This window comes from Phragmites australis, chromosome 15 (assembly GCF_958298935.1).
Source record: "Phragmites australis chromosome 15, lpPhrAust1.1, whole genome shotgun sequence".
NCBI lineage: Eukaryota > Viridiplantae > Streptophyta > Magnoliopsida > Poales > Poaceae > Phragmites > Phragmites australis.
Genome location: NC_084935.1, coordinates 3,928,366 through 3,988,664, shown reverse-complemented (window position 1 = coordinate 3,988,664; position 60,299 = coordinate 3,928,366). Strand labels below are relative to the sequence as shown.

At 43.9% G+C, this 60,299-nt stretch overlaps 4 protein-coding genes and 1 long non-coding RNA gene across 5 annotated transcripts; 3 read left to right on the top strand and 2 right to left on the bottom strand.

The window, feature by feature from the left end:
* The first annotated feature begins 4,437 nt into the window (after nucleotides 1-4,437).
* Nucleotides 4,438-12,637, top strand: LOC133892523 (exportin-T-like). The gene is made up of 15 exons (XM_062333361.1): nucleotides 4,438-6,371; nucleotides 6,455-6,550; nucleotides 6,646-6,735; nucleotides 6,824-6,928; nucleotides 7,144-7,203; nucleotides 7,390-7,452; nucleotides 7,547-7,642; nucleotides 8,632-8,796; nucleotides 9,297-9,470; nucleotides 9,591-9,650; nucleotides 9,765-9,863; nucleotides 11,014-11,160; nucleotides 11,564-11,719; nucleotides 11,817-11,866; nucleotides 12,227-12,637. The coding sequence occupies exons 1-13, from the start codon at nucleotides 4,680-4,682 to the stop codon at nucleotides 11,651-11,653; spliced, it is 2,937 nt and encodes a 978-aa protein (XP_062189345.1). The 5' UTR covers nucleotides 4,438-4,679; the 3' UTR covers nucleotides 11,654-11,719; nucleotides 11,817-11,866; nucleotides 12,227-12,637.
* Nucleotides 12,638-26,684: 14,047 nt separating this feature from the next.
* LOC133892480 (serine/threonine-protein kinase RIPK-like) lies at nucleotides 26,685-31,646 on the top strand. Its single transcript, XM_062333290.1, has 4 exons — nucleotides 26,685-27,340; nucleotides 28,326-28,461; nucleotides 29,463-29,599; nucleotides 30,623-31,646. The coding sequence occupies exons 1-4, from the start codon at nucleotides 26,951-26,953 to the stop codon at nucleotides 31,265-31,267; spliced, it is 1,308 nt and encodes a 435-aa protein (XP_062189274.1). The 5' UTR covers nucleotides 26,685-26,950; the 3' UTR covers nucleotides 31,268-31,646.
* A 10,188-nt stretch (nucleotides 31,647-41,834) lies between these two features.
* Nucleotides 41,835-42,737, bottom strand: LOC133891957 (uncharacterized). The gene has a single exon (XM_062332679.1). It carries the CDS (start codon nucleotides 42,561-42,563, stop codon nucleotides 42,108-42,110), a length of 456 nt encoding a protein of 151 aa, XP_062188663.1. The 5' UTR covers nucleotides 42,564-42,737; the 3' UTR covers nucleotides 41,835-42,107.
* Nucleotides 42,738-51,315: 8,578 nt separating this feature from the next.
* On the top strand, nucleotides 51,316-53,715 carry LOC133892666 (protein STRICTOSIDINE SYNTHASE-LIKE 4-like). Its single transcript, XM_062333562.1, has 5 exons — nucleotides 51,316-51,729; nucleotides 51,834-52,061; nucleotides 52,547-52,851; nucleotides 52,938-53,070; nucleotides 53,152-53,715. Exons 1-5 carry the CDS (start codon nucleotides 51,565-51,567, stop codon nucleotides 53,446-53,448), a joined length of 1,128 nt encoding a protein of 375 aa, XP_062189546.1. The 5' UTR covers nucleotides 51,316-51,564; the 3' UTR covers nucleotides 53,449-53,715.
* Nucleotides 53,716-56,256: 2,541 nt separating this feature from the next.
* LOC133892667 (uncharacterized) lies at nucleotides 56,257-57,105 on the bottom strand. The gene is made up of 2 exons (XR_009904400.1): nucleotides 56,755-57,105; nucleotides 56,257-56,644 (listed from the first exon to the last, which is right to left on the bottom strand). It is a non-coding gene; the product is annotated as an uncharacterized LOC133892667 (long non-coding RNA).
* Nucleotides 57,106-60,299: the final 3,194 nt, after the last annotated feature.

Here is a 60,299-nt window from a genome sequence, read left to right as displayed (position 1 = left end):
TCAGGGATGCTTCCCCCCTACCTGACGCGCCAGCTGTCGGAGGATTAACTCCTGTCGCAGGGATCCCGAGAGACCCCTTTTTAGAGATTCGGCCGGGGGGATGATCCTGAATAAGTTCGTCGGAGAAATAAATGGGAATGAATACAACGGCCGGTGGTGGGGGTGATGACCTAGTGCAAGAAGAAGTAAATGCACCAGAATTTAGACAGGTTCGGGCCGCACGGGGGCGTAATACCCTACTCCTGTATGGATGCTATAACTGTCCTGAAGAAGTTCCTCAAGGATGTTGCTGGTTACAAGGATGTTGGCCTGACTATGAGCTTGAGGCTCCTTATTCTTCGGCTGGAACTGTGCTAAGCCTTGCTCACAGTGTCTCTCTTGCGCTATGTTCTTCGTGTCTACTCCCGAACTCTCGTTGTTCTTCGTTGTTCCTCAGGATGGCTCCATCTTTGCTTCTGTGCCACCGGCTGTTTTAAATACTCGCCGGCCACGACATGCCCCGAACGGAAAGGAGGGGGCTCAAGTTCCAAGACGCCATGAATGAAAAGGGCGTCATCATTTCTTCTGGGTGAGGTGACCGGAGGTGGAAAATGTGTCGCACGCCCGGTCGCCCGTCACCATAAATGCCCTGGCAACGGACGCCGTGGAGAGGGCCCACCGGGCAGTCGCAGAGCAACCCGGCGTGCTCGCCCTGTCTTGTTCCCCTGCCACAGCAGTGCGGTAGACGAAACGCCTTGATCCTCACAACGTTATCCCGAGACAAGCCGGATGGCACGGGACATGACTTGTGCAAGTAATGACCCCACGCCTTTCTGCCAAAACGTGGCAGGAATTGACGCTGAGCGCGGCGGGAGCAGTTGGAGGTGTCAGGCCACGCACGCTCATTAAATGCGGCCTCAGACCTCTGGCTAGTTGACACCTCATCGGCAGGCCCCTCGGGGGCCCTTCTGGGTCGTCGGGGTACCGAGTGCTCGGGGGTACTGTTCACCTCCCCGAGCACTCTCTCTCGAGCACTCTTGCACGAACCCTCGGGGAATCGAGTGCTCGGGGGCTGCCACGTGCAGCCCCGAGCACTCTCTCCCGAGCACTCTTGTACGGATCTTCAGGGAACCGAGCGCTCGGGAGCTGCCGCACGCAGCCTCGAGCACTCTCTCCCGAAACTTAGCTCTTCTGATCGTCGGGGGACTAGGGTGCTCAGGGGTGACCAGGCACCTCCCCGAGCACTTTCTTCCCAGTACTTAGACTCCGTGGATCATCGAGGAACTGGGGTGCTCGGGGACCACTGACTGTGGCCTCGAGCACCTTCTCCCGGGACTTGAGCTTTTCTCATCCTATAGGAGAGACCTCGCGAGATGGCGCCATGTGGCGGATGGCTGGTCTGGCCTCGGGATTCAGGGACCCCTGGTTCCTGATACACCGACACGCGTTACACCGATATGGATATGGGTACGGCGATACAACGATCTCCCAAAAATAAGGTACACCGATACGGCGAGTATATATAAATATATATTTAATTTTTGCTAGCCAGTAATGTATATATCAGAATATATATATATATATATATATATATATATATATATATATATATATACTTTCTATAGCCCACTCGATGATCCAGATGTATATATTTTTTATGAATCATGCTGTAGAGAGATGATAGTGGACCGATGATAAAATACATTGAGTGGCCCATTAGCATCTCCACGAAACCACTCAAAACCTTATCTACTCCTCTTCTTCCACCACACATAGCAGCCCTCTCTTCTCTCCCGTGCAAGTCCTCTCCCATAGCAGTTCTCTCTCTCTCGCTCCCGCAACAACTCTCTCCCTCCCTCCCTCCCATAGCAACTCTCTCCCTCTCTCTCTATAGTAGTGGAGCATCCCCATGGCGAGCATGCTATCCTCCTCTCCCGGCAGGCGACGGCAAGAGGCAACGGTGGCTTCGTCCCGGTGGCTTCATCTCAGCGGCTTGGCACTCCATCCTCTCCCGGTGGGCGACGGCAAGAGGCAACAGCGCCCAACGGTGAACCGATCCAACGATCTGCATTGCGCGCTACCTCGAGACCGACAAGTACACCGAGCGAGTAGGTGGCGGGTGCCCGTCTACCTCTTCATCATCCCTGAGTACCTCACCGCAAGTATCAGAAGGAGGTATTAGCAAGTATCGTGAATATTTTTTTTCAAATCGTAATTTTCCGATACTCTACGATACCCATATCACGCCATATCGACGTATCCCGCCATATCAAATACGGATATGTCGGCCTCCGCCAAGTATGGATGACACTTAGCGTGCAGGCAGGCACGAAGCACTGGTTTCATGATTCATCTCGAAAGTGAAGTTTGAACAATTTTTTTCGTTCCTCTTTCCTTCTCGAGATGAACATAAGCGTTCTTCATCTTGGGCCAAAATACCATGCGATGGTGAGTTTTTTTTATTTTTTTATCATTAATATTTAAATAAATAGACCTCTAATGACAATATTTACACAAATAAGCGTCTATCACTCTCTAAAAGTGCTACAAGCCTTTCAGATGTGGATCCTACCCGCCCTTAAAAGGATGGTAAGAGATGGTGTTGCCACCATGGTATTCTTACTGTTCTCTTAAAGGGCTGCAGCTCTTTTAGAGAACGATAGACGTCTATTTATACAAATATTACCATAAAAAATCTATTTATTTAAATATTAATGATAAAAAATAAAAAAAAAACTCTGCGATGGTTAAGAGGCTTAGACCCTGTAAGGGACAGTAATATGGGCCTAGATTTTATGGGGATTCTTCCTCCTCCGGCAAGGATATTGGCAATCTGGCTGGGCTCACTCGTTTCCTGGCTCTAACACTACGATTCTCACATCACATTTTAGCCCAAACTGCAGAACGGTTTCTGAACCTGCGATCACCTCGAGGGCGAAATGGAAGAGACAATTCCTTGCACCGATGTCGTGTGCTGTTCATTTCCAGATCTGATGGGGTGAAGTCTCCCTGTGGTGTTGCAATATCATTGTTCGTTAGAAGAATGTTATTCATTGCGTTTGTGAGCTTTTTACGACAGTCTATTTGTTTTAACTGTGAATTATAAAAAACAGTTTATAGATTATAGATTGGTGATAGTGAAAGTTGTATTGTAAAAACTGGGTTATATAATTTGTAAAAACTGTTACACTAAATTATACAATTTAGTTTTTACCATCTAACTTATTTATTTTAACTTATAGATTATAATCATAATCTGCAATTTACTAGTTAAAACAAACATATTCTAAGAGGAGCATTTCTGATAGCTTACATCCACTGTGACTCCATAAGTATTTGGATGGCTAGCGGAAAAAAAACACGTCCCTTTAAACTGGCTGAAAAGGTAGATTATTTCTCTTTTAACCCGATGGGTGTAACACCATCTACCCAACGAGCCAAAATTCAAAGGTCGTTGGTCGTGTTTGGCTATGATCCAAACGAAATGCCAGCGCGTGGCCAACGGCCGAAAAATTGGCAGGGCTGCCATCGGATACAATCCAAACAAGCCCGTTATCTCCATGATTGCGTGTTTTGAGAGAGAAATTCAAATCAATAAGTGCATACCACTATGTGCGTAACAAATCAACAGTGTGTTGATATTATCGAGAGGTGGTTTCACACAGAGTTTACAGACTACAAATTATCTCATAAAGTTATTTCGGATCCTAAAATAAAAGGATGCCATATTGCACATAATCTTCATCAATTAATTACAGTGAACAATATTAACTTGCATATAAATACGAGATTTCCTAGCGGATGCAGGATGCAAGTGTAATCTTACTTCAAATGAACAACACTTCTTGTGTCTTGCCCGAGAGAAAAAAAAAGAAAGCAAAATGGCTAAACACAACTCTGGAAGAGGACAACCGTGATAGCTTACTTAGCTCATGGCATCTTTGGTAGTCACAATTAAGAAAGCTACTCAACTAAGCAAGGACAAAAATTGATATGTTTTAAGTTTGTTGGCGGGATAACATTTATCCCATGCATGTTCTAAAATAGGGTTTTACGGACCATTGAAGAAAAAAAAATCTCAACACGTTCAATATATAAAACCAACAACAAATACATTATTCGAATAGAGTTCGAACCATTAAAATGAACGCACATACATTTTGATATAGATGAAATCTTCTAAAAACTTCAACCATTTGAAGTCTTTAAAAACCTAAAGTAAGTGGCCCTTCCTAAACCTAAAAATAGAATCCAAACCCTTGGAAGCAGAGAGCCAAAAACCTAAACCCAAAATCAGCCCATAAACCCAAGAAACCGGCAACATCAAATACAAAATCACATGTACTTTGGCCATCTCTAACTATTTTCTCTTTATTTTATTTTCTTTCTAATTTTTCTTTTTATTATTATTTTCTTATCTTCTATAGCTTGAGAATGAGCGTGAGTGAAGAGAATAAATTTGAAAATTCTTTCATAAAAATAACCTAAAGAAAAACGGTTAGAACACTAAAGTAATAAAAATTTCTTCACCAAGAAAATATAAGTCATGAAGATAATAGATGGTCAAACTGTGAAAGCGAAGAAAAGAAGGAGCACGGCGAAGCGAGAAAACCCTCTCCCTTCCTCGTATATTAACCTCACCTCCGCCTCCCTTCCCCTCTCTTTCCCCGTCTCCGCCTCCCCAATTCCTCCGCACCGCCATGGACGACCTCGAGCAGGCCATCCTGCTCGCATCCGACTCCCCGGCCGCCGCCGCCGCCTCCCCGTCCGTCCGCGCGGAGGCGCTCGCCTTCTGCGCCCGCGCCCGCGACGACTCCCCGCCGTCGTCGCTCCTCCGCCTCTGCCTCTCCGGCCTCGCCTCCTCCCCGCACGTGCAGGTCCACTTCTGGTGCCTCCAGTCCCTCCACGACGCGCTCCTCCGCCGCCGCCTTGCGCTCCCCGACGACCTCGCGCTGCTCCGCTCCTCGCTCCTCTCCCTCGCCGTTTCCTCCAACGCCGCCTCGCCGCCCTTCCTCCGCAACAAGCTCGCGCAGCTTGTGGCCCTCCTCGTCCGCCTCGATTACCCCCATGTCTACCCTTCCTACTTTCTCGACCTCCTCCCGCCCCAGCCGCCGCAGCCGGGCCCGACGGACATGTTTGCGCGGGTTCTCATCTCCCTCGATGACGACCTGCTCTCCCAGGAGTACCCCCGCAGTGCCGACGAGACCGCAGACGCCGCGCGGGTGAAGGATTCCATGCGCGCGCAGTGCGTGCCCCAGATCGCACGCCATTGGCACGCAGCCGCCGCGACCCTCCGTACGGCTGACCCCGCGGCCGCGGCCGTGGCCCTCGACGCGGCTCGCAGGTGCATCTCGTGGATCGATGTCGGGCTGGTCGCGAATGATGTGTTTGTTCCTCTGCTCTTTGACATTGCCATGTTCCCTGGGAGTGCTGGTCCGCTTGCTGCTGCGGCGGTGGGGTGCCTTTCTGCTGTGGCGGCTAAGAGGATGGATGTGAGGGCGAAAGTGGCATTGCTGAGGTCGCTCCTGGTTGCACGGCAGGGGCTTGGTAGCACAGACAGTGGTTTGAAAATGGCGCCTTTGGTGACGACATACGCATCCGAGGCTCTTGAATGTTATCGCAGGCTTGGACCTAGTGATGCTGATGGAGCTGGGGCATTGGAGATGCTGGAAGAGGTGCTACCGGCTGTATTTGCAGCTGCAGAGAGCTGTGATGATGAGGAGGTGGATTCCAGTTCTGTGCTTGAGTTCTTATCTGGCTTTGTGAGCGTGATGAAGGCACCATCTGAGAAGCAGCTGGGGCACTTGGGACGGATCCTGGAGGTGGTGCGGGTGCAGATGTTGTATGATCCGGTATATAGGGGGCATCTTGATGTGCTTGACAAGATAGGGAAGGAGGAGGAGGACCTTATGGCGGAGCAACGGAAGGATTTAATTGCATTATTCCGGAGCATTTGTCGTGTAGCCCCAGCTGCAGCTCAGCTGTTCATAAGAGGGTTGCTTGTGACAGCATTCTCTTCTGCAGAAGCTAGTGTGGAGGATGTTGAGGTCGCTCTTACCCTGTTATATCGGCTTGGAGAAGCAGTTGGTGAGGAAGAGATCCGGACTGGAACAGAGCTGCTTGGGGAACTTGTGCCCATGCTCCTTTCTGCAAGATTCTCATGCCACACACACCGCTTAGTTGGGTTGGTGTATCTGGAGACAGTTACCCGCTATATGAAGTTCGTGCAGGAGAATGTGCAGTACGTGCCACACCTGCTTGGTGTGTTCTTGGATGACCGTGGCACACATCATCAGAATTCCCACGTGAGCCGGCGTGCGGGATACTTGTTTATGAGAGCTGTCAAGTTGTTGAAGACAAAGCTAGTGCCTTACTTGGATACCATTTTGCAGGTTTTTCCTTATCTCTTTTGGTGGATAGACACTTAACTTGTTTGTTATTCTAGAGCTGAGATTATGTTTCTGTGAGTTAACAGAGCCTGCAAGATGTACTAAGCCAATTCACTTCTATGGATCGGGGAAACAAAGATACAAAGTTTCCCAGCTCGGAGGACGGCAGCCAAATTTTTGAGGTGCATTGTCCATTTATCTCTACCTTTGCCTAACTGTTTATGTTTTGTACAGTGGAAATACTAACTTGGGCCAGTGACACGAGTTCTAATTTCAGGCTGTTGGATTGTTGATTGGCATTGAAGAGGTATCACTAGAGAAGCAGGCTCAGTGCTTGACTGCTTTGCTAAATCCTCTCTGTCATCAGGTGATTAGTTTTTCTTTTGCTCAGTATGATGGCATTAAGTCCTTTAAGACATAAGAAACTCACTGGTGTGGGTAAAAATTTGTTTCAGATCGAGTCACTTGTTATGGATGCCAAAGCACAAGGACTTGAAGAATCATCTCCAAGAGCGATGAGTCTTCAACAGATTATTATTGCTTTGAATATGGTCAGCAAGGTAATTTGCATCGTGCGTTGCAAAGATGAGTTATAACTTCTCTAAAACATTATTTGACATTATGGGAGATGGTTTGTCAGGCCATGTCTTGTAAATTATGTTGGTGCACTGATTTATATGGTTTTGATTTATGCTCATGTAAAAATTCTTACTTCTGTGCACGGGAAGTCATTTGCACCTCACACTTACTGGATCTGGATGTTGCCCTTTTTTAGGGCTTTAACGAGCGCCTTGTGATGGGAAGTAGGCCAGCTATTGGGGTCATGTTCAAGGAAGTAAGTTCTGTGCACTTGTGTATTTTCACTAATATTGCAAGTATGGTTTCTGCCTGCCATCATATCATATGCAATTGGCCGATCGTCAGAACAGTTGTTAGCCCTCAATTACTCCTGCATCTCGCATATCTATAGTCTTCGTTTCGCTATTTCTTATATGATTTTTTCTTATCATCTTTACCTCAGACCCTTGATGTTGTTCTGCAAGTCCTTGTCTCATTTCCAAATGTGAGACCCCTGCGATCTAAGGTAGATATGAACCTGTTCCTTTAGCATCTTCATTTGTTCCCTGCTTTGTCACATGATTAACCATTTTCTAACTTGTGCAAACGCTGAAATGCAGGTCATATCCTTTCTGCACCGGATGATTGAGATATTAGGTATTTCAGTGCTTCCATGTATTCCAATTGCACTGAGACAATTGCTTCTTGATAATGAGGTATTTCATTTTTTAAATGACTGAAGCCTCTGTTTTCTTTGTTTTCTGCTTTGTGGGATTCCTTTCTTTGCACATAATTTCTTTTAGAGAAAACAGTAGGAGAGATCTGTATAACTATTAGAAATAATATCTGTTTACAGCCTTTAAATGGAAAGGGGAAAAAGGAAATTGTTGATTACAAGGTTAGACTATCTAGCCAAATAGCAATGGGAAACCCGCAGACAGCACTAGGCCATAGGTAGCCATTAACAAGTCTTACCCTCTTTCTACCTTTTGAACTCGGTATTACTATTTCAGGCAGCATCCGAATAATAGTGCACTCTTTCCGTTCTGACGAGGAGGACTTCAGTGCTCTCCCAGAAAAATGCTTGTACTTGTTCTAAAGCAATTAGAATTTAGAATTAGTTATTACTAGAGAGTAGATTAGTCATTTGTTCCGGGGGCAATAAACATAGGGCAAACTCTCCGCACCTTGCCCCTATGTTTTCCTCTTCTCCACTCACGTCCATATGTGTAGCATCCACTGTCTTCCTGGTTTGTGTGACCCTGGCAAACTCAAACTGTCCTTGTTGTTCGTGTGTTTCATCACTCACTGCCCGATGGACTTGTCTGTTCCTGCACTGCATCTTTTTGCCTTTTGTAGTGGGAATGAACACTGCTAGTACTTTACTAATGGCGAGCACAGGTAGAAAAGTACCATTTCTTCACAACCTGAGTGAAGGGTAAAGTTCATTCAGGAATTGTATTAGGATGGTTAGACAAAGGATATGATCACCTGGGCAGGGCATTTTTTTTCATGTCACCTAAGTAGTTAATATAACTATCAACATAGAATCCTAGCCTCTCATTGGCTTCGAAGACTTGAAGTTGGTCCTGATTTTTTCTTGGAGGGCACTGAAGCAGTATACTTTTTTTTTTTTTTTACAAAACATCTTACAGTTGATATTTTGCATCATTTTCAGTGCTCAATCATTACTATTTTCATACAGGCTAAAGATATGGTGGAATTTCTCGTATTGGTAAACCAAATAATCTGCAAATTTAATTCGTCAGCTAGTGGCATATTGGAGGAAGTCTTTCCTACTATTGCAAGTCGTTTGTCTATGATACTGTCACAAGATGCATTTTCAGCTGGTCCTGCAAGCAATACTGAGGTAATATTCATTGCATCTGTAATCAAGCCACTTTATATATTACTTCATTTCTAGCTGCTTGTTCTTGTATACTTTTTTGATGTATCTGATCATCTCTATATTGTGAGAATGCTAGTGCCTTTGAAATGTGCTAGGTTCATGGGGATATATTACATTATTTGCTTTACTGTTTTATGTTTTCCTACTTATGAGGGTGCAACTCTAGCTATAGCATGTGGCAGATATAGTTCAATAAGGAAAATAGTATTTGTATGATTTCTCAATACTAAATGAAAGTCAAGGATATCAATATAATGGCAACAAGTTGGTACGATACTGTACTCAACTTTAGTTGCGTGGTTAGTTTGATTGGTTGTTACCCCATCTAAATTCTTATCTAATCGTTTATTTTGGTTTACATCAATTCCACTAGCTTAAGTGCCTAGACTTGTACAGGTACTGGATGAATTGGCATGGTTCCTTGAATCCTTGTGTAATGTATTATTGTCTTACCACTGCAGGAAATGCGAGAACTGCAAGATCTGCAGAGGACATTATACATATTCTTGCATGCTATGGCAACACATGATCTTTCTACAATTCTCCTTGCTCCTAGCTGCAGGCAGTATCTGGAGACTATAATGCAGTTACTTCTGTTTACTTCATGCAGTCATAAAGATATACAACTTCGGAAGGTGAGGATTATGGTTGATCTTGATTCCTTGTCTTCTTTCCCAAACTATCTGCATTCTTACCTCCACTGTAAGTTAAGCTGTGGACACTGTTTACTCACACCTTGTCTACGGTTTTCTTAGGCATGTGTACAAATTTTCGTCAATCTTGTCAAAGATTGGTGCAGTAACTCTGAGGATAAGGTAATCATGTGTTTACTTTACGATGTTGTACCGTGAATTTTGAACTATCCAGCACTTAGCATTTAGTTGGATTACTTGCATAATTCTTGTGCCGTTACTTTCTTGTTTTCTCAGCTTCCTGGCTTCCGAGTATTTATGATTGAGAAGTTTGCTACTGGTTGCTGTTTATACAGTGTCCTTGATAAATCATTTGATTTACGTGATGCAAATTCGGTAAGACATGTCACCTTGCTACTATTTGAAGTTGCAACCTTTATGTTCTGTGTTGAAAGTAGACCTTGGCGTGACTATTTTGGCCTTTTGTCTTTGGCTCTGTTTGAATCTTAATAACTTTAGTAATCTCTATGTTGGTAGAATTTATAGGCTTCATATTGTTGTGAACAGTGTTAGTCTCACAAAAGGGTGAAATATGTCTGACCACTTCCTAACGTCAGGTTTACTAGGGTTAAATGGCAATCCAAATTGCAGCTGACTAATCTGTTCAGCTGGATTATGTAACCTGTAGGGCACAACTGATTTCTAGAAAATGTTAGGACATTCCAACTTACAGAGAATTAAAGTTGTTGTTCTGTTATTGCACTTTCTTCTTCTGTAACTCAACCATCGTATTTCATTAACTTATGTAATGCAGTTGTTAGATAATCTTTATTCTTGTCATTCTAAAGTGTGCTGAGTTGCATTCTAATTCATGTCGGTCACATGCTCTTTTTAATATATTTTTTCGAATACTCATACCCAGAGATCTCCATAGGTTCTTTCCTTTGTGGGGGGCTGAATTTTATGTAGACTTGTAGAGGGTTTGTGGGAATTTTTTCCCCTAATAATAAGATCCAGAAATGCTTATGGTGATGTACCCTGATAAATTAAATTGATTTAAATAGTCAGTTACACACATTATTTCATGTTGGTCTTTTGCGGGAACCAAAATACATCGGTTTGTTCAAAATTTAGAACGAGTCATGAACTTTTGCTATTTAAGCACATCCACACTGCCAGGGAGTGTATAGCTATTTGTTTTCCTTTCCTTAATAGATGCTCCTGTGTCAGAATGGAAATCTGAGTTGGCGCTAATGTGCTATGTCCTATTGCTTACATTGCTCTGTGAGGATAAGTAAAGCGCTTGCTGTCCAAACTAGGCATGTACCAACACACGTCTCAGGATTGTGAGGCTGCGTCCTTACAAGTTCCCTACTTAGGTTTAGAGCCAACTAGACACAACATACTCTGTCTTAACATATTTGTTTGTTTCAGAATTTCGTACGTTGTCATTTTACAGCATTGAATATTGTTGGTGGATGCTGATAGATGGACTGATTCTTTTTTCTTCAAGAGCTTCATTTATTTGACTTGTTTCTTTCTTTAGCTTGCTCTCTTTGGTGAAATTGTGATGGCCCAAAAGATTATGTATGAAAGATTTAGGGAGGACTTCATTGTGAATTTTGTAGCAAAAGGTCTTCCAGAAGCTCACTGCCCACCAGACCTAGCTGAACAGTACTACCAAAAGTTACAGGTAGCTATTTCTCTTATCTTGAACCATATGGAAATTTAGGAAGTTGAACCATTTTTCTTAAATTAGTGAACTCAAATGTGAGTAAACTATGCAGCTGTTCTGTTGATAGTTGGACTCTTGTCACCTTCGCATCACAAAGCAACTCTATACTATATAAATTGTGGCTTGCCCAGCAAGCATTTAACAAATAACTTCAGTGCAATGGCAACTGAGTGAATGAGTAGCCATCTACTGTTTGTTCTATATGTTAAGGCTATTTCATTGTTAGGTGGCATTGTAACAAGGTGCTGGCTTGTTTTGGAATTCATGATCTAATCTCTCGCTTTTAAATAGACTATTTCTTTTTGGATTGTTTAAATAGACTATTTCTTGTTGTAATGAGCTTAGTTTTCTGCTTCAACAGGGGAATGATATCAAGGCATTCAGGTCATTTTATCAATCGCTTATCGAGAAAATAAGACAAGATCAGAATGGGAATCTTGTATTCAGATAGCATCATTCGTTCATTTCCAATCTGTTAGCTAGCAGAAGATTCCTCAGCTGTGTGATTCAAGTATAGGTAGTTCTTTCTGTCTTTTTTGTTTCCCATATATGTTTTCATATGGATTCTTGTTTCTTTCCTTTTGTATTTGTGCCTAACTCTTTGTAATTTGCAGGGTAGTTGTGTCATCAATGTATATAGAGCTACCATTTCTGAGATTGGAAGGTATTCTCTTGCTTTTAATGCAATTCAAGCCATCAACCTGCTTCTTCTTCTTTTGTTTTAACTCCCCATGGTGTGTTATGTTGTATTCTTTTGTTGTCATTCCAATAGTTTGGAAGGTAAATTATTCTGTTGTATCCCCATTAATGTCTTGCGATTGCAGTGCACCCCTGCATTATCTGGTTCTGAACTTGTGGATTTGTGGCCTTAATGCCTATTTTAACTGGGGGGAATAGAATTGGTTAAACACATTATCTGCTTTTACATCTCCACTAAAAAATATTTACATGCAGTTTGTCTCCTGTTTCTCGCTTTTATGTTGGCTACATGTAATTTATCATAATTTACCCTTGTATGCTGCAGATGTATGCTACGGGAATATTTTTACCAAATCTGGTTACCGTGGCGTTCCTTATTCATCGTGTGCTAGTGAGATGCATGGGGAGTACATCCCCCAAGGGTTTCTGCTGAAGAAAAAGATGCAGGGTTCCATTTGTTTGTTTGATCTTTCCCCAAATCATAGATTATTCTGCTATCTGGGCCTTAAATTTTGCAAGGTACTTTGAGTAAACTAGTAGTTGGGATAGGGGGGAAAGAGTGTTGTGTAGGCTGTGTTTTTCCTGACAAAAATTGGTCGCACCGCCTGTTGTGTATCGTGTTATGCCAAATTTTGCAGAATTGCAGAGGTTTTCACCCCCCATATTTGTCATCTGGGGTGCTGTACATATTCTTTTATATCATCGCGTCATAAATCATTAAATCACCTTTTCGTCAGTCTGATGATCCAGTGACAGCAGAGCATGTCATGCTGATGCTATGCAAAATTTGAAATTCAAATCTCTCTTTTCGCCCATCAATTCTATACTCTTTCCCTGCTGGAAAATTCGACGACCCATGCTGCTGCTCTTTGAACAGATGAAAGTTTTGTTCCCAGTTTAGCCCATCCTGTTTGGCTATGGAGCATGTAAACAGCATCATCTCGATGTTAGGCCTGCGTCTTGCTCAGGTTTTTAAGCACTAGAGATTGGCTTTTGAACAACTAGGCTCCTAGAGAAGTTCGAACCAGTGGCAAATATGCAATTATTTCTTTATGATTTGACTCGCGTAGGCAGAGGGGCAACATAAGTCTCGCATGGATTTTTTTTTATTTCTACACTTTTTAAATAAAAATTACAAATATATGCATTCGTTTTGAAAAATCGTTGTTGTCCATTGGAAGGGCAATATGTTTAAAAATAAAAAAGTATTATGTTCTACAAAATTCAAAATACTATTGAAATAGTTAAAAAAAATTGTAGCATAGAAGATCATCTAGCTCTATATTTTTTTATATTTATATTTTTTAAAACATGTGTATATATTTGTAATTTTTATTTAAAAATACATAAAAAATCGCGTCACATGGACTACTTCTCCCTTAGTTTATTTTGGACTCTAAAGAAACTGAGCTTATGTAGAGCTGGGCCTCGAAACCTAATGTGTTTGACCAGAATTTTCTGGCAAACAAGAATGACACCTTAGTGTTAGACTCGATTGCCTAGCAAGAATGTAGGACTGCGACAATTGTTAAGCAGCATGTATATTGCTGGGCTGTCCGGCATAAGGTTGGCAGCATGACCATATCCTCTGTTCCATTCCATCTTGTTCTTTTGACCCCAAGAACTTAGCCAGGGACACCTGCGTGCTAGAGACGGATGTTCATGTGCATGTCACTGATTATAATTCAACGACTCGTTGCACTTCGGACTGGAAATCCGTATCAAATATCCTGGTCAATAGCATACAGGAAGCTGTAGATTTTTTTTTCTTAACACGCAGAAGAATTGCGTGTCATTATATTAAGAAAAATGAGTAATATAATTTATAAAAAAAATTGGGTCTAAAAACCTTAACAAGCAGTGCCATACAACTTGCGGAGCCTAACTCGCGCGCGAGACAAAAAAGAAAGAAATAAAACCCCCAAACGGCAAAGGTACAGAAAGTAGCTACAACTTAGTACAGAAAGTAGCTACAACTTAGTACAGAAAGTAGCTACAACTTAACAACCACACAAAATCAGCAACCACACCTAACAGTGCTACACTGCAAGAACTATGCCCTGCTAGCACCTCGACCAGGACACCCGACAACTCAACAGGCGGAGCCCTGCTTCTACACCTGACTACCCGACTCAGTCGGCGGCTCTCACGTCAAACTGCAAGCAAAGACTGGTCCTGTGACGTTGGAACATAGCCCCTGCCGAGAAGCGCCCAAAAGTGAAGGAATCCCCACCGACCAGAAGAGGGTCGCAACGACATAGGTGGGGATGGTGTGCCATGTGAGAGTGTCGCTAGTTGAAGCAAAAATAGAGGAATTCTCTGACACGACGTCTTCAGAAAGGTAGAGGTGAAGGAACCGCCGTCGCTCGTCCGGAAGCCGAACAGGGTTTTCACCCAAAGTAATCCCAAGGGGAAACTTGACCACAACACCTCTAGGGAGGTTATGACGCCCACGGATGCCATCGTCGTCGACAAGGCATGGATCCTATCAGGGCTTTCGCCCTTAGTTCCCATTTCCGTGGCACAACCCCTGAAGCTAAAGGCATGACAGAAGAGCCAGCAGCACGAGGACACAGAGCATCCGCCAGGAAGAGACAAACGGGGGCAAAGCCCTAACCACATGGCAGAACCGCACAACATAGTCGCTAGAGTAGCACCAACGTCGTCTTCAACAGCAATCGACCACCACCAGAAAGGATAGCAGGCTGGCGGCAACTACCGGCCAAAATAAGAGCAGGCCGGCCAGGAGAGCAGACCAGCAACATCAACGAGGTGGCACCGACCAAAGGAGCATACTGACGGCGTCACCGACCAGTAAGAGAGCAGACCAGCAGCTGCATCCGACCAAAGAAGTAGACCAACCCGAAGTCGACACCACGACGCCACGCCATGGCCGGTCGGGGCACGTAGCCGCATGGAACAACCACACCACAGCACGAACAGCAGGCACCCGGCCGTCGCCCTCCGACAGCCTCCGAGCAGAGACGAAGGGAATGGCGGCCAAGGCGAGTTCGTGCGGCAAAACCGATTCACCGCGCGGATCCAGTCTAGAAGAAGTAGATCCGGCAAAGAAATACGTGGATCCAACTGGAGGGAACAGCTTCGCAGGCAGATCTGGCCGGAGCAAGTGAAACATAGGGGGGAGGGGAGGAGAGGGGAGGGAGAGGAGGGGAGGTGGGGAAGGGGTGAGACGGGAAAAGCAGGGAGGAGGCCGTGACATCTGACTTCTGGCCGCCGCTGACATCCAACCGCCGACGGCGACAGCGGACCGAGCTAGGATTTGAGGTTCTCGGGCTGGGGTCAAGTCGCCCCCCAAGTTATCAGAGCGAGCGATGGGGGATAGAGTCAGCAATCAAGCCGGAGATATTTTATTCTGGGATAGAGCTTTTCTGTAGATATTCTATGGTGGCCTCTGTCATGGCAAGCTCATCCATGCCGGGTCATTCTTTTTCTCTATCAGCCTCGTGGGTCAACAACGAAGCTCATATTCATGCCGCACGAGTCACGACACAGCTGGAAAGGGGCTCTCGCCGAGGCAAATGCCAAACAAACATGGGACCATTACAAATTCCGACTGAAGTATAGGACAAGGGCACAAGGCAAACAAACAAATGCCAAAAGATTTGAAAAAGATGCATCATCACATACAGAGGTGACAAGATGAGCCAAAGAATTGTAATGAAAGCAATGTACCATGGAGAAGTGACAAGAGAAACACTGCCAAGCTTGACAAGAGTCCACCACAACTCCACAAGCTTGTGGAAAAACTCTGGCTCGTTAAGCCTACCAGGGAAAATATCTAGCTAGGCTCAGCTCAGCTCGTTAATTTTCTTGTCCGCCTTTTTCGGACAGGGAAAAAGGGAGCTACTTGGATCTTTCTTTGCAAACATTTTTGTTGGCGAAAGAGCGTTAACAACCAGCTATCAGTGTTAAAAAAAATTGTGATTTGGGAGCTAATCGTCGTGTCCACGACTTGAAACTCAACGCACGCCTACCATGACTCCATATGGTTGTTGACCTGTAGTAGTGTTTGGGAAGTTGGGAGCAGCTGTTGCTGATCCGATGCCTGGAGAAGATATCAAGACAACAAAGCATGCGTTGACATGAAAAGTTCACACCAACAATTAGTAATGACTATATGCCGAAGGATGTTGGTAATAGAGTTAGGTTGATTAAATGCCTATATTAACAGATAAAGCCTCTTCCCCGCAGAAAAAATAAAACAGATAAAGCCTCTGCTTTTGACAAAAAGAGGATCAATTGTCATTCTATCCCCAGGATAAAACAATTATTTTAGAACTGGTCTAAGGGGACAAATTTTGCATAGGATACATTTTCTTCTTGGGTTCAAATGTTCAGGTAATCTGTCTATTGAAGAAATAAGCATCCCCTTTCAGAAAATACAATAAATTTAGTCGGTATGTATTCAGCTCAGTGTATATGCTGGTTGACCAAATCAAGCTGAAGATAGTCTCTAATTTAAGAAGTAATCAGGCTAGCCATTGCAGGACCTTGCTTGCTTGTAGCCGACAGATTGAAATACTCCAGATCAACTAATGCCTGCAGAAATAGATCAAACGGAACTTGCAACACGTATACTGTTGGACCGTGTGTGTATGTGTGTATATATGTACCCATAGTCATGGAATGAGAACAAGTTAGAGAGTGATATTTTCCCCAAATCCCACATATACCAATTAAGAATCTAAGATTGATGTATCAGTCCGACAGAGCTACAAATTTCGTCTAAAAACAGAGCTACAAATCCACAGGGATATTGAGGAATCAACGCCAAACTTATTCTAGTCCCATTTCTCATCTTAAAGAACACTGATCAAGAATCTGTGCTCACGTCGGGGAGCATGAATGATCCGAATTAAATCGCAAGTGCATTGAACTAAATCAATAATCCTAGCAGCTAGATACTTTTTTTTGTGCTCCTATGTCTCTTCCTAAATCAGGAACCATCGATCTAGAATTTTTAGCTGAAAATTACAGATGCTACAAGAGTCTAGATCATATCTTATTATAAGGCTAGCTGTGGTTGTACCTGCCAAAGAGATTTATCTTAAAACACAGAAAACTAATCAGGAGACAAGAAGTGAACAAGAAGCTCTCAGCTCATATATATTAGCATGTAATGCATATATGTGCGTGTAACAATAGCAGTTGGTAACGGGTCGTCGCGTGACGCCTGAGCTCTTCATGGAAAAAGATAACAAACCTACCCCGTATCTATCTCAGCACGAGGTTAACCTGTCGCTTACCTGCAAGTGACTCTTTGTCATTTGCATCTTACATGCATGTGATCATATTTTTTCAAGAGTTTCTAGAACGTGTCAATTCGGGAGCTTGGTTTGTAGATTACAATCGACAAGAGATTATTCTTGTCGGGGTCAAGCTAACTCTTCAGCGTCGATCGATCGGTCGAATTGTTGCTCTGCTGATGGTGCAGCAGGTGCTATCAGATTGACTTTGCTGATGCGTTGAACTTACGTACAGGTCGACATCGTTATCGATCCAATGGAACATGAACATCTTATTCTCTGTCCAATTCAAAATCGTTTTGGTTACTGAAGTTTGCTTGCATTTGCATGATATATCATGTAAAATAACACGATTATATATACGAAGTCGTAGTTTTTTTATTGATGAGCAACATTGATTTAAAGAAGTTTCTTCGCCGTTGCAACGAGTTTACTTACCAAATTACGACACTGGGAAGTCAAAGTTAATCCGTCGATGTACGTACTCTTAGGAAGCACATGAGTTAGCTTGGCTAATTTTCTAACTATCGCAACTAACACAGGTCGCATGCCAACTTGCTCCGGATCCGGATGAGGTCAGGGGCACACGGTAAAACGTGAGCGGCGCCAACTTGTTTGAAGTCACCTGGCACTGTTGCAGTAAATCTTGTCCGTCTATTTATAATCAAACAGCTCGCAGCGAAGTAAAATCGTCACTCTACTGTGAAGTCAGAGGATCTCGTCCAACTTGCTCCACTGCCGGGAAAAACTAAGTCCCGCATGTTGTTGTTGTTGCAGGTGAAGAGAAAAAAAAAAAGAGAGAAGAAGAACCTTCATACATTACACGGAAGAAAACTGTAAAGATTGATGCAAGTTTCTTTCAGAAGAAGTACCTCGTACGTCGTCATTTTCAGATTTTAAAACGGCCCAAACCTAACCGCCGACGTCTGCGAAGTTTGAACTTCGAACTCGTCGCACTTGACCGCAGCAAAGATCGATCGAACACGCACAAAATAGCACAAGTTACCTGCATGCATGCATGCGGCATGCTTGCACGGGCGTCTCATCTGATAACCTAGTAACACCACGACTAGTTCTTGGCGAACCGGCCGTAACTCTGCAGGGGTTAAATTATTCCTGTAAAATTCCCGCGTTCGAACAGAGACTGATTAGGTTGGGCATCACGAAAAGAAACTCAAATCACCGAATGCACCGTGTATACTTGGAGGATCGCTACATGATCTCACAATACTGCTACAGAGTCACTAAGTAAGAAATCAGTAAATAAGACATTATATTAGTGATAATAGTGATAGATCAAGTTGTGATCCGTCACTAATGACTACATGATTAGCGACGGGTCATCTTAAGTCAGTCATCAGTGACAGATCAAGTTGTGACTCATCACTAATAATAAAGTCATCAATGACGTGTCGTCTTAGGCCAGTTATTAGTGACGAGTCATAATTTGATCCATCACTAATGTTTCACTCATCAGTGATGGGTCGTCCTATACTAATAAATAGTGACAAATCAACTTGTAATATATCACTAATGACCAACTCCAGTCACTAATAACAATATTCACAAATATTTTTTATTTTATTTTATTTTTCTCTTATTTTTTCTCACCCCAGCAGCAGTAGAATGCGAAATTACATGGTTATGACGCGTTACTAATGACCTTTAGCAAAAAAAGGTTAAAAAGATAGAATATTCGGTTTCTATCACAACTACGTGATAGCGGAGGTAGTAAGGTGGCTACATGCGCGAGTAGGAGGTCACGGGTTCGATTTTCATGGAACGTAAACTTGAAAAAAATGTAAAAAAAAGTGTGACGTGTGAGGTATATAGGATAGACCTGCGTTGGGATGACTCGAGAAATTTTTTTTTTGACTTTTTTGTCTCCAAAAAATTTAAAAAATGTTCATCGGTCATTAGTGATGGGTCAAGATGACAACCCGTCACTAATGTTCAGTCAATAGTAATAGGTCACGGTTACGACCCGTCACTAATGACTGAACATTAGTGACGAGTCACGGTTACGACCAGTCACTAATGACCCCAATAGTGATGGGTCATCACCCGTCAGTAATGATATATCAATAGTGACGCAATAAAAGTGACGGGTATAGGATATAGTGAGCGTCCTTATCCTTCCATGCCCATTCGAACTCTCTCCATCTGGCAGACATGGCGTTGCGCATCACCACTAGCAAGAGGCCAACCCACGTCGGAGAAGCTTCTGTCTCTTTCCCTCTAGAAGAAAAGGACCTTCGATTCCCATTCCGATATTGGCATCGCATGGACAGCCGGATGGATGTGTTTGAATTCTGATAGGCATCGGTCGACGCTGACACTAGCTCGTGTCCGGTGCGTGCTGCTTAGCCTTCGAGAGAAGGAAGGCTCCAAACCGACGAGGATTTTTGGGGGGCAGTGTTAAACCTAATTGTGATCTAACCGCTATGATCTTTAGCCTTAGATGTTGAACATCCATCAAAGCGGAAGCATGAAACATACCTGAGCCTGTGAAAGCCATAATGAGTGTAGATCCCTCAGAGAAGAACCACGATAGGGTATTATACAAGTTGTTGACGCGTCGTGTAGTCCATTTGTGAAGATGTTGTCGGCTTGATGAAGTGCTCGGAGCAGATAGTGTTGTCGGTGTCCTGGTGCAGCTAGGGGCCACAGCAATGGCAGCGGTGATGACCTTCACCCCGTAGCAACACTCTTATGATCGGTTAAGGTTTTATGTGTGTGTGGGAGGCGACTAAAACTCACGTGAATCAAAATCGACTCAGGTGCCAGACCACGTTATTTTTTATAGCATCGCATGGGATGGGACCACAATCAAGTTGAAATTAGTTACACCCCCGATCAGGGCGCATAGGTGGGATGTGCTCCCCATTAGGACTCGATCTCTGGATATTCGTGATGGAGCTGGGATAAAAACCCAGCATTCTCCTCCTTGATCGTAAGACTAACATCATGAGCCCACTCTTAATGATACAACACAAGCGTACAACGGCTAATGAAATGCTATTGAAATCCAAAAACCTATAGCATAATACTCCATCTCGAAATGGATATTTGTTATGCTTAATGGGAGTTGCATTGCTTTATCGTCCTCTTATCCAAAATCATATGCTTTCTAATAACCCAATTTGGCAACATGATCACAAAAATTATGGGGTGGTAAGCCTTTGGTGAGCAGCGTCGCAAGCATTGACTCGTTGTTTATATGCTTGACACTGACAGTTTGATCCTGGATTCTATCTTTTACAATATGATACTTATTGTTGATGTGTTTAACAACACTACTTAACTTATTGTTACTCATATAAAAACTATGGATTGATTATCGTAGTATAACGTAAGTGGTCTTAAAATGTTGTCCACCACTCTTAATCCTGGGATAAAGTTCTTTAGCCATACAACCTGCATAGTAGCCTTATAACATGCTACAAACTCAACTTGTACCGTTGATAATGTCGTAAGTGCCTGTTTAGAGCTTTTCTACAAGATAGTTTCTCTGGCGAGGGTGAAGATATAACTTGTCGTGGATTTCTTACTATCCACACATATTGCAAAGTCTACATCCGAACAAGCATCAACTTTAAGGTTATTGAATTTCCTAAATATGAGCATATAGTGCTTAGTGTATTGCAAATAGCGAAGGACTTTTTTAACGACTTTTTAGTGGTCCGATCTTAGATTTGACTGATATCTCTGCCAAGCATCATGGTTATGAAAAATAAATCAAGGTGCATACATACTTGAGTATATATAATACTTCTGACAGCTGAAGCATAAGGAATCAATTTCATCTGATCAGCCTCTTATTGGTTCCTCAGACATTGGAATGTCTCAAACTGATCGCCCTTAACAATAGGAGCAGTTAAGGCAGAGCACTTATACATATTGTATTTCTTCAACACTCCATCCATTATGCCTTTGGACCTATCTCGATGAATCACAACATGATACATAATCTCGTAAGAAGCTTCACTGAGATCCTTCATATCAAAATTAGAGGAAAGATATCTCTTGATCTCAAACAACATATCCTTATTGCTGCTGACCAATAAGATATCATCTATATAAAGAACTATAATGGTTAATTTTCCCCTTTAAACTTAACATAAATGCTGTTATCAACTTCATTTTCTTTAAAGCTAAATTTTTTTATGACTTTATCGAACTTAAGATACCACTGGCAAGACGGTTGCTTTAGCTCATAAATTGATTTCTTAAGCCGACATCCCATATATTCCTTGCCAAAACACTTTCTTCCAAGTCACCACTACGGAATGTCATCTTCACGTCCATCCGATGCAACTCTAAATCATAATGAGCCATAAGCGCCATAATAATTCTACAGAAATGCTTAGTTGATACAAGAGAGAAAGTTTCATTATAGTAAATCTCTTGTCTTTGTGAGTAGCCTTGCTTTGAACTTTTCAATGTTTCCCTTAGAGTCATGCTTTGTTTTGTATACACATTTACAACCTTTTGTTTTGGCTTCGTCGAGAATTTCTACTAGATCTCACCATCTTTATCGCTTATAGACTTTAATTCATCCTTCATGGCATTAAGCCACTCAGGCGAATGCTCTTTATACAAGTTGGGATCTTCTAGGACTGCTGAGGCTCATCGTTATGTGCTTCATAGTATGATCCGGCAGTTATAATCTTTTTAGATGTGCAAAAATACTCTACCGCGAACTCTTCAGCATGGGAATTTGTCTTAAGATAGACACTCCATAACAAAATGTTCGAGGTAGAGTATTTTATACCTAAATCTAAAATGGAAATAGATTTTATGAAGCTATTGTACCAAGAGCTCTTCAGACGTTTTCACATCAAAGAGCTCCTGATATAGTAGCTCTGACCCATCCGTTATATATCTTGCGCGCTCTTCGGAAGTTCTGACTAAATTTACTATTTGAGAGTGACAATAATCAGTCTAAACAAATGGCAAAAGCACAATCTTTAACACGCAAACTTAGCTTGAAGCGATCGTGCTTTTTGTCATTCCTTTGGATCTATCTATTACCACAACGACTTCATATAGCATTCACGCAATAGAGATGTGGAGAGAGGAGATGCGGAGACGGAGAAGGCACGCGGTAGCGTGTTGGCTCGGGAGAAGGCAGGCTTGATGAACGTACGCAAGGTGGCTACATGCTCGGAGGACCGTGAGAGGAGATGAAGAGATGGTGAGAGGAGACCACGGGGAAAGGAATGAGGAGATAGGGAAGGCGCACGTTGGCTCAGGAGATGGCAGGCACGACAGATGTTGACCTCGACGAATGGTGGCTACGACAAGGAACTCGTGTGAGTGGTGTTGAAGTTGGGTATGAGGGGTAGAGACGGCCACAATGGAAACGGCCAGTGACCACCACTCCACTTCGACTGTCACTACCCCTCGAGAATGGCTTCTAGGAGAATGAGAAATAAGAGATGGGTGCAGCGGAGGGAGACGGGTTCAATTTATAGAAAAAAATATCACTGCTAGTTAGGAATACGAACCGATAGTCAAATAATTAACACCGTCAGTTCGTCATCCTCAATTATTGCTCCGTCGGTATAGCTTATGAACCAGCAATGATAAATATTATCATTGCCAGTTTGTAATACGAACCAACATAGATAAACGTTATCATTGCTGATTATTAAAGGCATGTCTTTTTAAGAACCGATAATGATAAATATTTATCACTGCCGGTTTGCAATACGAATCGGTTGAGATAAATATTATCACTGTCGGTTATTAAAGGCATATATTTTTATGCACATCTTTTTGAGAACCGACAATGATAATTTGAACATTGCTACTGGTTTTTACTGGCACGACTTTTTTTGCACACCTGGAGATTAAGAACCAACAGTGAAGAGGGGGCGCGGATAACCCTTTTCAGTAGTAATGATCGCGATCAAGTTGCTAATGATCAACTTCTTCTTCTAAGTGTTGTAATTGATCTTCAATGGAGCAAACTCACGAGAAAGAGAGTTCATAGTGAAATGGACAAGAAAATCCTTAGAGATCTCTATGCCCATACCCTTGAGCTTGCTAGCCATATCAGTCATCATCATTATGTGCTCTCAGATGCTGCCAGACCCATCATACTTAATAGTCAAGAGCCTCTGAATGAGCGTACTCGCATAAACCTTAGAGGTGCATTTGAATTGCTCTTCCACGGACGCTAGGTACTTCTTAGCATTATCAAAGTCGGGGATTGCTCCTCTTATCCCAACTGAGATAAAGCTCTTCATAATCAATAAGGACACGGTTGGACCACTTCAACTTTTCATCATCCACCTCATAAGTTTTCTTAAGTTCATCATAATTATCCACACCAATGGCGGGAGCAGTTGGAGAGTCAACCCTGAGTGTATAGTTCAGGTCTAGAAAACCAAGTACAATAGTTACTTTTTCTTTCCAAGAAGGGAAATTGTTTCTCGTAAGCTGCTCGATGTTGTCAATTGTGGCGGCAACAATCGAAGCGTTAACAACTGAAGAAAGAATTTTGGGCCAGATTAGAAATTTATCATGAAATGATATTTGCACGAGATTAACCATACATTGGTCTGATTAATAACATGCAAAATTCAATTTCAATCTGTTTCAATGTTGGGCAGAAAATAAAAAAGAATTTAATAAATACATAAATGGCATATAATTACAATCAAATTTGGTCAGAAAGTAATTATAGACCTACATAAATTAATTGTAAAATTTAGTGCATGATCGTAAACAACGTTGGTTAGTATGCAACCACAACCAAAAATAGCATCAAAATTCTCTAGATAAATCTTACTATTGGTTCTAATTTATCCAGAGAAATAATCTTAACTTTTGGTACATTAACATAATTTAATTTGAGCTATAATCATTAAGAATTCCAGTGCATAAATGAAAAAATCATTAGAAATTCCTAGAAAAGAATAAAGCCCAAAACATTAAAATGTTGACCAGGCCAAAATAGCCCAACCGACCGAAACAGTGCATGGCCCAAGCGCACGCGTGAGCCCACACATGGCCCATCAGCACGGGGTGCGACCTAGAAGTGTCGTTGGTCCATCTTCATGTGCGCCGGCCTGAGACCACAAGCCCAATGCGTCGCGCCTGCTCAATCCAGATCGACGATGTGCCACCATTTTCGTTGGATCAAAACTGTGGTCGCCCAAAAAACCCTAACCCTAAAAAACATTCTCTTGTCTTCTCCACTGAGCACAGCGACGGCTGGCGGCGTTAGGGCTTCGTCGGTGTAGCACCGTCGGCGTGAAATAAAGAAGGGCGCAACCGTGAGAGCATACGTGCGACGAAATGTTGTGCGCGGCCCCGTTGGTGGATCTGCGATGGTGCTTGTCGCACACAGCGAAAAGGAGGACTGCACCCACAAGGAGACAATGAACGCGCAGAAGATGGCGACGCCATCACGGAGGCACAGGATGCGTGAGAGATCCTTGAGTGACACGGGCCTCAGGAATCGAACATGCCAAAGAAGCAACTATCCAGGAGCTCCGATGGCCGCAAATCGACAAAAACGTAACCATGCCTCCTCCTCATGCCATTTAGGGTTTCCATTTTGGGGATATTAGGTTCTAGGGTTAGGGATTTGGTGATTTTTTCGTTAGGGTTTTGGGTAGTCCCCAAAATTGGGCCTTAGGGTTTCGAGATTTGGAGGGAATTTGAGTGAAACTTCTCGGTTCTATCAAAATTCAATTAATTCCCCTCCTTCTTAATGCTACCTGAGCCCAATTCTATCTCATCTGAGCCAAGAACTTCCACAATCTGAGACCAAAGAGCCCATAAACACACTTACTTACATAAACATCTAATTCATGATCATAAACACACAAACATTCACTAATTGCATTAATTCGAACCCAAATTGAACATATAGGTCACTAATCATGAAGATAAACATAAAATTGATCTAATTTATGGATCATTAGCACTAAGATGATGCTAATTAGGGCTAAAATACATTAATCTGAAGCTAATTCGCCAAAATCCTATACTAACAATGCTAATGCATGGACAATTAAGGCTCAACTAACATTAATCTCCACTTATATGCGCAAACATGACTAAAACATGATCAAACATGCCTTATTCATGAACATGTGCGCATAAAAACATCATAATTTCACTAATCCGAGTTGTGTGACATTAATCATGAGCATTAAGCGTAATCCAAAACAAAATTGGAATTAATTATGTCTAATCAACATCAATTCATACTAATCGGCTTCAACTGAGGGCAACATGGGCTCAATTGGATTCAACACTAGGACTATAGGCTTTGATGCCAAATGTTAAACCTAATTGTGATCTAATTGCCATGATATTTAGCCTTAGATGTTGAACACCCGTCAAAGCGGAAGCGTGAAACATACATGAGCCCGTGAAAGCTATAATGCATGTAGATCCCTCGGAGAATAACCATGACAGGGTATTGTATGAGTTGTTGACACATTATGCAGTCCGATGGTGAAGATTTGGTCGCTGGCTTGATGAAGTGCTCGGAGTAGACGATGTTGCTAGCATCCTGGTGCTGCTAGGGACGACGACGATGGCAGCGGTGGCAGCCTTCACCCCGTACCCGTAGCGACGCTCTTATGATCGGTTAGGGTTTTATATGTGTATGGGAGGCAGCTAAAACTCATATGAATCGATTGACTCAAGTGCCGAATCCATTCTGTTTTTATAGCATCGCATGGGATATGACTGCAACCAAGTTGAAGTTGGTTACGCCCCCGATCAGGGCGCATAGGTGGGATGTGCTCCCCTTTAGGACTCGGTCTCTGGATACTTGTGATGGAGCCGAGACCAAAACACCAATAGCCAGGACGAGGAGCAGAAGCAATGCGATGCCGAACCAAGTTTCGGTGAGAAATAGAGGAGCAGAAGCGATGCGAGGCTGACCTTTTTTCTCTCTGGTAAGGTAGACATGTACAGTCAGTGGTAGCTAATATATTTATAGAGCATGCCCTTTTCGGTGCAGCCACACTTTTTCTCAAAGCGGGCTTGCAAGTTGAGTGCCTTTTGGAGGAGTCGGTGCATCGATGTGTCTGGAACGCATTTGTTCACGTATGTGGATGTCGTCTCATGTGCAATGCATCAACCAAAACACGGCTGGTTCTAAGTAAAGCCCCGATGCATACATAACCTGTATCACATTCACATGTTACGAAACAGAGGCCGTTCTGTTTCTGAAATATGCTTCTTTTAAAAAAAAAACTAGCAAGATGGCTAGCCTCATTGTAATATTTTATTATGATATTCTTTTATTAATTATATTTTACATGTACTTTTTATTTAGGTATTTTATTTTTATAATAATTTGTTTTTTTCTAAGACTATATTTGATATGGATCTTCTTTTTCCTATTCTAACCTCAATTTCAATTATTATTATTATTATTTGAACTCTTTGTTTCTATATTTTGCTTTCTAAACCGTATGAAAATGAAACTTCTATTTTTTATAATTTTTAATTTCAAATATAGCTATTATACACGGAACACCAATACACGGTCCCGAAAACCAAGCTCTCCCCGTGAGACAGGGCCGAGCCGCAGGGTGGCGCTCGCGCCTATATATCTACTTCGCCCGCGCGACCTTGCCACACACAACCCCACCACACCTCGGCGAGCTCCTCCCCTCGCGACCCGCGCAAACGCACCGTGAAAACCCAGCGTTTTCACGAGCTTTTCTTCCTTTTCCCTCGCGGCCGCGCGTACGTCCGTGCTCCCCAGCGTCGCGTTCTGTAGCCGCGCGCCCGGCCGGCGATCGATGAGGTCGAAGAAGAAGACGGCGTCGGCGTGGAGGTCCCTGCTGGGCGGGTGCCTCGGAGGCAGCGGCGGGGCCGGGGAGAGGCAGCAGAGGAAGGTGCGGCCGAGCGGGGGCGGGCAGCTGCGGCGGCTGTCGTTCACGGACCTGAGCGGCGCGGCGGACCAGGACCTGTCGGTCTCGCTGGTGGGCTCCAACCTGCACGTGTTCAGCGTCTCCGAGCTGCGCGCGGCGACACGCGGGTTCGTCTCCGGCAACTTCCTGGGCGAGGGCGGGTTCGGGCCCGTCTACAAGGGCTTCGTCGACGACGGCGTCAAGAAGGGGCTCAGGCCGCAGGCCATCGCCGTCAAGCTCTGGGACCCCGAGGGCGCCCAGGGGCACAAGGAGTGGCTGGTACGATCGTCCTCCTCCTCTCCTTTCTAATCACTGCACGTTTTAATCACTCTGTGTACGTTGCAATAGTACTCCATCAACATCTTCTAAACTCTAGTACTGCTCCTTCTAGATCGATGGCATATCTTTCCTGGAATAGTAATCTCGGAAAATTAAAACTTTTCTCGATCTGAAAGCTTTCTTGCAGTAAAAGGGTGAGCTTGTGGTTAACCGAAGCTAGCCAGTCAGTTGCCTTACAAGGATCACTAAACCCAATTCTTATGGCAAGCTAGTTAGTTCCTGACACGACACCTGTGCAACCTTGAGTTGAGTAGAATTTTAAAAAAACGATATTAATTTAATTGAAAATTGCAAAAATATTATAAATTTTCGAAACATTATAACAATAGTACCCTGTTAGCAAATCAATTGCCGGCGGATGGCCTGTCAACAGGCACCTATCGATAATTTATTTTTCCATATGTGCTTTATGCATGACAAGCTTCCCTCCTGTGACTCACCACATGTCCGCAGGCCCATACAAAAAGTCATATCTGAAAGGTAGCTACCAGTCGCTTGGCTTGGCTTGGCTTGGCTTCGTCGAAGATTTCATCAGCCCAATTTTTTAGGATGCATGCACAACATATTAATTCCTAGGAAATCGATGTCTTTTTTCCGAACAATTCTAGGAAATCAATACTAGTTCAACATATTGATTTTCATCTGTCCCTGGGACAAAATTATCGCCGCATGTAACGACGTGATTGGCCACGCGAGTACTGAAAGAAACATCTCGGCGCGTGTGGAGATGACGACGTGTGCGGCGAAAGCCAACTCCAAGGGGCGGGTGGTTGAGCGATCGTGACGGTTCGGGGTTCCGGCAGCCGGCAGCCGGCAGCCGGGCAAGTTGGATGGCCCAACGCTACCGCGCGCGTACGGCGGCGGCTCCGGTCATGGGGGAAATGGATGTGACACGCTGATCCCGACGTGGTTTTCTTGGGCGCAGGCGGAGGTGATCTTCCTGGGGCAGCTGCGGCACCCCAACCTGGTGAAGCTGGTCGGCTACTGCTGCGAGGACGAGCACCGCCTCCTCGTCTACGAGTACATGGAGCACGGCAGCCTCGAGAACCACCTCTTCAAAAGTGAGTGCACCTTCCTCATGGATGTTTACCGAGTTGCTATTGCTAATTTGGACGACCAATTGAAGCCAGAATGCTGCAGTGATGCTGCTAGTGTGGCTGACCATTCCTCATGAATGTTGACTTGGCACGGCCCGAGAGAAAAATTAGGCTACTACATAACCATTAGGATCACAAATTTAGGGGAATTATTGATAAAAAAAAAACAAAGTGCATTTCAAGTTGGTGACTGCGGAAAATTTCAAAATGTTTTAGTATGCATGGTGGGCAAGATTTCGTTGAGCCACCTTCCAAGCTTCCGAGTTCGACCTGACCAAACTAGATTTGGCTGACCTCTGAATGCAAGAGCATGGCATTGTTATTTCTTCAGCAAGGATACTGTTATTATTATATTAGCCAAATATGGAACTGAGCGTTCGTACTTGCATAAGAAACTGGCTTAGAGATCACAGGTCAGAAGCTAGTGAAGTCACTTATAGTTGATAGATCAATGTCGATCAATATATTATGCTGCGTCTGCATCTTCCTTGCCTCACTGATTGATCTGTTCTTGGTCATAAGGAAATCGCCTAACGCATTGACCAGGGACGGAGCCAGGGAGGGGCAAGCAGGAGCCCTGGCCCCCCTATGGCTGATGATTTTTTCTATATAACATAATTTTTTTATGTATAATAATAAAATTCCTCTATTTGGTATTCCTAATACTCAATTCATTCTAATTGGTTCCTCCTTTGATTTTTTTCTAGCTCCGTCCCTAGCGTTGACTCAAGATGTAGATCTCCACGATAGTAGTAGTATACATTTGTAGATAACTTTGCTGAAAAGGAATACATATCCTGCAGTGGCTATATGGCTAACAACTCCAATTATTCTTTTTCGTGAATGTTTGCTGCAAAAGTCTAATAATCTCATCATCCTGTCAGAACAATAAACGTTTATTCATGAATAATGTAATTTGAGATCACACTGTAAAGATCCTACTGAATTTTCTGTGATGTCTTCAGAGATCCCTGCCGTGTTGCCGTGGTCAACCCGACTAAACATTGCGGTAGGCGCCGCGAAGGGTTTGGCGTTCCTCCACGACGCAGAGAAGCCGGTGATCTACCGTGACTTCAAGGCCTCCAACATCTTGCTCGACTCGGTGAGTGGTTTCGCCAATTTTGCCAGGTCATCTTATTGAGCACTTTACAGTAGAATGACGACAGGTTCATCGACTTTTCCGATGCGGTTTTCTGGAACTTTTACCTGACATGTAGGTTGTGCGATTTATGGATGATTACACTAGCCAATCGTTTCCAGTTAGAAAGAGTTCTATAGCATTTCATTTTAGGCGACACCGAAAGCAACCAAGAAAAATTATGTAGAGAAAAACAAAAGGTAAAAGGAAAACATAGTACTGTGGGCTAGTGGTAAACGGTTTGGGCTGGTCCAGAGCCCATTAAAAATGCTCGGCTACAAAGCGGGGTCCTCAATGTGGGCTGGAATAGGCCCAACTTAAGTTTCGCTTCGAATAGGGTAGGACTACAAGGCCAACCACGAGGAGGCTAAATCACGGGAATATTATACGTGGCATAGGGGGCTTGTTAGCCCTGTTCGCACAGCCCTCTCTGCAGCCGCGTCTCCGTCATCCTTGAGCTTGCCGGTGAACTAGCGTTAGGGTTTTAGAGTTGTCAGGGTTATTGTTCAGAGATTGGTTGACCTTTGAGCTTAAAAGGAGGCTCTTGAATGGTGGTCGACCGATGGTGGTAGCGGGCGGTGGGCGAGGCGATGAAGCTGTGGGGTGCCACCAACTGTTGATGGTGGAGGATAGTCGGTGAGTGGTGTTAGCGGCGAGAGAGTTAAGGAAACACCCTGGTGAAGCTGAGTTAGTGCGGTGGCGATCGGTGGGCATGAATCCATCGCTAGAGACGAGGAGGAGCGTAGGGCGGGGATGAGCATGACGAGTAACGCTCGTCGGAGTTGAGGGAGAAGGAGAAGGTCAGGTGGGAGCCCAGGGCGGGGACGAGCACGACGAGAAAAGCTCATTGAAATTGAGGGAGAAGGAGAGGTGGGGGTGGGGACTCCCGGAGGGGCTCGTCAGCGGTGTGAGTGGACTCACTGTGCAAACCCTAAGCAATGTATAATATGCCCCGCTAAATCACTAACCGCTTCTCTCCATCCCCAGGACTACAAGGCCAAGCTCTCGGACTTTGGGCTCGCCAAGGACGGCCCGGAGGGTGATGACACCCACGTCTCCACCCGCGTCATGGGCACGCATGGCTACGCCGCGCCGGAGTACATCATGACGGGCCACCTCACCGCGAAGAGCGACGTGTATAGCTTCGGCGTCGTGCTCCTCGAGATCCTGACGGGCCGGCGGTCGGTGGACAAGACGAGGCCCAACAGGGAGCAGAACCTGGTGGAGTACGCGCGGCCGTGCCTGAAGGACCCGCTCAAGCTCGCCCGGATCATGGACCCGGCCCTGGAGGGCCAGTACTCGGCGCGGGCGGCGCACAAGGCGGCCCTGGTCGCGTACCAGTGCCTCAGCACCAGCCCCAAGAACCGGCCGGACATGTCCGCCGTCGTGGAGGCTCTGGAGCCGCTCCTCGGCGTCACGGACGACGTGCCTGTGGCGCCCGTAGGGCTCGTGGGGCCTGTGGTGCTCTACGTGGCGGCAACGGAGGCGGCGGAGGAGAAGAAGGAGCGGGCTCCGAGGAAGGACAACCGCCGGCGCAGGCCCATGTCGCCGAAGGTGAGCCCCAGGAAGCGTGGCGCGGCCAAGAACGAGGAGTTCTGGGTGTGGCATCCGCCGGCCGAGGAGAAGGCGTGACACTGTCAAGTGTCAATGTGCCTGCGTGCCAGCGACTCAGCGTGAGTGCTTGTGCGTACATACGAGACAGTGAAGTGATATTGGTTAGGATTGCACGCATCCCTGTAATTATCTCCTTCGGCTTTCTTCGTTTCTTCCCGGTCTGTTGTTACAGTGAGATGCAGAGTTCAGGTAAAAAGAAAAAACAGAGAGATGCAGAGTGTGGCTCACAAAAAGAGCTATTTAATATTGGAAGCTTTGTTTTCTCTACTCTCGTATGCTTGTCTTCAGATGAAGCAACAATGATAAGTGTACAGAAACACGTATGTACAGGCCATGGACATGTGACAAAGGGGTATAAACCTTGAGGAGCGATTGCCGTCCTTGTCTTGAGGAGTAATTTGTTAACCAACAAAATTGTACAAAATGAAACTCTGTTCTGACCATTTGGCATCATTTGAATGTTGATTGGAGCACATGAATTTGCAGAAGTTTCATAAGAAATAGTTCTGTTATAAAACATGCGCTGAATTCTAAACAATTTAAGTCCTAATCCCCTTTTCTAAATGAAGAACTTTCAGCTATCTTGTAGTTATCCGGATGACGTCCTGCAGCTCTCGAGTCTTGGCTTAGCATTTCATAACAGGCCCTGCTTTATAGTTTACTGTGGATCGCTGAAATCAGCGAGCAGGAACGAACGACGCGCCCGGTGTATAGCACCAGGTCGTCTCCCACGTCGCTCTCGTGCGCTCGCATGCAGCCGACGACCCGGCACGGCGGCGCCGCCCGGTACGTATGCAATGCCATCGGCCCCGTCTCATCTTCATCCACGCACACGCCACGCCCTGCATCACATCGCGCGCGCTTCGTTCCATAAATGCAGCCGCGGCCGCGCTCTCTGCAGTCTGCACGCACGTAGATTACACGTTGTGATCGGAGGCGGACGCCCCACGAAATGGATGGTGCTAGCACTAGACCGTCTTCTTGCTCCCCTCTTAGCCCTTCTCGTGGTGGCACGGAGATGGGGCTCCAACAACTCCAGCTGCCGCCGCCTTGGCTTGATCAGAGGGCTAAGGTCGTCGCGGCCGATGGAGATCGCGATCTTGGCGCTGCAGCTGTGCCTGCGAAGACAGGGAAGCGGCGGCGGTCGGCGGTGCAGGGCGGCGTCGCTCGCGGCCTCAAGGTGTTTGTGAGAGGGCTGGTCGAGATGGTCGGGAAGAGGCTCGAGTGCTCGGTTCCGGCGGCCAAATTCGGCCATGTCGCCTACATCAGATGAAGCAGTCGGTCTGTGCAAGTTGCCCTCGATCATGCATCGCGTCTTGATTTCAGTTTCGCCATGGGTACTCTTTGATCAAGCTTGGCTAGAAGAGTAGAAGTGCTTGCTTTCTGATGTCTTATCTTTAGTTTCTGATGACTTGTGCATACTTTTTGTGTAGCGTCTGATCACGGGTTAGTTAATAGTACAAGCCAACCTGCAGGTAGTTGGATGTTACGGTACTCAGACTGTTCTGCTCTTGAACTGGAGCATATGATAAGCTTACCCTTAACTGTTTCTAACTTTCTTGAATTTGATCTAGCTGCATATCTACTTGGTGTGTACCATCTCTCAGGTTAATAAAATATTACTAGGTAAGTTCCCGTGGTTAACAAAAATATAAATATTAGATGCGGTAATATTAAGTACAAATTTAAAGTACAGAGATATGAATGTGTTATGGAAGTACCGTCAAATGAAAATATCGGTATCGCTCCCGATATTTTATTTCAGATGAGATCAGAAAAATAAGAAGGAGATTATCCGTTAATTTTTTTTAAAATTTTTTATTTATTTTTATTAGTAAAACAGATCTCATATTCGTAGCCAGTAAAGAGGATGGGAGATTGGAGGACAAGGATGAATGATAAAAATGGATAAATTATTTGAATTTAAGGAGTTTTTATTAGATAAAAAAAATAAGAAAAGATGTAACATCAGAAATAATTTATATTTTATATAGTAGAGACTATATGTTTGGTAATAAGTAGTTGGATACTTGCCGGTATTTGGATCTTCACCTTACCCTCCATACCGTGTGCTGCCCTTGCCGGTATGACAAGCTTGCCCTGGTTGTTCTGAACTCTGTACAACCTGCTTCCAGTTCCATCATGCAGTACAGTTTACTTTTGCTGATCATGTTTTTCCCTGCCGACCCTTTGATCTTAAGATTAATGCTAGTTTTAAGAACGGTTGATTATTGCTCTCCCTCTGACTATTACCTCTAGTACTATTATATCTACCACTTAATCATGATTTTGCTAAAAAAGATGGCAAAGGAAATCTTGATGTTAATTGAACTGAAGGCCAGTTATCAGTTTTTTTTTAAGATATGGGTCCCTTGACCCGGCCTTTTAGGAGTCCAATTTGTGGATGCTAGGGATCCATTCCTGACCGGCTAGCTCCCACCTTTTACCAACTGCTCTACGAGCAGCTTCCAGGCCTGTTATCAGTTTGATCTGAGGCTAGCCAGATTCATGAAGCTTGGATGCTGAAGGGATGATTGATTCCTCTTCTCATTGACACCATTTGTACTACACTTGCAACACGCAATGCTGGTTACAGCCGTTGCGTGGTATGCTGAGCATTTTTTTAGATCAACTTGCTGGCGCAATAACATGCAACAACACGTTGCTTTCTCTGAGTCTCAGTTTGTTTCAGTTGTTTCTTTTCTTTTTAAAAACAAAGTTTCTTTCAGTTGTTATCAATCTGCTCACGGTTTTGGCCATCACCAATAGGAGATTAATTCCATTGCAATTTTGCAATAACGACTCGCAGTACGTTTCCTTGCTTCCAGCGTACTCAAGGCAGCGACGACCACAGTGCAGACTGCAGAGAGAGCTGAGAGGAGAAATGTCAGGCTCATCGATTGCTCATGCAGCAACGATGCACACACTTATGCAGGCGTGCAGCATGAGAGTATCAACCGCAGATTAACAGACATACCAAAACGATTTCATTTCGACAAAGGTTCTTACACACACACAAAAAGAAGAAGATAAACGCTGCTTTGATGCGAGGAGGGAAAAAATCCATGTTTTCATCAAAAAGAGGCTGGCGACAATTACGGGAAAAAATCTAAAATTAGACCATATATATAAACGTATTTGCTGAAATAGGCAACATGTAGTCGTATTTACTAATTTAGCATCCTTATTCGGCACACCGTGCACCGAAAATAGATTTTCGGTACATCGTGTACCAAAAAAACTATATTCGGCACACGGTGTACCGAATACATACTACAGTATAAACCGTATTCGGCACACGATGCGCCGAATATGCCTTTTTCCTACCAAAATATGAACCGCGATGTGACCGCACAGTAAAAGGCATATTCGGCACACTGTGTGCCTAATATGGCTTTTTGGGTATACTGTGTATCGAAAATTTATTTTCGGTACACGGTGTGTCGAATACAGATGCTAAATTAGTAAATACGACTGCATATTATATATTTTGGTAAATATATTCATGTATGTTATCTAATTTCGGATTTTTGCTGACAATTGGGTGGTTCTGTTCTGCTGACTGCTGCTACAACAAGCTCGATCACAGACATACAATGGCATCCATCCGACTGACGAATGGAGATCACATGCAGGGTACTGGACGCCCTGACATGCCCAGTCGCACGAGTTCTCTTCTCACCTGGGCTGCGGACGAGTTAAATCGGCCGCACACGTGTGCCCTTTTCACCAAAAGAGGCCTACCCTTTTCACAAGCTGTGGTGATTGATCATCGATGTTCTATTTCCTTGGCAGCCTGAGCTTGAAAAATAGCGAAAGGGTATGATTCCCCCGGTGAAGTATGCACGAGTGAGACAAATGCGAGGGAGCCTCAATTATTGGCCACGCTAGCTTTCTCGTACTCGTTCGGATGTCATCAAAATCTCTCGAGTGTTTGTCTTGTCTGGCTGTGCTCCGTTTGTGTTGTCGACCAGAACGGATCGCTTCATCAGAGTTCAGACTTCAGAGCAATTTTTTGCGGCGACTGGACTGGCGTCGCTGCAAACTACTAGCACTACCGGTACTAGTACTAGCTGGATAGGGTAGAGAGAAGTCTAGAGAGCTCCGTGAGCTCCTCCAATTATTGGCATGGCTCACAAGGTGATGCGCACGCCCTAGCTTGCGACATCGCTGAAAGGCACCCGTACCCTCTCTGGGGTAGATTCAGTTAAACTAGACCGATTAGCTTGTCTACATCGTGCCTTTTTTTTTCCATAGAATATAATAAAAGAAGACTAAAAAATTAAATTATTATTTTTGAATATCTCAATATTTATTTATAAATTTATCAATATTTAACGTATTCATTTAATTATAGAGAAAACAATGATACTTTCATGCATACACATTATTTTAATATATAGACGACAGTAATACGAACCTAACTAAATTTGTTTCATATTTTTTTTTAGTTCTAGATATTTTCTTATGTATTTTAGATTATTTCAGTCAATTTATCAATATAACTATTATTCATTTCGCTATTTTTTAGAAATTTGAGGAATCGTCTAAATAATATGAGGAATCGTCTAAATAATATTCTAATTAATCAACAGGAGGATCATTACTTATAATCGCAACCTCGATTATTAACCAGAATATCATCCCGGTAGCCCCGGCATATGTTTTGTGTCCAAGGATCGGAACACATGCCTTCCAACATATACATCACAACATAGTTTAATAAAGAGCGAGTAATAAACATTTATATTACAAGTATTAAGCATGCAACTGATTTCAAAAATTTACAACAAAAGTGAGCTAGGAGGAGACAAAACCCCTCAACTTCTAACCATAAAAAGAATACGCAACGGAAAAATAAACTTATGAACAACAAAAAAGAACGGTGCCGCATACCCTTAGGCACCATCTCAACACGCCACCATCAGAGTAGGATGCACTACTCTTGTCCACCACCCTGATCGGCAGGCACGAAGTAGTCAAAAATAGCCTCTTCTTCGGCAGCAGCAATACCTGCAACAACTTAAGGGCAGTACACTGAATACGAAGGTACTCGCAAGACTTACATAATATGGATATATATAATATTCCGACTCCAAAGATTATGTATTGAGCTATTAGCAAGGACAGGCCATAAGGTTAAGTAAAATATATGCGGTAAGCAACCTAGACATATATGTGTGAGCACCTATACTTAACCAAATATGACATTCTACCTTGCAATAACCAACTGAACATAAATAAGACTGCAAAATAATTGTAACAGAAGTACTTGACATATAAGAAAACTGAACCAACTTATCCATCACCATAATAACCGAACCATCAACCACATATCCGAACCATCAACTACATACGAGAACTCTACGGCCAGGTGCAAATGAAACAATAGCGTGCTTATGACCGAGAGCGTGGCAGTTCGAACTGTTTATATACCCTGTAGGAGATACCCCTGAACCCACACGACACGAGGATCATACGGTTTGTGCCACCCACTAAAGTGCACACAAGGGGTACTCATGACAACCTTTCCCAATCAATCACAACCGTGTGGATTGTGCATCGCTCGGCGCGACGTTACTGGAACTACTCCTGTAGCAAACTAGCACCACTTACAAACCCGCCCGCTCACACCGTCGATATTTAGGCCCACAAAGCTACAGCTGCGAAAGTATTCAGCTCGCCTTACCATTAGATCGGCATGTGGTGAGTAAGGTAAGTGCTAAAGCCAACTACCCCAACGATCGACCTTAAACAATACAAGCGGTCTACGGTGCCCGGGTTCCTCTCCTGAATTGCCCCCATGACTTTCCTTCGAGGCAGACGTCACCCCTAACGCCGCCCACATCTCGTCTCATACTCACCACTCATCCAACCAACATCCACATAGCCATATACGTAAACAAGTAGTAAGCCCTAAGCTCGCGAACAACGGTCGAACCATTGCTCGTCTTCTACCGAGGACCTATGCATTGATAAACATTTCGATCGACTCTTAGATATTTACCACGTTACCAAGGCTACAAGGATATAGATGAATAATTTAAGGTAGGGATTATACAATTAACATAAGTTCTACTCATAAAAACCCAACATCGACTCTCCATACATGCAAACCTATACATAAGCATAGTTTATCAATATTTAGATTTCATTTAATTCGACAAATGTGCAATATGATAGATGCCTGTCTTGCAGCTCAGGTAGCTGCCTATAGTTACCCACGCAACACTCGCCAAAATTCGAAAGATCGGAGTTGTCTTCGACCACAGTCGCCTCCCGCTCCGGCTCCTTGTTAGCTAAACAAGAACACGTGCAATGATGAGCATGAATGAATGCAACGAGGCATGCCACAATACTTAACAATATGCTAAAAGTATAAGATATGTGAATCAATACAATACTAAACGATCTAAACGAAAACCGGAAAATAACAGTCATCCAGAGTATCCGGATTGGTTCGGAGTATCCGGGCTCGGACCCTCCGGAAGAGGTGCTCGGTTGTTGCTTTTTATTTAACTGGCCTGAAGTATTCGGGTGAATCCAGAATGTCCGAGTTTCAGAGTATCCGGGCCATCCTCTAGTGAAGCTCTCGGTTAGCCACTATTCTAACTTGACCCGGAATCTCCGGGTTGGTCCGGACTATCCAGGATATACCAGACACTCCGAGTGAGGTTTCGAACGAAACTCTCGGCTACACAACTACATAACTACTCGGAGTCTCCGGATTTGACCGGATAATCCGAGTGATACAGACTTAGGCTCTTCATGATTTTTCCCTTCGGGTGATTTGACTCACTTTACAATTCTGTGTTACATAAATGTGCATATGCCGTATCCAGAAGATTCTAAACCAAACTCGCACCTTAAACCCTAACTAATTTTGAACACAATTCAACGGACTATTTCTGTTGAACCCGGAGTATCCGGGTGAGTCAAGAGTATCCGAGTCAACCCGGAAAAGTTGTTCTTGAGTGGATTTTTGGTTGATTCGAGTTACGATCTTTTCTAAGCCTAAAGAGAATATATTAGGGGTAGTCTAAGAGTACTAGAACTTACTCATCAAATATCAACATGACTATAGAGCTCATTTTCAATCAAACCCCTATTTTTGCTCAAAAAGCTCAAGAACGCCAAGAAGTTCAAGAACTACTCGATTCTTCCACAAAAACGAAAATGGATTGAATAGATGAGTAGCTCATGAGCTAGAGAATGCAATGGTACCACATGTATATCTTGAATCCTCCACTTGAGCTCGAATTTTGAGAGAAAAAGAGAGAATAAACTTGAGTGGGAGAGTGAGAGGGGGAGGGGGCAGCAGTTGTGTGTTGCACGGTGGGGAATGGAGAGTGAGCGAGGAGAGAGAGAGAGGGCCGGTGGGGCTGCTCTATTTAGTGGGTGGGATGGTGGGGCCCACATGTTAGAGAAAATGGGTATTTTTAATGTAATTTTTATTTTTTTTCTCCCCTAATTTTTTCTCTCATCCAAATAATTTTTAACGAAATGTATTATTGTTCCGAATTACCATTACTCAAAATTAAACATAATACTTAATAAACATAATTTTATTTAAATATGTGATTAAAAATTTAGGACTTAACAACATATATACATGTATACATATGTAATAGATGAGTACGCAAATCCCTGTATTCAAACAGACGCTCAGGATAGAGATGAGTGGCCGTCTGGAAAAAGTTTCAGACTTGGAATATGTCGACAAACTATTGTTCTCTGAACAAAATTATTGTGTACGTGTAGCTCGAGCTCCGATTCAGAATTTCATAATCCAATGGAAAGAGCAGCAAGAAACGGCAGCGTATGCTGTGCTACTACTGAAAACGCTGCGAATTACTCATTCGACCCAATGCTGATTGGTGCAGACTCCAAAGCAGGAGGCAGCAGTACTACCAGCATGAGCAATGCTATGGTGTCTGAAACCACAGGAGGGCCCAGCGCTTTTAGTTTTTTTTTTTCCAGAGGAACCGGGTCTGTATTTTATTGATATAAGATGAAAATTGTAAACCACTTATTACAGAAAAAAAAACTTGAGAAATCATAATCTTCTCTTCCACCTCCGATTGAACCAACAGGATATGCATCGTCTTGCCAGAGTTGAGTGGAGTACCATACCAAGGATAGAGCTGGAAACCGTTTTATCATCATTTTTTGCACCACAAGGCACAGCTTGTCACAGATGACCACAGGCCACGGCGCCACCCGCCTGTCCTCATCTTGACCACACTCCTCCTAGGCTCCTCCAACGACGACCCATGGCAGGAGGAGAAAGTTTAGGTTGTCGTTATCATCCTCCTCGAGCTCACCCCACCGGATCTTTTATTGCGTTGTCGCCGCCACCATGGTGCCTGCGCTCGGTCTCTGCGTGCGCTAGGGTTTGGGTGCAGCCGATGGTGAGGGGTTGCAACTTGGGGGCAAATCGATTGTGCCCTTATCGCTGGGGCGGCTGTCTCGACCTTTGAGGTCTACATAGCTAGATGCTACTCTTGCAAGCCTGCAGTGCTCATGAGTGTCCTGTGTCTTGTCACCCCTGAAAAAGCTAATGGCGTATTGGTTCACCACCGACCAGGGTCACTGAGGTGAGTGTTAATTAAATCTCAATAACATGATTTGCTTCATTTTACTGAATGATTTGACTTCAAAGCAAATAGCTTTGATGTAGGAACAAAGGTAGCAACAAAATGGGCGTCTAATAGTGTTATTTGCGTAGGTTGTAGAATGGTATTGCTTACTTGTTTTCGCTAGAGATTGGTGTAAGGGGGCAAGTTAAGGTTTTGATGGCACAGAAACTGATAGACTATTGTTCCAAATCTTTGTAATAATGTGCTGTTATTGCGTTAGTGGTTCAATTGGCAGGGTACATTGGGTGGCCCAAATGCATCATGTGTCCTTTGGGACATCTGATCTGAACATGGTTCATGTCATGGACTCATGCTTATGAGGTTATGTTTTTTCAATTTTAATCATCGGTTTTTAACTGATACTGATATATTTTCGTTCAGATTGGATGTTTTCTTATAACCGGAAATTACATGTTTGTTTTTTTTTCAAGCTTTTCCATTTTTATTTCCATCTGGTTGAGAAAATATAAAAGTAAAAACAGTTATGTGGTTTTTCCAACCGTTTTCGTCTATTTTTCCAACCATTTTCGTCCATTTTCATCCTAGAAAAATAAAAAAAAAAGTCCAGATCCCAAACGAGCCCTAAAAAGGATTAGAGATGCTGGCCATCAAGGATTGTTATTCCGTCCCTTTTATACTCGATATGGATTCTAAGTCCATATCATTTAGGGGGCCATGCTGATGTGGATTCATCTAAGCGGTCGCCACAGGGAACTAATCGCACGTCATCTAATCCTGCAGTATTACCACCACTACCGCTCCAGCGATAAGATGAGACCAGAAGATTAGAAACTTAAGATGCTTCTATGCTCAGCTCCACAAATCAATAGTTGCACGGATCTTAAAGCATAAATCGAACGTGGATTCCGACTCCTGCTAGGAGGATGAAGAATGATTAGAACGCTGAGGTGTCGACCGATCCGGCTTTTCGTAAAGATGAATGATACTACTAGGATACTTGGGATATTGTCTCGTAATAAAAACGCGAGTCGTCCACACGTCGGCTTTTTACTTCGCAGCGCGAATATTCAGCACGGACGGACAGTGACGGACCTGAACAAAATGATCTATCTTATTTGTTAGGCTACAAGTTCTTATATTCTGATTAGACTAAGGAGTATTATATGAGTCTAATATATATAATGGATTACAGACAACAAAAAATTAATTGATATCGTGTGTACGCTCCACCTATGACGTAGATCTGCCCCTGTGGGCGGATGAGCACGGGGCCGGCTCTGGTAAGCTGATGCAACGCTGACCGATTAGCCAATAAAATTTAAAAGATCGGTGTGAAACAAGCGAAGGAACGATCTAGATGGCAGTAGGTGGAATAGTACTTGAGCGCAGATTGATGGCGAAGCTAGGAAAAAAAATTATAAGAATCTCACGTGAAAGACCTCGTGAGTTCTTAATCCACGTTGTCCCTTTTATGATCCAACAATTGTCACGTATACAGTAGAGAGCAGAGGATATATATTACACGAGAAGATAGATTTTTTAAAATATCGGAATTTATAAAATTTAATTGATAAAAACCTACTAGGAGAGCATCTCATGCAGCTCAACGATGTACGGACAGGTCAGAGAGCATCGCCGCCGCGTGTACCATGCGTGCGCTGCAAAACCTACTAGGAGTATCATTTGGCTTTGCTATGCCCGATTGATTTGGTATAAGCTTATAGCAGTTTTGGGAGCACTCAAACTGTATATAAAAAACAGATTTTCACTTTCCAGCGTGCCTATGAGGCAGCAGTTTACGAGTTCATCTGTGATCGGCCCTGAGAACTGTCACGAAATCTTCGCCAATCGGAACGGAAAAAAGGCTTGGTTTACTCCAAAATTTTCAGATACACATTTGCAGCAGTACATTAGTAATTCGGCACATATGTGGAAAGAAGAAACACAAACCGTTTAGGTGCCAGTAAAGTACAGTCACCGATCCATACCTGAGAGAACATGGAATTACTTCCATTTTCCATTTTAGATTCTCGTTTTCCCCCTTATATACACATGTTTATTGATCTTAAATCCTAACTAGCTACCTAGAAACAAAGAAAGGTAAAAGCATAGTAGAAAATGACAGTGGATTACAAAGGCGCGCAAAAGAAAAGGGAAGCTACAAGAGGCTGGCTACCATTCCTGGATTTTTCTCAGCATCCAGCATGTTCCCAACTTCTCTCTCTCTCTCTCTCTCTCTCTCTCTCTCTTTGAGGTTTTCACTCCACGAGCGCGGCGAAGCAACACTCGGTCCGCCCGAGCGAGCTGCCGGCGCTGGCGGCCACGGCCGCGACCGCGGTGGCGATGGCGGCGTCGCGCCTCGGGCTGTTCGGCGTCGAGCGGGCCTTCCTCGGTGCTGGCGGTTGCGGCGATCCCAGCCTGCGGCGCAGGAGGAGCCGCAGTGCGGCGATGAGGTTGTCGGGGCTCCCGGCGGGCGACGGCGGGGCCGACCCGCGGCGGCAGGCGCAGGCGTGGAGGTCGAGCGCCTCGGCGAGCGAGATGGGCGGGGACGCGCGCCTGAGCTCCTCGCCGACCGCGTCCCCGCAGAGGCCGCAGATCCACCGCCCCCCGTACCGCGCGCGCACCATCGCGATGTACGGCGCCGTGCACTCCTCCGTGAACCCGCAGCACTCGCACGTCACCTCCTCCTCCTCCCCCAACACCTCCCTCTCCATGCCCCGCTCCCTCTACCTCCCGAGTCGGAGTCACAGAACGCGAACCTCGAAACAGATCGGCGGGTCCTCCGCCTCGGCCACCGCCGCTGCTTCTACGACGACGGCGAGGAGCTCCCCTCCGCCTGCTTCCATCTACTCCTCTCCTCCTCCCCTCCCCTCCGCTCTTCGTGTGCGCGTGATTGGCGATGCGGCTCTGGCTTTTATCGGAAGGTGCTGGCGGGCCCCACGCGGGCATCAATTATGGAGCGGGGCCCGCGGTGCCACGTAGGACGGAGGCGTGAATTCTGGAGCCTGGCCGCGAAGTGCTAAACATGCCGCGGCTGTTTCGTGCCCTGGGTTTGCTTGTTCGACGAAATCACGGCACTTGTTTTTGTTTATCTGATGATCTTATCCCTTGTTAAATTTTTTTAGATGTTATCCCTTGTTAAGTTGCGTATAGGTGCAAGCTCCTTCTGGGTATGGCACCGATGTTTGTTGGTTAAGGTTCTTGGGGTGAAATATGTTCATTTAAATTTGAGTTTTAGACTCAGTGAAGGTATTCGCATTTTCCTATTTAGACGTATGCCGACTTGTACTTAAAAAAAGTGTGGCACTAGTACGGTAATGCTACAATATTTTAAGGGATGAGTAGAGTCTAGTTAATTATGTGCAGGAAGGTGAGCAACTCAAATAACATTATTCGTCGATCAAAACTAGATGCAAATAAATGTGACGGTCTGTTTTGTGACCGGATATCCATAGTTCTGAACTCTTTTAATAGTTCTGTAAAATATCAAATGCATTTTAAAAGAAGGAATTATGTTACGAACCCAGCACAAGAACACTAATTCAGCCAAGTTTATGAGATGTAATGTCAAAATCCACATTACATACACACTAATAGGGATAGTAGCAAGCTAGACTGGGAAGAAGCCTAATATTGGGATTAGAGAAGTAGAATCAGGGTGGAGGCCGCAAGGGGAAGGCAGAGACGGCCAAAGCCTTTTTGTCTGTCGTCCATGGATCTCCCGTCGAGAGCTCTTCTCTTCCTTTTAACCATCTTGAGCATCTTAGGTCTTAACCCAGCTACGCGAGCCTATAAGTTGTGGCTCATACAGTAAGTTATGTGACATTTTTCCTTAGCCGTTGAACTAAACCACCAGGATCCTAGGGTTCTTGCAACATGTCAACGACCAACATGCTTCGATGGTTGTTGTAGCTTATAGCCTAGGTTACCCTTCCCAGGTGTTTACATGAAGATTGACCAATCTGAAAATTGGTGAATCTTATCTTTTGCCAAACAAATATATTTCTGATATAGCTTGCAATCGCTCTGGTAAATAACCTGATAGCTTTGGCAATATGGCAATCGATTAAAATTGTGCAATGCACCTGCACAAACTTTGGATTGACAACTGGATCCAACACCTCATATCCGTGAGAAGGCTTGTTCTCACGAATACCAAGCAAGCATGCCATTTTGTAGTAAGGAAACAACCCCAACTAAAACTCATTTGCTACTCAGATTGCTTTGCACAATGAATGAAACGTATTAGCTTCAGTAACTGTCCAACTAAAAAATAGCTTGACTATCATTGCAGATGACACCATTATACTTTGTTCAGGGATATGAAATATGCCATTGCTACCCATATCCACTCCATTGAACAAAGTTAGTGGACTAAACTTGTTCAACATGTTGCTTCCCACCTTAAGAACGATATAAAGCATACACCTAAGCAGCAGCCACACTCCTCTTCTACACATAGGTGGTGGACAAGGCCTGATCTCAACTGATCCCAATAAAAATGCCCTCTGCTTCAGGAACTTTTCATCTCTTGGATCAATGTATCATACACCTATGGAGTATCCTCAAATGCCCTTTCATCATGAACCAACTCATTAGCAATAATTTCTATTTGTGCACATCCTACTCTGCTCAACACCATATCTTTGGTATGATTAGCAGCACTTTGGAAGAAATAGGCACTCCAATAAACAGTGGGAATGAATGCATGAACTTCTGATCCACCAACTGATGATTTTCTGGACATAGATTGTGCACATTCAGTGAAAAATTGGAACAGACTCACATGTTTCAGAGGTTGTGGCCAGGGAAGCTTACCTCAATCAATCTTGCGGTCACCACTTCTTTCTAGTCTCCACTAAACAACTTCTACAGACTAGGCTACACTTCCTCCAACCAATTACGAGTTCCAAAATTCAGCACAGTAGCACTCTCACTGTCCAGCAAGCGCATAGGAAACTCTCTATTAGGTGGTGTCCATGGCTGTAGCATTGGTCACATGACACCTCAACTACACCTGAACAACGGCTACGGCACCGGTCGCACATTAGCTTTGCCACCCATGCAGTTGTCTTGATTTGGATATGGCCACAGATTACACTCGAGACACTTCATCAAGGGAAATAACACCACCGTACTCATGCTGAGCATTTCCTTTGAGTAATCACGCACCAAATCGACAGTGACTGGTGGCACGGGATTGGATACGGTGAAGACGTCACTTGATGTTCTAACTGCAAGTGGTAGCATCACGGGCGATGCCAATACGTCGCTAGTGGGCTCAACAACAGTAGGCACGTCGTTGCGGGTGGCATCCTTTCAGTTGTTTTTATTGTTATTTTGTTTAGATTTGTCCTTTCACTTATTTATATAAATTATACATATAAGTTACCCCTATTCTATACTGTAAACTAAAGATGGCCAAATGGATCGTGCTTACTGGACCGGCCCGAGGCACGGAACTGTAGGCACGGCCCAGGCACGGCCCGGTCCGAGCCGAGATGGGCCGGGCCGGCACGGCACGAGGCCACAGGTCGTGCCTGGGCCGAGCGCGCGGCACGGCGGGCCGGCACGGCACGGCCCGGCCGAGTCAGGCCGGCACGGGCACGGCCCAGCCCACGGGCAGCACGGGCACGGCACGGCCCGACTCAGGCACAACTGGCCCAGGAGGCACGACCGGGCCAGGTCGGCACGGCACGCGGCGGCCCATCACAGCACGGCCCACCGTGCCGACTCAGCACGCGGCGGCCCACGGCACGGTCGGGCTGGCATGGCACGGCACGGCCCACCGCGGGGGGCACGGCCCGGCCGGCACGTGGGGCACGATGGGCCGGCGGGGGCATGCGGGTTAACGGGTTAAACGGGCCGGGAACGGCCCGTTTAACCCGTTAACCCGATATTTTTGAATTTTATAGCCGTTTTGTGACCGTTTGAGCTCCAAAAAATTCAAAAAAAATTACAAAAATCACCATTTTTCACCTATAAATAGAGGAGCACCTTGCCCTTCCATTCCACACCAGCAACACCATTTTCTCTCTTGTTTCCTCCTCTCATTCTTGTCTCAAAGTTCGTGAGAATTAGCGATAATTTGGCAAAATTAGTTTGAATTGTTGCAAAAAAATCCGAGCAATTTCAAAATCGTCATCCTGCTGATTTGCTATCTTGAAGTTGAAGAAATCTTGGTGATTTTTTTGCATCGTTGTTGAGTCTTATTTTATTATTTGATTATTTCTAACTCTGAATATTTGCAATTTTTGTAGTGTCATTCGACATTGATCATGGATGCCGGTGATCATGATACATCCATAGATCATGATTTTTTTCTCCAAGGACTCACAGGGGACTACGGCCCCTTTGATACTAGTGCTGCAGGTGATGATGGACCCGACGGTGAACCTCCGGTTGGTTCACATCCAGATCCAGGTGATGCAGCAGGAGTGCCATCGTCAGGCTCTACAAGTGCGCACACATTAGCAAGCAGCGGGTCTAAAAGATCAAGAGCCGGTACTTCCGAAGTTTGGCAAGACTTTGAAAGGATCTACAAAGAGGAAGATGGGGTAAGTGTCAGGTATGCTAAGTGTTATATTTGTAAAAATGAATTATCTGCAAAGCCCTCGGGTGGAATGGGGCACTTGAAGAGGCACGCCATAAGTTGCAAGCAAAAGAGTGGAGCAGCCATGAAGCAGACGGTGTTGCAGTACAACCCCGACGGCTCTGTTCATCATTGGGAGTACGACTCTGCCAATGCTCGAAAAGAGCTATGTCGCTTCATTGCAAGAGCGGATCTACCACTCAATATCGGTGAGTCTGCTGCATTTGAAGATTACATTAAGCAAGCTCATAATCCTAGGTTCACGCATGTTTCTAGACAAACAACTAGTAGGGATATGGTAAAATACTACAATACATGTCGTAGCAAACTTAAAAAATGTTGCAAACATGTACATTTTCAGTTGCTTTGACCTCGGACATATGGGCATGTAGGGCTAGAGAGGATTATCTTAGTGTGGTTGCTCATTTTGTTAATAATGATTGGGAATTAGAAAAGATAATAATAGGTTTTTGCTTGATTGACAACGCGCATACCGGTGAAAATATTGCTGAAAAAATATCTCAAGTAGTTGCAGACTTTGGCCTCACGAATAAAATATTTTCTATCACTTTAGATAATGCCGGTGCAAATTCTAGAGCAATGGATATTCTTACTCCGTTGTTTAGTACTTATGCTGAATCTTTCTTGTTACATCAATGTTGTGCTTGTCATATTATCAATCTTATAGTAAAATCCGGTTTGAAGATGTTATCGCGATACTTAGAAGATTTTCGTACTGCAATATCTTTTGTGAACTCCTCTAACCAACGAATTGCAGCATATAAACAGTATTGTGTTGCAATGGGTGTGCGTCCACGTAAGTTTGCTCTGGACATGCCAGTGAGATGGAACTCTACTTTCTTGATGCTTAAAAATATTATACCATATAAGAGCACATTTGGTGTGTTTATTCATACACATTACCATCAGCATGGGGGTCAAACTTTACTCACGGAAGCGCATTGGTATATTGCTGAAAGGATACTGGAGTTTCTTGAATTTTTTTATGATTCAACTGTGAGTTTATCAGGAGTTTATTATCCAACATCTTGTTTAGTAGTGCATAATATTGTTGAAATTGCTACTCATTTAAACAACTATGAAAATAACAATCTTTTAAGAGATTGTGTAGTTCCTATGAAATCTAAATTCTTAAAGTATTGGAAAGAAATTCCTTTGTTATACGCTTTTGCCTTTATTTTAGATCCTAGAGCTAAAATTGCAGTTTTCTGTAGAGTTCTCGCAATTCTAGGTGATGCTCTTGGTCATGATTATTCTAATTATTATACTAATGTTCGTTCTAAGTTATTCGAAGTTTATAGTAAATATGAAACAAAGTATGGCGGAGTTCGCCTGCAACGACCTCCACTAGCACCCACAACAAGTAAGAAGACGACAACGTGGGGGAAAATATTTGGTGCAGGTTCTTCATCAAGAAGTTCAGACTCTTCGTCACGATCGTCTACGGGCACCGGAATTCCAACATCCGGAGGGGAGCTAACTACCTTCATCGACAGTGACGTTATCAGCCACGAACAAGAAAACTTCAACATACTGCAATGGTGGCATGAGCACAAGACGAATTATCCAGTCCTTTCACTGTTAGCGCGAGATTTGTTAACGGTTCCTGTATCTACAGTTTCTTCTGAGGCTGCCTTCAGTCTTACAGGAAGGATAATCGAAGAGAGAAGAACAAATCTGTCAAGTGAGATGGTTGAAATACTCACCATAGTAAAGGATTGGGAACAAGCTGAAGCACGAATGCAACACACTGCAGAAAATACTGAGCTTGAAGAATAATTCCAAAATTTGTATCTAGATGCTGATGAGAACGTGTAATTTTAAATTTTCTGAGCTATGTTGTACTCTTTTTTCCTTTGCTAGAAAGGTTTTTAATGAGGCAACTTATCAATAAAGCTCATTTTTAGAATTAATCATGTGCCCCTATTATTTCTAAGTTTTTTTATTCATGTTTTTTGTTTATTTTTTTAAAATACCCCCCGCGGCCCCACCCCCACCTACCTCTCCTCTCATCCCTATAAATACCATCTACTCCATCTCAAACTCCACCCTGCCCACCCATCTCTCTTTTCCTATTTGCTAGCCAAGTAGCCAGTATTCACTTCACATCAAGAAACTAATTCCATATTTCAATTCATGGATCAAGGCGCCGAGAACTCAGGTGCATGGTCCCAAGTGTGGCAACATTTTGAAAAGGTCTTCAAAGAAATTAACGGGGAACAGGTAAGATTTGCTAAGTGTAATATATGCAGTATAGAAATAGGTGCCAGATCTTCACATGGAACGGGACACTTGAGGAAGCATATGAAAAATTGCAAGCAAAATTCTGGGGTTTCTAATGAAACCATGTAATTTTCGGAGCATAATCATTGGTTGTACTCTTTTTTCCTTCTAGTAGAAAGGTTTTTAATGAGGCAACCAATCAATAAAGATGTTATGTATTTATTTTCCATATTTTTTATTGTTTTTTGGATTTTTTTTAGCTATTATTTTTGATTTTTTCCTATTTTTTTGAGTGCTGACGGGCCCAACGTGCCTCCACCGTGCCGGTCGGGCCCGTCGTGCCTTCCCGTGCCGACCTGGCCCGTCGTGCCTCCACCGTGCCGATCGGGCCCGTCGTGCCAAACGGGCCTATCGTGCCTCCACCGTGCCGAATGGGCCCATCGTGCCGACCGTGCCGTGGGCCGACCCGGCACGGCACGGTGACAGTTGGGCCGTGCCGTGGGCCGACGGCTCGGCACGCGGGCTGGCACGGCACGACCCGTAACAGTAAATGGGCCAATCGGGCCGTGCCGATTTCGGGCCGTGCCGAGATGGGCCCGTGCCGGGCCAGCCCGATTGGCCCATTTGACCATCTTTACTGTAAACTTGTGATTTATGAAGCATATCATTTATCTTTCATGATTATACTTTCTAAATGTATGTATATTAGGTATCTACCTCAAGTGTCTATCAGCATATACCACATTGCACCGATGATCTTTTAGTGAATTTACCCTAGGTTATTTGGTGCAATTCTGTTATAATATTTTAGTGAATTTACTATTTGGTTGTGCAGTATTTGGATGAATATGTGCATGTTTGAATTTAAATTGAAAAAGATAATATCACATGAAATGATACAAATGCATATAAATAGAGCATTACAAATGAACTCACTTTTTCACCAAATAATCTAATCTTAAAATATTTTTATAAATTAGTACATGAAGAATATTAGTGAATTTTTCCTAGTTTTTGAGAATTTATTTGAGGCATTAAAAATTACTACACGTTATAAAAGTATGCTTCTTTGGAGAAATTTAATTAAATATTGACTTAGGATTTTTGAATCAAACTTATTAAAATGGATTACTAGTGAGCTCTAATTTACTTATAAAAATATTTAAAAAATTTAGATCACTCGTATACTCTCAGATAAAATCGAGACTTAAATAAAAAAAAAGAAATACACATGTATAGAACACAATACATGCTAGCAGGCATGCATGTGCCGCTAACCAGTTCAATGGGCGAGAGCAAGATCTCTCCCGCTAAACGTGATCTGATCACGTTTTCATATATTTTTAATCTTCTAATCGACGGGCTCATTAGATCTCGCATGTTTATCGTGTGAGGTCTTAATCTTACACGATAAACAAACAAATCTGTTGAACGGACGATGATAGTCTATTCTTACAATTTATTGAAACAACCATGTAATTTTACAAATATTGAAAAATTAAATATATATATATATAAAAAGAATTCCAATAGCGGCGGGTCGACTATGTTGTTCGTTGGGCTTGGCCTGTTGGACATGCCATGGAGTCCAAATCCGTTCCAGCCCAAATCTTATCAGGCTTTCTCGGATGCCTTGGATAAGTTCAGTACTATACCACGAGTGGCGTGGGCGTGACGGACCGGACACATGCGAGGTCGACCAAGGATATGATTTTTTTCGAATTTTATTTGCTCACCATGAAAGGAATTGGCCGATTGACCAAGGAGTTCGTCTCTTCTGGCAGTACACTCCCCCCATAGTCGTGTTGATTGATGTGATTCTCTTCTCTGGAACAACAGTGACAGTATGACATATTGGCATGCGACTTCATATCATCGAGGCGACGAGGGCCTGTCGTTTTGGGATGGAGATGACTGTGGAAATTGTATTTGTTATTACTGACAGCCCATAAAAATGAAGGCAAATCATCGTGCGAGTTTGAAAACCAAATCTCAAAAGCATTCAAGTACGTCACCCAATTCCTCGAGTTTTTTAAGATAAAGGAAGCTTTTATTAATTCCCATAGTATTATTATCTATAATTTTCTTTCTGTTTCTCTAGAGAGAATTCTCTTTCAAATTTCAAAGACAGTATCCTTTGTTTTTTGCCGGGTACAAAATTTTAAATCTATTAATTCTTGAAGCACACTAAGAGTTAGTACCTGAAAAGGCTTAGCTTCGTTTTGGTCTATGTATCTGCACGTACGATGAAGTAGCTAGGTATCCGTTGAAAATCGTTTCTGCTGCTGCCAAGACTGAAAAAGTAAGCCGCCTTATTACGAACCGCCCAAAGTAGTACAGAACAAATACGACCTCATGGTTCAGTCGTACGCTATAGCCTTGTTAGATCCGGGCTAATCATGTTCATTGTTGACACTATGTAATTTACCCCCACTCAACTTTTACATGGCTATTTACTGTGTAACCAACTCTCTTATGCTCCTGCCATATAAATTTTTGAGGCATCCCTCTTGCCTCGGTTCAAAAAAAAGTCGTAGGCTATAGCAGAAAGGACCGCTTTTGCTGGCCTCAGTAGCGATAGCGACAAATTCAGCCAACGATCACCGCTCACGCAGGCAGGCTACGCAGCTTATCTACAAAGTCACATGTCTCACGCGCAGTTCTTGGACCAGTGGATCCTTTCGTTGCTTGCGACGCCGGCGAAAACTGAAATCTCAAATCCGATGAGCTCGCTTCCGATTCTGGCCGAAGCCGTACGTAGGATCACAAGCTGAGACCACCTGTTCATCTTGCTCCAGGCTTCCGGGCTCCGGCCAGTGTCAGTTCGCAGGCTAGTTACGTCCGAATTCTGAGGTCACTTCGTCGATTTGGTGGTGGTCATGGCGCCTGGTCTGTTCGCCGCCGCCGCCGCCGCCGCCGCCGCCGCCGTGCTGGCCGCGGTGGCGTCTCTCGCGGCCCACGTCGCGCTCAATTGCCACATACAGCCGAACCCGTCGCCCCCGCCGCCGCCCACTCCTCGCTACCCTCCCAACAACCTCCTCCAGGTTAACGAATAATCTTGTGTGGACTTGTTCTTCTCGTCTATCCATTCCTGCCCGTTTCATGCATGTACGTGACACACGCTTGCATGAGACTACTGCACGCACAGAGGCTGGAGAAGCTGGGAGAAGGGGCGCTGCGCGCGCCGGAGGACGTGTACGTGGACGCGGCGGCGGGCTGGGCGGCGTACACGGCGACGAGGGACGGGTGGCTGCAGAGGATGCACCCCAACAACGGGTCGTGGGAGCGGTGGCGGTTCGTCGGCGGCACGGGGCTGCTCGGGATCGCGCCGTCCGCTGACAGCACCGGCACCATGCTCGTCTGCGACGCCGACAGGGTACGTGCTCCTAGACCCGTCAGGTAGTTCCCCCTGATCAGAAGAAGTTCGTAACACGCACATACATTAGTCTTTCATGCACGTGCACAATCCGATACTCTATCTGTTACTATTGTTACTATAGATCTGTTTGGTAAACCTTCAGCTCCAACAAAGCTGAATATTTTTAGCTCCAAACAGGATCAATATGTTAGTAAAGTTAGAGCTGTGAGTACAACAAAGATATATATATAAGTTATTTTATTTCTATTTTAGTTTAAAAATAGATATTTAAATCATTTTATCTTAAACTATATACACAAGTATAGCTAGAAGCTGAATCTCTATCAAATAGGATCTATGGATTAGTTATGCTAGTCAAAGTAACAATTTTCTGCTCTTAGAAAAACGAGAACTGTGGGAATAGGGTGTAGATCAAGCGAATTGTCCTATGTGACTATGCAACAGCACGAAACACCGATTAATGGTGCAAATGGATTCACCAGGGACTGTTAAGAGTTGGAGAGGAAGGAGTGACCCTTCTTGCTTCGGAGGTCGACGGCTCCACGATCAGGTTCGCGGACGCGGCGGTCGAGGCCTCCGACGGCATGGTATACTTCAGCGACGCCAGCGCCAGGTTCGGTTTCGACAGGTGGATGCTCGACTTCATCGAGTCCCGCCCCACCGGCCGCCTCCTCAGGTACGACCCGCGCACCGGCGAGACGTCCGTCGTGCTCGACAGCCTTGGCTTCGCCAACGGCGTTGCCCTACCAAGGGACGAGGCCTTCGTGGTGGTCTGCGAGTCGACGAGGTAACTGAACGTTCACTCTGTCTGGCTCTGGCACTTCATCCGAATCATACAGGATTCATATGGAGAAGCAAGTGTGAAAATTGCAGGTTCAGATGCATGAAAGTGTGGCTAAAGGGGGAGAAGGCTGGCATGGCAGAGACGTTCATCGACAACCTTCCGGGGGCTCCAGATAACATTCGTCTCGGTTCAGATGGTTCATTCTGGATTGCCCTTATCCAGGTCAGCCTTTCTGCCACAGGCTCCGCGTTGTCATTTGAATGAAAAAGCATCACGTCACAGTTTTCAGTGTTCAAAATGCAGCTGAGGTCGCCAAGGCTCGACTTGATCAACCGCTGGAGCTTGACGAAGAGGATCGTCGCTTCATTCCCTGCGCTCATCGAGTGGAGCAAGGCAACGGCAAAGGGCGCAATGGTAGCTCAGGTGTCAGAGGATGGTAAGATCATCCGGTTGCTTGACGACTCTGAAGGGAAGGTGATCAACTTCATCACATCGGTGACGGAGTTCAATGGAGATCTCTTTCTAGGCAGCCTTTCGACAAACTTCATAGGGAAATTATCTCTGGCACAGGTGACACAGGTGACAGATTCAGTTTCTTAGTAGACCTTTAGGGTTTCCATCATCGGTTTCTATCAGGATAAACTTAGGGAACATCCACCACTGTATCAGCATTGTCAGACGCGGCTATGATGTGCGGTAATCAGCTACCAGTTACGTTTCAAGAGCTGTAAAAGATTCAATAAGAAAGGTTGTAGAGTGAATATATTCTGTTCAGCCTTCAGCTCTGCTTGGGCATGGTAATGGCTTTCAGGTGCTCCTCGATTTCAGCTCCTGTCGGCAGTCTGAAAATTGGATAATCTTTCCTGACGATTCCCACCTGGAATGGTGGTTACTAGTTATACTTGCATTGTTCAGCATATGGTGATGCACGAATATGAAAGCATATCTGAACAAGTAAAATAGATCATTGCCTCTATCTCTCTGGCTTTGAGGTCCTCCTTCAGGGAGTAATTGCTGAAAACAAGAGCAAAATAAATTATGACGGATTTTCAGCTACCAATTCAGGAAATGGATCGATGGGTATATCTGTAAGATTAGAAAATGATCAATTTGGCTATTTCGTGTAGAGATATCACCTTATTGACAAATATCGTTGACAGTATAGTGTCCATTATAAGACGGTCGATCTTCCAAGATGCTTTCACAAATTAATATGCAAGCGATACTAGATCCCAAGTCACAGACCATTATAAGGCGGTCAATCTTCCGAAGTAGTGTTAGAAAGCCAATAAAGTGGTATTCAGACTTTTACAAAAGTATTGTTGTTAGGATAATCATCCATCAAGAGGATAGCCAAGCGACATCAGCTGCTAGGGGAGGGATTATTAGAACATAGATTTGGAAAACTTAGAATATTGGAAGAGATTAAATTATTTTTTCTTGATTGATTCCCTGAAAGGGGGTGCGGCTGCTCTTTTGTATCCATAGCTTGGCCGATTCTAAACCTACTAGGACTCGAGTTCTAATCAGACTCTATCTCGAGTCCTCCCTAATTACAAACTCTTTCCATATACTGTCTCTACTTCTCCTAACCGAGTTTAACTATGCTAACATATCTAATCTGACTTCTAACTTTATCTCAATCTTTCCTAAACTAAATCCAACTTGCCTATTCAACTTTCCTTTCCTAATACCGCACATAACAAATGTCTTCAGGTACCGCTTTAGGGAACATTATCAGATTCCAGCAGTAAGTGTTTGAAGATAATGAACAAAGTGGTACTCCTGGTCTATATATGCACTTATGCAGTAATAATCTCCTGAGATACAGCTTTAAAGAATATTATTACTGCAGTTGTAAGAATCATGATGCATAGCCACCCTACACAAAACTGTGAATGGGAGAAACCATGCTGTCCTCATCGATCATAAGCACGATTGATGGAACAGTTAACACCCTCCTGTCTCATGAGTTAGTAAGTGGCAACAATATTAAAAACATGTAAATAAACTTCTTAATAAATCGAAGGAATATGTTCAAGCTGATTTAAAAAGACACTAGGAAGATGGCCGATGCCCCAGAAATCACATCATTCCTGTCTCTATTTACCCAGACAAGGTGTTGCACATGTTCATTGAGTGTGTTCTCAGATAAAAACACACAACTCAACGGTTGCCTGAAATAATAATGAAGGATTGTTATTCATTTTCTTCTCAAGAAAGTTGGTAGCTTCCCTATCTTTGAGACCAGCACTTTCTGCCTGAGAAGAGGACATAAGACAAGTCATGTCTTTCTAATATAGAACATGTTCCTAGCTCATTTGTGTAAAATGGGACCATATATGTTTCTCCATCAAGAATGTTCATTGAGTTTATAAAACCAATGAAATTCTGTGGCTTCTAGAGAATTTACAATGAACAGTGTCTTATCTGCAGATGTCAGAATCATCCAAAAGACATGTGGCTGACTTGCATTATGATTTGGATTAACACAGTAAGTCAATGAATAGCACAGAATTCCTTGAGTAATGAATACCTTGTGGCCTAAGAAATATCCAGTAGGATCACTTGTAAAGAGCTGGGGAGTTTCTTTTTCTTCATCAACACCCAATATCATAGCAACTCTGAAGGAAATAATAATGTTGGACTAACAAATAAGATCTTTCTTAACAGAAAGTTAAAACGTGTTCCGAACAGAATACAGCGAGAGCCTCTTCCAACGAGGAGGCTCAAACTTAGGGATCAACTGAGAGCTGGAATGAGAGAGCGAGAGCACAGAGTTGATGTCATGGGTGGAGAACTTCCAGTCCTCTTCCCATGCCCTTTGATGGTTTATGTTATAGAGAGAATAAGCAAAGAAAATTACCACATTGTCATAAGATATTATGTTACAATCATGTGCATAGAAAGGTATTTTAGATCTTTCATCCTTTTACATGTGACATGATAACTAGGATACTATGATCGCTATAGTAATGCTACAGTGCATCGTTTAAATATCTTAGGGTTGGAGCGTTTTCCCCAACAACACCCCCCTCATCCGTCAGTTCTGAGGTCCCAAGGGGCGAGCGGATGTACAGAGAATTAGCTCCAGCCTTTTTTGAAGTCAAGCTACCCCAGATCGTTCCCTGTTGTTGTAGCGCAGATGTTTTTGGCAAGGAGCGAAGGCTGCAAAGCTCGTAGGGGTTCCGCGCCAAGGGCCTGTGTCAGAGGTGAGGATGAAGAGGTCCCGACCCCCTCAGCGGGTAGCCATGGCGAGACTTGACGGATGCAGGGCCATCCAGGGCACAATATGAGTGAGGTAAAGGTAGTGGAATCAAATATATACACTGTATAACCAAGGTTTCACATCGAATATGAAGTGAAAACTCGAATTACACCAAGTCAGGTTGTGTCAACAGACCGAACTAAAAATATAAGGAGATCCATTAAAACCTTCCAATCTGAACTGAGCATCAGCAAATGTACCATACTACACTGAAACCCCTTCATGGTATATTGATACCAATGGTAAAAACAACTAAACAAATTAACATTAGAGCCACGGTGCACGCTGCATTACACAGTGAATCCCGAGTAATATCACCCGCGAAGTCGTAATTATCCTTGCAACCCAATTGCGATGCAGCAGTTGAAATGAATCAATTCGCGTGCACCGCATACATTCTGCGAATCGTTGGAACAGTAATAACAAATTAAACGAGCGCTGGTCACCTGCGATCCCTGTGGTGAGCAACCCCAGCCGCTCGGTGATCGGGAACATGCGCGAGACGCTCGCCGCATCCAGCAACTTGTCCTGGAAGCAAAGAGCACACCACCATCACAGACTAATTAACCAAGGGTAGGAGACTATTTCGTCCCGATCGCCGCGCCACTGCCCCCCGCGGCCAGGCCCAGCCCACTCACCTTCGCCTTCGGTGCCTTCCGCTGGCCGGCCCCGCGCACGCCCACGGAGGTGACCCCCGCCAGCCTCACGGCGTTCCACGCGTAATCGCGACGACGACGCGGACGGGCCATCAGAGACCGCAGCCGGCCGCGCAGAGGTCTGGGTTTTGGGGGCGTGGGTTCCGTACGCACTCACCGATTTGGTAGATGCGGCCCTCGGCGGAGAAGGCGGTGATGCGGCGGTCGTAACAGGGCGTAGCGGTTCCCCCGTCCGCGGCGGCTGCTCCCGCCGCTCGACTTTACTGCCGGCATCGGCTTCGGTGTGGTGTGGGTTTGGGAGGAGGAGCGCTTGCCCTGGTTGCTTGGGACTCGTTTAGAGCATCTCTAACTATATTTTTCCTTTTCGATTTTTTTCTCTATTTCTTTTTTTTTTATCTTCAACAGTTTTATTTCGAAAAGAATCGTGAAGAGAAATGAGAGAAAATTTTGTTCTAAAAATAAATGACTCTGAGAATCTCTTTATAACAGGAACCGTAAAGAAAAACCGTTGAAACGATGAACGGAACGAAAATCCCTTTGTGACGAGATTTTCATCCTGACGGGAAACACTTGGGCATAGTCTTAGATAGATTGTGCTTTGGAGCTTCTGCTCAGCTAAAAAAAATAGTGGTGGTTGAATTTTGGTTATTAATTTTTATAATAATTTTTTAGTTTCTCCGTAGATTCAAAAATTAAAAATAGCAGTTAGAAAATAAAAGTGGTTACTGTTGCTGAATTTGATTATTAATTTTTATAATAAATTTTTAGTTCATCAGCGTATCCAAAAGTTAGAAAAGTCAGTTAAAAACTATTTCTCATCTTTTAATTTATTTTAGCCATAGCTAATTTCTCTGTCAAATAAAAGTTAGAAGCTAATCGTTTAAATAGTTTCCGGTTTTTTAAAAAAACTGAAAAAAAAAACTATCTAAACAGGGGTATGTGGAGTGCTTCCTGGGCTGCAACTGCAAGAAAGTGCGGTTGCTCACTGGCTTCGAAGCGATCGGCGGCTCATCACGATCTCGCGGCCCAGTTTGTTCTTGTGGTTGCACGGGCCAGGGTTCCGCGCAATGTCCCCCACGAGCGGCCCAGCCAACTCACTCTACAACGTTTCCGCTTGGCTGACGCAGTTTACGCTCTTCAGAAGCATCACGACCAGCTCGAGCTCAGGATTATTCAGTCCGTACCAGTAGTAGGAGCTCATCGCGTGATTCGCATGTCAAATAGATTAATCGGCCTCCACCGCTCCACGCCGGGTTTATCAAGAGGGCTGTCACTCTTCCATCGGTCGTATTCATGGTTATAGTATTAATTTTCCGCTGAAAATCATTGAGACGATGCCGACTACGACGTACAAATCAAGAGGGGAAAAAAATTGCACCATGCGCGAATGATTCGGCGGGGATCGGGCTGGCACGATCGCGACGAGACGAGACGAAGGCCCGTGCCGTGGCCGTCGCGCCGGCCGGTCTCCAACCTCAGGTGCGCGACACGCGATGGAGAGCAGAGACCGTCCTCCCCAACGGAGCCAGCTCTTGTCGCCCGCGAGCGAGGCCGCGCGGTCCCGCAGCCCCTTGTCCACGCGAGCACACGCCACGGCCACGCGGGCCGGCCTCTCGCGAGTCGCATCGCGAGCGGAGTTTTTTTTAATATTTTCTATTTTTTATTTTTACATTTTCTAACACTAATATTTAAATAAATAGACTCTTGATAAAAAAAATTATATAAATAGACACATACCACCTTCTAAAATAACTGTTAGATCTTTATCGTACTCTCAGAAGGCGGTAAACAATCCCCACGTCGTTCCATGGCAGTGCGGGCTCTTATCACTCATATTCATGTATTTAATGAGACACAGTCAGAACTTAGTGTACATCATATAGAAGAATTCATAATTTTTTAAAATATCAACTACGGCTATACAAAGGCTTAGGCAATGAGACACGTGGATGTTAAATAGTCAAAAATATTTATTGTGCAAATAGTTGTCTAAACGGCATAACGGAGTGCTTCAATTGTCGTATAGTCGAAAATGTTTACTGTGCAAATACTAATTTTGCGAACAATAGTACTTGTAAAGCACAATTATTATATAATCCGGCACAGAGTTTACATACACTGATAAACAGTATATGTGACATGGGTTTATCGTCGTTATGCGAATGAACCATAACCAAAAAGAGATGACGACAGCAAACTTTGGCATGTATGATACTGAAAGTGCATCTAGTTATTATGTGTGGTTTTGGTAATTAATGATAATACCTATGAACTAACAATGATATTAAATTTGTTAGTAGGGTATTCTATAGGTGATGAATGGAGAATACATATGTATCAAGATGAATAGGCTCTAAGTGATGCTCGGATAAGTTAATGACAATATATATGAACTAACAATTATATTAAGAATTGTTATTAGGTTATTTTATAGGAGATGCATAAATGATGAAGTATGGATCCGTTGAGAATTGCTATGAGTTCAAATAATTGCATCAAAGTAATTGAGATCTTAGTGATGCTCATAAGAAGAAGAAGCTTGAAGCATGAAAGCTAAGTTACTTGTGGAGATCAAGTAACTAAATGTATGCTATTATTAATTATGTTTTATGGACTAATTCATGTGCTTTATGCTTGGGGTGAGTTAGAGTTAGGATTCATAAGAATGCATAAGTTGAATTGAAATCATATATGCTAAGAGTTAAAAATAAGATTGGACTTCATATATGATTAATTGAATTTATTGAAGATGTTGGATACAAAATAATTTTCTATGGTAAGACAGTGAATGTCAAGCAAGACTCGGGTGTGATGGAGCATCCGGTTGTGAAGGGCAAGTAAATGGCTTAGCACCGAAGGACCAAGGCAATGGTGAATAGCGACTGAAGGCTTTGCGTCAATGGACCGTGTGAGGCCATAGTAAGTTATGAATGATTCGTATCAATCATATGAAAAATCAAGAAGAGATAGAGTAGAGATTATATGGAAATTGGCAACCATCAAAATTCGAAAGAAAGAAGCAATACTTAAAGGTATTCGAAGGCTCAAATTGGTTCAAACAAGTTTTATTTTTGAATTTGAGTATAGGTATGCCGTACTATTAAGAGGGATACAACGTAGAGCTAATTATCGTGTATCACTACTCAAGAGTTTGTAACCAAACCTAAAGTGAGAGTTTTCTTTAGGAACCCAGTGTAAAAAGTATGAAAGTATCTGAATTGGGTTTGGAGAGTTTCTAGTTTGATTATATGGGTTTAATATCATGAATTTGGTTGGAATATGTAGTTCTCTGAATAAGCTTTGTATAGAGTCTGAAATCATCGAAATCATAGTTTGTAGCAAAAGGTTATGCCATTTTCTCTATGGTGACCTAGGTTGTTTGTTAACCTGCAGAGTGTCCGCTTTTTTTCGGAGAGTCCGTATTTTCATGGATAGTCTGTATTTTTTAGGAGGGTTCGTAAATTTCAAGTCTAACAGCTAGTTTTTTTAAGCATCGGCTAGTTGGTTTAAAGTCCAGAGGGTACGCA

Bases quoted from the DNA above. Each gene is read 5' to 3' on its own strand.
- LOC133892523 (XM_062333361.1), top strand. From the start codon at position 4,680: ATGGACGACCTCGAGCAGGCCATCCTGCTCGCATCCGACTCCCCGGCC. The intron at 8,797-9,296 runs GTAATATTCATT...TTACCACTGCAG, and splicing joins GTCCTGCAAGCAATACTGAG to GAAATGCGAGAACTGCAAGA. The intron at 9,864-11,013 runs GTAAGACATGTC...TTCTTTCTTTAG, and splicing joins ATTTACGTGATGCAAATTCG to CTTGCTCTCTTTGGTGAAAT.
- LOC133892480 (XM_062333290.1), top strand. From the start codon at position 26,951: ATGAGGTCGAAGAAGAAGACGGCGTCGGCGTGGAGGTCCCTGCTGGGC. The intron at 27,341-28,325 runs GTACGATCGTCC...TCTTGGGCGCAG, and splicing joins AGGGGCACAAGGAGTGGCTG to GCGGAGGTGATCTTCCTGGG. The intron at 29,600-30,622 runs GTGAGTGGTTTC...CTCCATCCCCAG, and splicing joins CCAACATCTTGCTCGACTCG to GACTACAAGGCCAAGCTCTC.
- LOC133891957 (XM_062332679.1), bottom strand. From the start codon at position 42,563: ATGGAGAGGGAGGTGTTGGGGGAGGAGGAGGAGGTGACGTGCGAGTGC.
- LOC133892666 (XM_062333562.1), top strand. From the start codon at position 51,565: ATGGCGCCTGGTCTGTTCGCCGCCGCCGCCGCCGCCGCCGCCGCCGCC. The intron at 52,062-52,546 runs GTACGTGCTCCT...TGGATTCACCAG, and splicing joins TCGTCTGCGACGCCGACAGG to GGACTGTTAAGAGTTGGAGA. The intron at 53,071-53,151 runs GTCAGCCTTTCT...TTCAAAATGCAG, and splicing joins TCTGGATTGCCCTTATCCAG to CTGAGGTCGCCAAGGCTCGA.